The sequence below is a fragment of the Ranitomeya variabilis genome, chromosome 4 (genome assembly GCF_051348905.1).
Source record: "Ranitomeya variabilis isolate aRanVar5 chromosome 4, aRanVar5.hap1, whole genome shotgun sequence".
NCBI classification, from domain to species: domain Eukaryota; kingdom Metazoa; phylum Chordata; class Amphibia; order Anura; family Dendrobatidae; genus Ranitomeya; species Ranitomeya variabilis.
The window spans coordinates 689,302,251-689,374,339 of NC_135235.1; the positions used below are offsets into that span (position 1 = coordinate 689,302,251).

The 72,089-nt window shown below is 45.0% G+C and overlaps 1 protein-coding gene across 7 annotated transcripts; it reads right to left on the bottom strand.

The window, feature by feature from the left end:
* Nucleotides 1–17,646: 17,646 nt before the first annotated feature.
* On the bottom strand, nt 17,647–47,930 carry LOC143766402 (uncharacterized). Of its 7 annotated transcripts, none has more exons than XM_077254062.1 (7): nt 47,897–47,930; nt 37,285–37,407; nt 36,976–37,155; nt 36,769–36,892; nt 36,592–36,689; nt 30,489–30,579; nt 17,647–19,978 (listed from the first exon to the last, which is right to left on the bottom strand). In XM_077254062.1, the coding sequence occupies exons 1-7, from the start codon at nt 47,921–47,923 to the stop codon at nt 18,645–18,647; spliced, it is 1,977 nt and encodes a 658-aa protein (XP_077110177.1). In that variant the 5' UTR covers nt 47,924–47,930; the 3' UTR covers nt 17,647–18,644. The 7 variants fall into 7 exon arrangements, with proteins under 7 accessions (XP_077110177.1, XP_077110182.1, XP_077110179.1 ...); XM_077254067.1 differs by having other exon boundaries at nt 47,801–47,899; XM_077254064.1 differs by having other exon boundaries at nt 18,409–19,978; nt 36,577–36,689; nt 36,769–36,847.
* Between the last annotated feature and the right edge of the window lie 24,159 nt (nt 47,931–72,089).

A 72,089-nucleotide genomic window follows, 5' to 3' on the forward strand; every position in this document is an offset into this window, starting at 1 on the left:
AATGAAGTATACAGCACAGAGCCACGTAGTATATTGGCCAGTCACGTAGTATATTGCCCAGCTACGCAGTATATTGCCCAGGCACGTACGTCACAGGTTAAAAAATAAAAAATAAACATATACTCCCCTTCGGAGGGCCCCTTGTAGTCCTGTCGCCTTGTTCTCGCGCAGGACATGTGATGACGTCGCGGTCACATGACCATGTCGCGGTCACATGACCGTGATGTCACGGCAGGTCCTTCTCGCGCAGGCGCGCAGGATCTGTGATGACGTCGCGGTCACATGACCGTGACGTCATGGCAGGTCCTTCTCGCAGACCATCCTTGCTACCAGAACCTGCCGCTTGCATGGAGCGGTCACCGGAGCGTCCCGAAGAGCGGGAAAGGCGGCGGAAGGTGAGTATATAATGATTTTTTTTTTTTTATCATTTTTAACATTAGATGTTTTTACTATTGACGCTGCATAGGCAGCATCAATAGTAAAAACTTGGTCACACAGGGTTAATAGCAGCGGTAACGGAGTGAGTTACCCGCAGCATAACGCGGTCCGTTACCGCTGGCATTAACCCTGTGTGAGCGGTGACTGGAGGGGAGTATGGAGCGGGCGCCGGGCACTGACTGCAGGGGATAGGGAGGGACAGGGAGGGACTAATCGGACTGTGGCCGTCGCTGATTGGTCACGGCAGCCATGACAGGCAGCTGGCAAGACCAATCAGCGACTTGGATTCCATGACAGACAGAGGCCACAACCAATGAATATCCGTGACAGAAAGACAGAAGGACAGACAGAAAGACGGAAGTGACCCTTAGACAATTATATAGTAGATAGATATATGGAATAGACAGATTTCCTGCAGATATATAATGTCACTCCCCTACATACTATAAATTTGCCCCTTTAGAGCCTTCCATTTGGTCCCTGGTTATTGGTCCCCTTCCAGTCTATAAATACTGGCATGCAGCCACCCCAGAAGGGGCGCATCAGATGAGATGCACTAATTATGGTGTTTTACCCTGATGTGTTGACAATTGGTATAAGGGGGTCTTGGGATTGATGTCACCTGGCATCAAGCCCTGGTGTAAATAATGGAGAGGGGTTTTTCAGACACCCCCATTACTGTCCCAGTAATCAAAAATAAAAGCAAATACACAAAAAAAATACTTTATTTGAATAAACATTTTCCAACACTTTTTCTGGCTCACTAATTTGTTTAAAAAAAAAACAAACAAAAAAACATGCAGGTCTGGCGTACTCCACCAAAACCGACGTAGTCCACAAATGAATATCTGAAAAAAACATAAAAAGAAAAACAAGGCACAAGAACAAGAAGACACTATCCGTCATTCACCAATTTATTGGAAAATAAAGGTGCCCTGAAGGTCCGACGTAGTCCAGCACTTCCCCCAACATTCCCTGAAACCGTCAATGAAAGGCTATGGAGATTCACTTTGAGTCTCGATAGGTTTTTAGCAGAAGCCAATCCCGGCTCCTGCTGAACTCTGTGAGACCCGGTGACTCTGAACAGTGGTGACTTCAGTCACTATAATGCTCATCAGAGTTGCCAGGTCTCACAGAGGGCGGCGTGACTTGGCAATTCTGGTGAGTGGTATAGTTACTGATGTCACCGCTTCAGAGATGCCGTATCTTGTGGAGAGCAGAGGGAGTCAGGAGTGGCTGCTGCTAAAAGCCAATGGAGACTCAGGATGAGTCTTCATAGGCTTTTATCGACACATTCAAGGAACGTATTGGGAAGTGCTGGACTATATCGGACCTTCGTGGGACCCTGTGTCTTGTTTTTATTTTTCTCTTTTTATGTTTTCCAGGTATCCATTTGTGGACTACATCAGTTTCTCAGGAGTATTAGAAAGTTACTAAGGATATACTTCCTTAATCCTTACCTTTTGATATTGAATCCGAAGTAATGGATAGTAGGCCTATTTGGGGAGGATGTGACTCTGCTGCCAGTAAGACTATTGTACAGTGAGAAAATTAAAATCCATAATGCACAAGCCAATGGGCTTTCCCACCATATATGTAACATGGACTCGGCTGCACCACATCGCCAGCACAACTCTGACATAGAGGGGAAGATACTATGTAGTAGTGGGACAACGGTACCATCTAGATAGAATCTTGTAGTTTTTCTTCTGAGCATGGCAGGTAATAGATAATTTGTGGGAGAGTATGAATGCATTATGCCAATCTTACTCTATAATTTGACTACCCAATTCCTTCTCCCAAGCCTCAGTAGAGGGTGGAGGTCATTGATGGTGTCCTTTTGTGTTGCTTTTTGTATACAAGATAGACATTTAGGACAAGGACCTACTTGGGTGATTAAGGTTTCTAATGGAGTGATTTCATCCTTTATACTAGTCAGAAATATGTGAGAATTTATGAATGACCGGAGCTGGAAATAAGGCAGCCAGGATAGACAACTACCTGGACAGGAGCCACCAAGGTCTGTAAAGGAAGGAAACGAGCCAGGTCTCATGAGAACGTGTCTCAATCTAACCCCAGATGATCTGTCCCAGATTAGAAATAAGTCCTCACTTGAAGCAGGGAGAAATCTGGGCTGTCAAACAAGGATGATAATGGACCCAACCAACGAGATATAGATGATGAGATTAAGACTTGTTCCCATGTTTTGAAAAAGAGGTGAGTGAGTACTGGTAATTGTTTAGTTTGTACATGTATTTTGTCAATCCAAGCTGGAGATGTGAGTATCCAGAGAGAGGTTCCCTTCCAGTGTCACACATTGCTTATGTTCTACAGACCTGAACCAGTCCACTGCGTGATAGGAATCGCAGACTCATGGTATTTTTTTTTAGATCCGGCAGACTAGAATCCCCTTTATCCTTGGGATAAGACAATATTTTAAAATGTATTCTAGACCTCAACATTCCCCATAGAAACTTGCTAATAGCCTTGTTGAGAAGGGAGAAAAAGATCTTAGAAACGCAGAAGGAAAGATCTGGAATATATAAAGGAGTTTTGACAAAATGTCAATTTTGATCACATTAATACGACCAAACCAAGACAAGGATTTCAAGTTATAATTCATTAGATTTTAAAGAGTTTGTTCAAGGATAGGGATAGAATTTAAACAATACAGATCATCTAAGTTTCCCGGAATTTGTGTACACAGGTACTTAATTATGACTTTCTGCCACTTAAAGGGAAAGTTAGAAATCAATTGTTGTCAGTTCAGCGTTAAAAGTTATGTTCATGGCTTCTGTTTACTTACTGTTTAAATTACTTTAACATTGCTCACATGGCCGAATTCTTTGAATTCCCTTCTCTGAAGGGAAATAAAATCATTGAGTTTGAAACATATAGCAACAAGTCATCTGCGTATAGAACTAGTTTATAGAGATGTGAGCCTATAGTAACTCCACTAAAATCTGTATTTATATGGAATGTTACTACTAAATGTTCCATCACCAATGTGTATAGGAGAGGTGATAAGGGACACCCTTACCTCATACAATTTTTAATAGAAAATGATAGTATTCTGCTACAGATGGATCTGGATAAGTTGGAAACTTGGGCCGAAAGGTGGCAGATGGAGTTTAACAATGATAAATGTAAGGTTATACACATGAGAAAAAGGAATCAATATGACCATTACACACTGAACGGGAAACCACTGGGTAAATCTGACATGGAGAAGGACTTGGGGATCCTAGTTAATGATAAACTTATTGGAGCAGCCAGTGCCAGGCAGCGGCTGCCAAGGCAAACAGGATCATGGGGTGCATTAAAAGAGGTCTGGATACACATGATGAGAGCATTATACTGCCTCTGTACAAATCCCTAGTTAGACCACACATGGAGTACTGTGTACAGTTTTGGGCACCAGAGCTCAGGAAGGATATAATGGAACTAGAGCGAGAACAAAGGAGGCCAACAAAATTAATAAAGGGGATGGGGGAACTACAATACCTAGAGAGATTAATAAAATTAGGATTATTTATTCTAAAAAAAAGACTGATGGGCAAGCTAATAACCATGTATAACTGTATAAGTGGACAATACAAATATCTCTCCGAGGATCTGTTTATACCAACGAAGGTGACGGTCACACGGAGGCATTCTCTGCGTCTGGATGAGAGAAAGTATTTCCAGAAAACATAGAAGAGGATTCTTTACTGTTAGGGCAGTGAGAATCTAAAATACCTTGCCTGAGGAGGTGGTGATGGTGAACTCAGTCGAGGGCTTCAAGAGAGGCCTGGATGTCTTCCTGGAACGTAACAATATTGTATCTTACAGTTAATAGGTTCTTTACAAGGACATAGATCTGGGGATTTATTCTGACAGAATATAGGCTGAACTGGATGGACAAATGTATTTTTTCTGCGTTGCTAACTATGTTACTATGTTACTATCTAAGAAGGGACAATTGATCTTATTTTAATGTATAAATATATGAGGGGATAGTACAAATACCTTTCTAATGATCTTTTTACTCATAGACCTGAGACAGGGACAAGGGGGCATCCTCTACGTCTGGAGGAAAGAAAATTTAATCATAATCACAGACGCGGATTCTTTACTGTAAGAGCAGTGAGACTATTGAACTCTCTGCCGTATGATGTTGTAATGAGTGATTCATTACTTAAATTTAAGAGGGGACTGGATGCCTTTCTTGTTAAGTATAATGTTGCAGGTTATATATACTAGATTCCTTGATAGGGCGTTGATCCAGGGAACTAGTTCTGATTGCCGTATGTGGAGTCAGGAAGGAATTTTTTTCCTCAATGTGGAGCTTACTCTTTGCCACATGGTTTTTTTTTTGCCTTCCTCTGGATCAACATGTTAGGGCATGATAGTTTAGGCTATGAGTTGAACTAGATGGACTTAAAGTCTTCCTTCAACCTTACTAACTATGTTACTATTGTGTGGACTAAGGCAATTATTATCTGCGGACACCTTGGGTATAAGGATATAAATTTCTGGTTTATTGTAAGGAAATGGAGAAACTGTCCAGTATAGTATTTCTGAGAAGGTTTTCTAAAGCAATACCCATACATTCCCATATATGCATGGCTTTCTTGAGAGTGTTCCTTTAATATTAGCTTCCCCTTTCCAAGCATAGAGTGATATTTATCCTGGATTTTAGTTCTGTTATCATTGGGGGAAAATTGTCTATCCAATGTAGAGCCGACAACTTTCTGACTAGACTAATATTCTTGAGCTATTGCCATATGGGAGTACGGGGCTATGTCCTCTCCCAGGAGTCCTAGGAGACAGATTTTAGTTTCCAACTGAAGTTGTATCCCAAATACTGATAGTACGAGAACGATCTCTTGCTTCCAGTAGTCGCCAATATTCGCACATTCCCACATCATATGCATCAGGTCGACATCATTGTGACCACATCTAGGGCATACTGTATGTCATCTGTTCGTATTCCAATTTCAAATAAAATACTTGGGGATCTATATACCCTATGGATGAGAGGAATTTGGGACAATCTTTGTGAATCCAACATTGAAAGCTTAGGTGTCAAATCCAGTATTTCCTCCCATTGCTCCTCAGATAAGAGACCTACATCCTCCTCCCATTTTGTCTTCTCTATCAAATGTAGGGACAGTAACTGCCTATAAATAAGGGATATTAGACCTTTTGTATCCACCACTGTAGCAATGGTATCTGTTATGGGATGTCTATAAATCAGTATGGCGTGTATTCTATATTATGTACTATACACATGATGTATTTGCAGATATTTATTAAACACCCTATGCGCAAGGTTAAAATCTTCCTTTATTCAGAGCTCTTGAATAATCCATCCCCCCAAGAGTTGTGATACCAAACATATATGCCTATCCTCCTTTTAGTTTCTGTCGCTCTGGTAAGTTATAGTTGTGCCATAAAGGAGTATAGTTTGTGTATTTTCCAATCCCAGAATATTTTTACCCCTATCCCACATCTTACATATTAACTTTAGTGTAGGACATTTTAGGTCATTTTCTCGAGGCGGACCCATATCTAGTACTAAGAACGGAAGCTTCTACTTGGTTGCTTCCATAAGTAGGTGCCATGAAATTACATAATATTTGCATGTAATTGAAAACTACCTTAACTACTTTCTATTGTTAAGCAGCTCTGCGCATACCTGGAGGTAAGCAGATCATTTATGTTGTTTGTTATGGAGATCGATTACCTCAAGCAAATGGGAGAATATACCTGCTCTCTCTTTTTTTAGCCTGAATCCATGTTTTCTAAGTATCCCTCTGAGGACACTTTTTAGTATTTCCCATTGAAGTGGTGAGGCAGTGTCATCATGCTCATATATCAGAAGGAGTCTATAGTCTCACAAAGGTCTGAGACACAGGGTGAGTATTTCAGTAGATTATTATTTATGTTCCAACATCTGAAGCCTTTGTTGAGTCCAGTACAGTCAGATTACAATATACAGGAGCATCATCTGACCATATAGCAGGTCATATCTGAGATGTAGGTTGTCATGTAAGCAAGTGATGGCTTATTAGGAGAAGGGCTATACAGCTATGTGTATTGGAGAATAATACGTATGATCCTTTATGTCTGGATATAGTATCCATACATCAACCAGATGGAGAGACCGGAGGTTAGGTGTCGAGTTCCCGCCACTGCACAGGGGGAACCTCACACCATGTCCTCTGCGGTCTCCCATTCTTCCCCAGCCTCAGTGGAGTCTGCTCTGCAGAGATGTTGGTCCCAGCATCTGGCTCAAGCTGACACTATGCGTCTAGTTACAGTTGCTGTTCCAGGTTCAGCCTTTGTAACCAGCATTGATCAGCGGCGAGCAGGCATTCCAAGGACTAAGTCCTGCTTTTCGTCTACTGAGCATGCCCATGGGATGACCTCTCATTGGAGGTCGGCGGTCACATGCTCAGGTCCTGTAACGGCTCTGATTGGACCACTAGGAGCGTCCTGGAAGGCTACATCTACAAAAGGTGTGTGTGTGCGTGTGCATGCATTCTGGTGAAAGCTCCTAAGCGATGTTGTATGTGGTTTGGGTGATAGTGCTATCCAGCACAAGAGCACGATCATACTGCGTCAATCAGCAGTGACTGCCAGTGCGCAACTAGTGCGCTTTCCAGGTCCTAGTTAGGGTGGTTAGTTGCATCCGCCAGAGCGGCGCTGTACGCACATAGTGCGGTAAATCTTTGGTTAACTGTTTTCCCTGGCACTGCAGTTGCGGCGCCGAACGCTATTGAGTCTAGAGGGACTCTAACCCCGTGGTTTTGGGGCAGGGTCCTGTGACCAGAACATGAGCGTTCACTCTGTGCTTTTGTGGCTCTGTGATGCAACAGACTTTCGCCTTCTACATACCGGGTGAAATTAACCTGTGTATGTTCACATTATACCACCATATAGTCTGTCATTACTTAGCAGCAGGTTCCATCTCTGCACGGTAGACCTCGGGCTGCAAACGCACCTCATATCTCTCTTTATATTATTTGGTGCGTTCCACCAGCCCTAACATTATACTAGCACCAGGTTCTGGCTAGTAATGGCGGACAAACAGCGACTGCAGTGGTACATCCAGCAGCTGGAGGACAGGTTGGCGGCTCTCGAGCGCACAACCTTGGCTGTGGAGGTTACTGCAGTAGCTGTTAAGGCTGCAAGCATTGCTGCAGCCAGTTTGTCCACTGCCACCCATGTTCCAACCTTATCCCGCCTTCCATTGCCAGATAAGTTTTCTGGTGACAGTAAGCTGTGTAGGGGATTTGTGAGCCAGTGTTCAATACACCTTGAGCACCTGGCAGCTTGTTTTCCCAGAGCGGGCAAAGGTGGGATTTATCATATCCCTCCTGTCGGACAGGGCGCTGGAGTGGGCAACTCCGCTGTGGGAGTGCGACGATCATGTGGTGCAGAGTGCTACGCAGTTTCTGAGCACTCTGAAACAGGTCTTTTTGGGACCTTGAGTCACCTATGATATGGCGCTCCAACTGCTTGCATTGACACAGGGCTCGTCCTTGGTCAGCCATTTTGCCATCCACTTCCGGACTTTAGTATCTGAGCTGGAGTAGTCGGATAAAGTCCTCATCCCAGGTTTTTGGAGGGTGCTGGCTGACCATGTGAAGGACACTTTGGCCACTAGGGAGATTCCTGCCACACTGGAAGAGCTAATAGCAGTATCAACTCGCATCGACCTTCGTTTTAACAAGCGAAGGTTGGCGCGAGCCCAGTGTAGGCAGAGGTTTCGGCTAGCTCCCACCTTCGCCAAACCTCTGGAATCTCCTGTCCAGGCATCCAAGCCACATGAGGCCATGGAGGTGTCACGAGCGGGATCTAAGTCCCTGACCGCTTGTGAACTCAAGATCTGTCATGTCTGTCAGCAGTCAGGACATCTTGCCTCCAGATGTCCTCAGCGGTTGGGCAAACGTCCTCGTTTAGTGACCTTAGGAGGTGGTTCACTAGACACAGCGGCGTTTTCCTCCAAAATGTCCTTCAAGGGGACAATAACCATTGGCCTGTCCACTCATGTGGTAGAGCTTTAAGTGGATTCCGGGGCAGAGGGCAACTTCATGTCATCTGCCTTCTCCCAATGGCACGCAATACCCCTGGTGATGCTCGCCAAACCAGTGACCGTACGAGTGTTAAATGGGTCGACACTGCCCTCACAGATAACACATCAACCCATCCAAATTTACCCTATATCGCCGTCCCATCAGGAATAATCTCCCTGCTGTCATTCTCGAAGGAATTGGTGAGGTCCTGTTGGGGATACCCTGGTTGCGCTACCACTCCCCATATAGAGTGGTCCACAGGGAAAATTTTGGGATGGAATGAATCCTGTGAGGGCAGATGTCTGAGGGAGTGTGTTCAGAGGTACCCGCAGATCTTTCCTATCTCCCCAAGCACTATTGGCCCTATGCGGATGTGTTCTCCAAGAGGGCTGCGGAGACCCGTCCGCCTCACCACTCCTATAACTGTCCTATTACCTCTTGCCTGGTGCTGAGCCTCCCCAGGGTCTATCCAGTATCTCTCCCGGAGACTGAGTCAATGACTCAGTACATCCAGGAGAATCTGGCAAGGCAAGAGGGTTCATTGGGAAGTCAGTGTCACCAGGAGGGTTGGGGTTCTTCTTTGTGCAGAAGAAGAACGGAGGACTACGTCCATGCATAGATTACAGGGGTCTTAACGCCATCACCGTTAAGAACAAGTATTTTCTGCCCTTGATATCTGAGCTCTTTGACAGGTTGCGAGGAGCGAGGGTATTTACTAAACTTGATCTGTGGGGTGCTTACAACATGATTCGCATCTGTGAGGGGGAAGAATGGAAGACGGTATTTAACACCAGGGACGGCCATTATGAGTATCTGGTGATGCCTTTCGGACTTTGTAATGCCCCTGCCGTCTTCCAAGACTATGTAAATGACATCTTTTGGGAAATGCTCACCACCTCAGTCGTAGTCTATCTGGATGATATATTCATCTACTCTCTAGATATAGACTCCCACCAGAGAGATGTTTGCAAAGTATTCTACCTCCTATGGGCAAACTCCCTCTATGTCAAGTTACAGAAGTGTGGTCAGGAGTCTGCCTTTCTGGGACTTTATCATCTCAGCCCAGGGATTGGCTATGGATCCTGCCAAGCTACAGGCTGTGATGGACTGGCAAGTACCTCATTCTCTCAAAGCGGTGCAGAACTTTATGAGGTTCATTAACTATTATTGCCAGTTCATTCCCCACTTCTCAACTTTGGTAACTCCCTTGGTAGCCCTCACCAAGAAGGGAGCTAATCCCAAATTGTGGTCGGAGGTCTCCAAGACTTTCTTCTCTATCACACTTTGCTAGCGCGCCCATTCTACATCGCCCCAAAGTAGATAAACCATTTATTATGGAGGTAGATGTTGTGAATTTGCTTTTTGCTCCCTCTAGTGGTTACTAGTTTTTTGACTCTGGTTTTTCTGTCATTCCTTTTATCCGCACCTGGGTCGTTAGTTAGGGGTGTTGCTATATAAGCTCCCTGGACCTTCAGTTCAATGCCTGGCAACGTAGTTATCAGAGCTAGTCTGCTGTGCTCTTGTCTACTGATCCTGGTTCCAGTTATATCAGCTAAGTCTGCCTTTTGCTTTTTGCTATTTGTTTTGGTTTTGTATTTTTGTCCAGCTTGTTCCAAATCTATATCCTGACCTTTGCTGGAAGCTCTAGGGAGCTGGTGTTCTCCCCCCGGACCGTTAGACGGTTCGGGGGTTCTTGAATTTCCAGTGTGGATTTTGATAGGGTTTTTGTTGACCATATAAGTTACCTTTCTTTATTCTGCTATCAGTAAGCGGGCCTCTCTGTGCTAAACCTGGTTCATTTCTGTGTTTGTCATTTCCTCTTACCTCACCGTCATTATTTGTGGGGGGCTTCTATCCAGCTTTGGGGTCCCCTTCTCTGGAGGCAAGAAAGGTCTTTGTTTTCCTCTACTAGGGGTAGCTAGATTCTCCGGCTGGCGCGTGTCATCTAGAATCAACGTAGGAATGATCCCCGGCTACTTCTAGTGTTGGCGTTAGGAGTAGATATATGGTCAACCCAGTTACCACTGCCCTATGAGCTGGATTTTTGTATTCTGCAGACTTCCACGTTCCTCTGAGACCCTCGCCATTGGGGTCATAACAGTTTGCCAGGCCAGTATTAAATGTTTAATGCATTGCAGAAGAGGGATTATAAGAAAGAAGATTCTGAGTTTTTTTTTTTTTTTTCTTCTTCCCCTTTACCTCAGAGTGGCTATGCTTGCTGCAGACATGAATGTCCAGACCTTGATTACAAGTGTGGACCAGCTGGCTACTCGTGTGCAGGGCATACAAGACTATGTTATCAGAAATCCTAGGTCAGAACCTAAAATACCGATTCCTGAACTGTTTTCCGGAGACAGGTTTAAGTTTAGGAATTTCGTGAATAATTGTAAATTGTTTTTGTCCCTGAGACCCTGTTCATCTGGAGATTCTGCTCAGCAAGTAAAAATTGTGATTTCGTTCTTACGGGGCGACCCTCAGGATTGGGCTTTTTCGCTGGCGCCAGGAGATCCGGCATTGGCTGATCTTGATGCGTTTTTTCTGGCGCTCGGTTTACTTTATGAGGAACCCAATCTTGAGATTCAGGCAGAAAAGGCCTTGCTGGCTATGTCTCAGGGGCAGGACGAGGCTGAAGTGTATTGCCAAAAATTTCGGAAATGGTCCGTGCTGACACATTGGAACGAGTGTGCACTGGCCGCTAATTTTAGAAATGGCCTTTCTGAAGCCATTAAGAATGTTATGGTGGGTTTTCCCATTCCCACAGGTCTGAATGACACTATGGCACTGGCTATTCAAATTGACCGGCGGTTGCGGGAGCGCAAAACCGCAAATTCCCTCATGGTGTTGTCTGAACAGACACCTAATTCGGTGCAATGTGATAGAAAAACCGCAAATTCCCTCATGGTGTTGTCTGAACAGACACCTGATTTAATGCAATGTGATAGAATCCTGACTAGAAATGAGCGGAAAATTCATAGACGCCGGAATGGCTTGTGCTACTACTGTGGTGATTCTACACATGTTATCTCAGCATGCTCTAAACGTATAGCTAAGGTTGTTAGTCCTGTCACCGTTGGTAATTTGCAACCTAAATTTATTCTGTCTGTAACTTTGATTTGCTCACTGTCGTCTTATCCTGTCATGGCGTTTGTAGATTCAGGTGCTGCCCTGAGTCTTATGGATCTCTCATTTGCTAAGCGCTGTGGTTTTACTCTTGAACCATTAGAAAATCCTATTCCTCTTAGGGGTATTGATGCTACACCATTGGCAGCAAATAAACCGCAGTATTGGACTCAGGTTACCATGTGCATGACTCCTGAACACCACGAGGTGATACGTTTCCTGGTTTTACATAAAATGCATGATTTGGTCGTTTTAGGGCTGCCATGGTTACAGACCCATAATCCAGTCCTGGACTGGAAGGCTATGTCAGTCTCAAGTTGGGGCTGTCGTGGTATTCATGGGGATTCCCTGCCTGTGTCTATTGCTTCTTCTACGCCTTCGGAAGTTCCGGAGTATTTGTCTGATTATCAGGATGTCTTCAGTGAGTCTGAGTCCAGTGCACTGCCTCCTCATAGGGACTGTGACTGTGCTATAGATTTGATCCCAGGCAGTAAATTTCCTAAGGGAAGACTGTTTAATCTGTCGGTACCTGAACATACCGCTATGCGTTCATATATCAAGGAGTCTCTGGAGAAAGGACATATTCGTCCGTCTTCTTCCCCTCTTGGTGCGGGATTCTTTTTTGTGGCAAAAAAGGACGGATCTTTGAGACCTTGTATTGATTATCGGCTTTTAAATAAGATCACTGTCAAATTTCAGTATCCTTTACCGCTGTTGTCTGACTTGTTTGCCCGGATTAAGGGTGCCAAGTGGTTCACCAAGATAGACCTTCGTGGTGCGTACAACCTTGTGCGCATTAAGCAAGGTGATGAATGGAAAACCGCATTCAATACGCCCGAAGGTCATTTTGAGTACTTGGTGATGCCTTTTGGGCTCTCCAATGCGCCTTCAGTTTTTCAGTCCTTTATGCATGACATTTTCCGGAAGTATCTGGATAAATTTTTGATTGTTTATCTGGATGATATTTTGGTTTTTTCTGATAATTGGGACTCGCATGTGGAGCAGGTCAGGATGGTCTTTAAAATTTTGCGTGAAAATTCTTTGTTTGTCAAGGGCTCAAAGTGTCTCTTTGGTGTACAGAAGGTTCCCTTTTTGGGGTTCATTTTTTCCCCTTCTGCTGTGGAGATGGACCCAGTCAAGGTCCGAGCTATTCTTGATTGGACTCAGCCCTCGTCAGTTAAGAGTCTTCAGAAGTTCTTGGGCTTCGCTAACTTCTACCGTCGTTTTATCGCTAATTTTTCTAGCATTGTGAAACCTTTGACGGATATGACCAAGAAGGGCTCCGATGTAGCTAACTGGGCTCCTGCTGCCGTGGAGGCTTTCCAGGAGTTGAAACGCCGGTTTACTTCGGCACCTGTTTTGTGCCAGCCTGACGTCTCACTTCCCTTTCAGGTTGAGGTGGATGCTTCGGAGATTGGGGCAGGGGCCGTTTTGTCGCAGAGAGGCCCTGGTTGCTCTGTTATGAAACCTTGTGCCTTTTTCTCTAGGAAGTTTTCGCCTGCCGAGCGAAATTATGATGTGGGCAATCGGGAGTTGTTGGCCATGAAATGGGCATTTGAGGAGTGGCGTCATTGGCTCGAGGGTGCTAAGCATCGTGTGGTGGTCTTGACTGATCACAAAAATCTGATGTATCTCGAGTCTGCTAAACGCCTTAATCCGAGACAGGCCCGCTGGTCATTGTTTTTCTCCCGCTTTGATTTTGTTGTCTCGTATTTACCAGGTTCAAAGAATGTGAAGGCCGATGCTCTTTCTAGGAGCTTTGTGCCTGATGCTCCTGGAGTCGCTGATCCTGTTGGTATTCTTAAAGATGGAGTTATCTTGTCAGCTATTTCTCCGGATCTGCGACGTGTGTTGCAGAGATTTCAGGCTGATAGGCCTGAGTCTTGTCCACCTGACAGACTGTTTGTCCCGGATAAGTGGACCAGCAGAGTCATTTCCGAGGTTCATTCCTCGGTGTTGGCAGGTCACCCGGGAATTTTTGGCACCAGAGATCTGGTGGCCAGGTCCTTTTGGTGGCCTTCCTTGTCAAGGGATGTGCGGTCATTTGTGCAGTCCTGTGGGACTTGTGCTCGAGCTAAGCCTTGCTGTTCTCGTGCCAGCGGTTTGCTCTTGCCCTTGCCTGTCCCGAAGAGACCTTGGACACATATCTCCATGGATTTCATTTCTGATCTTCCGCTATCTCAGGGCATGTCCGTTATCTGGGTGATATGTGATCGCTTCTCCAAGATGGTCCATTTGGTTCCTTTGCCTAAGCTGCCTTCCTCTTCCGATCTGGTTCCTGTGTTTTTCCAGAATGTGGTTCGTTTGCACGGCATCCCTGAGAATATTGTGTCAGACAGAGGATCCCAGTTCGTTTCCAGGTTCTGGCGATCCTTTTGTAGTAGGATGGGCATTGATTTGTCGTTTTCGTCTGCTTTCCATCCTCAGACTAATGGACAGACGGAGCGAACCAATCAGACTTTGGAGGCTTATTTGAGGTGTTTTGTCTCTGCTGATCAGGACGATTGGGTGACATTCTTGCCGTTGGCTGAGTTTGCCCTTAATAATCGGGCTAGTTCCGCCACCTTGGTTTCGCCTTTTTTCTGCAACTCTGGTTTCCATCCTCGCTTTTCTTCGGGTCATGTGGAGCCTTCTGACTGTCCTGGGGTGGATTCTGTGGTGGATAGGTTGCAGCTGATCTGGAATCATGTGGTGGACAACTTGAAGTTGTCACAGGAGAAGGCTCAGCGCTTTGCCAACCGCCGCCACGGTGTGGGTCCCCGACTACGCGTTGGGGATTTGGTATGGCTTTCTTCCCGCTTTGTTCCTATGAAGGTCTCCTCTCCCAAATTTAAACCTCGTTTTATTGGGCCTTACAAGATATTGGAAATCCTTAATCCTGTATCTTTTCGTCTGGATCTTCCTGTGTCGTTTGCTATTCACAATGTATTTCATAGGTCCTTGTTGCGGCGGTACATTGTGCCTGTAGTTCCTTCTGCTGAGCCTCCTGCTCCTGTGTTGGTTGAGGGCGAGTTGGAATACGTGGTGGAGAAGATCTTGGATTCTCGCCTCTCCAGGCGGAGGCTTCAGTACCTGGTCAAGTGGAAGGGCTATGGTCAGGAGGATAATTCCTGGGTGGTCGCCTCTGATGTTCATGCGGCCGATTTAGTTCGTGCCTTTCATGCCGCTCGTCCTGATCGCCCTGGTGGTCGTGGTGAGGGTTCGGTGACCCCTCACTAAGGGGGGGGTACTGTTGTGAATTTGCTTTTTGCTCCCTCTAGTGGTTACTAGTTTTTTGACTCTGGTTTTTCTGTCATTCCTTTTATCCGCACCTGGGTCGTTAGTTAGGGGTGTTGCTATATAAGCTCCCTGGACCTTCAGTTCAATGCCTGGCAACGTAGTTATCAGAGCTAGTCTGCTGTGCTCTTGTCTACTGATCCTGGTTCCAGTTATATCAGCTAAGTCTGCCTTTTGCTTTTTGCTATTTGTTTTGGTTTTGTATTTTTGTCCAGCTTGTTCCAAATCTATATCCTGACCTTTGCTGGAAGCTCTAGGGAGCTGGTGTTCTCCCCCCGGACCGTTAGACGGTTCGGGGGTTCTTGAATTTCCAGTGTGGATTTTGATAGGGTTTTTGTTGACCATATAAGTTACATTTCTTTATTCTGCTATCAGTAAGCGGGCCTCTCTGTGCTAAACCTGGTTCATTTCTGTGTTTGTCATTTCCTCTTACCTCACCGTCATTATTTGTGGGGGGCTTCTATCCAGCTTTGGGGTCCCCTTCTCTGGAGGCAAGAAAGGTCTTTGTTTTCCTCTACTAGGGGTAGCTAGATTCTCCGGCTGGCGCGTGTCATCTAGAATCAACGTAGGAATGATCCCCGGCTACTTCTAGTGTTGGTGTTAGGAGTAGATATATGGTCAACCCAGTTACCACTGCCCTATGAGCTGGATTTTTGTATTCTGCAGACTTCCACGTTCCTCTGAGACCCTCGCCATTGGGGTCATAACAGGTAGATGCCTCTTCCGTCGGTTCTGGAGCAGTCCTCTTCCAGAAGGATGCTCAAGGTTGGAAGCATCCTTGCTTCTATTTCTCCAAGACCTTCAGACCCGCATAGAGGAATTATTCCATCGGAGACAGGGAGTTGCTAGCCATGAAGTTGGCCTTTTCGGAGTGGAGACACCTCCTGGAGGGGTCTCGCTATCCCTTCCAAGTATTCACCGACCACAAAAATTTGGTATATTTACAAACCCCCCCAGCGGCTAAACTCTTGCCAGGCCAGATGGTCCCTGTTGTTCTCCCGGTTCCACTTCACCCTCCATTTTCTCTCCGGGAAGAACATTTGTGCCGATGCTCTCTCCCACTCCTTAGTGTCATCAGAGGAGCTTCGGCTTATTGTCCCTTCAGAGAGCCTGAGAACTGTGTCCCCGGTTTCCGAGTCATCTGCCAGGACATCTGGCTCATCCATGGACGATTACGAGGTGAATGCTATTGTTGGGTGTAAGGTGGTATGTGGCAAAAAGTACTATCTGATGGATTGGAAGGGTTATGGCCCAGAGGACAGGATCTGGGAGCCTATTGAGCACATTCGGGCTCCTCAGCTCATTACTGCCTTTGAGCGTAGCGAGACCCAAGGAGGGGGGACCTAGGAGGGGGTAATGTTAGGTGTCAAGTTCCCACCACTGCACAGGGGGAACCTCGAACCATGTCCTCTGCGGTCTCCTATTCTTCCCCAGCTGCAGTGGAGTTTGCGCAGCAGAGACGTCTAGCCATTCAACAGGCCCACGATGACCAATCCACTTTCCAGGAAACTGTTCATGTAGGAATGCTCGTACCTGACACCCATTATGTGGTGGTGCATCATCTTGCAGGAAAAACTCAGGGAATGTGCCATCTTCAGTGCATAAAGAGGGCAACAGATCATCCTGATGGTTTTCGTGGGCCAGTTGAATGGTCTTCCGATCTGACCCCCTTAGACTTTTATCTTTCAGGTCATCTGAAGGCAATTGTCTATGCTGTGAAGATATGAGATGTGCAGCATCTGAAGCAATGGATACTGGAATCCTGTGCTAGCATTTCTTCTGCGGTGTTGCTGTCAGTGTGTCAAGAGTGGGAGAAGAGGGTTCTATTGACAATCCAACACAATGGGTAGCACTTTGAACACATTTTCTAAGTGGTCATAAACTTGTAAATAACTCATGACAGAATAAAGTTACGTTAAAACCAAGGACACCACTGTTTTTCTTGTGAAATTCTCAATAAGTTTGATGTGTCACATGACCCTCTTCCCATTGGAAAAAATAAAGTTGGATTCAAAATGGCCGCCATGGTCACCACCCATCTTGAAAAGTTTTCCCCCTCCCATATACTAATGTGCCACAAACAGGAAGTTGGTATCACTAACCATTCCCATTTTATTTAGGTGTATCCATATAAATGGCCCACCCTGTAGTATGCAGCAGTGATTTGTGTCGGCCTATAATCAGCACCTTAGACTTCGAAACAGCATTTGTACTGTGGCGCCAAGATGAATTATATCTGTTAGTAAATGAAGTATATGATCGCCCCTAAAGTGGGTCTCCTGAAGAGAGAGAAAATGTATGTGTAGTTTATGTATCTGATAAAACACTTGAGCTCTTTTGTCTGGATCATTAAGTCCTCTGACATTCAAAGAGAACATTTTCAGTTATGCCATATTATATGGAAAAACAGGGGAAAAGAAAAAAGTATAGAAAGATTAAGAGCAAGATGGAAGTACAGATGTTAGATAGTAAAGTCTACCTCTCAGCATCTACGAGGTATAGATTATGAATATATCGAACACAAGGAAACTGCGAAACAAGCAGATCCCAATGCAAGTCCATAACTGGGGATTGTCTTTACAGGTGTAAGTCAAACTTTTAGTTCTAAATATCCTATTATGGGAAACCATGGAATATAAAGCGAGAAAAGTAATGCAGCCGGATATTACAGTAATATAATGTGAACTCAACTTATATGCCGTGCTAAAATATAAACTGAGACATTCTATATAGTGGGAGAGAGGAACATAAAACTATTTAGCTATATTTAATTATATACTTCAAGAAATAAGTAATAATCTGCAAACTGTCTCTCATCAAGGAAGACTAGATTCATTTATAAAGTTCATATGATTCCTTTCCAGTCTAGGTGCATCGTCATCAAGTTCTTGATCTATTGAGCTTTTTCTGCAACGTGCTGGAACTCTCTTTGGCAAAGGTGGAGTAGGTGGCCAGACAGAAATATGGATTCTGGGAATGTCCAGGGCATCACAGAATGGTCTCATGTCACTTGGATCTTTGAAAGTATACAGCTGGAATGGGCACCACCAGAAGTACATCAGGACATTTTCTTAGAGGGCATCAAGTAGTGGTTTCAGCACCCTTCCTTTAGCAAGTGTCTTTTACGATAGATCTGTGAGCAATTGTATGCATTTTTCATTTGAATCAACATGGGTCATGTTTGCCTAGTGTACAGAGCGCCCTGTTAATTTCCAGCTTCTTATCAATAGGATCAACAAAGATATTATTGAATAATGTCTACAGTGTTGGCATAATCATTTGTGTATTGATGTTTTCAGGTATACCCCTTAGCTGGATGTTATTGGGATTTTCTTGGTCATCAACCACATTAAGCACAATATTTACTTGCTCGCTGTGAAGATACAGTGTTTGTTTAAGAGCATTATGATGGCCCACACCTTGTATGACATCATCCTTTAATCTCTGTAACTTGTCAGTAAGCTGTGACAAGGAATGCGAGTCCCGACACCGCTGGAACAGAGTCGTAATGGAACGCAAGAACAAGTGTTTTTATTTTAACGAGGCCAATCATGAGGATTGACAAAGGGTTGTTCTAGTAGTGGATTATCCCTTTAAGAAAATACAATTTTTGGTTAAAACATTTACAACATTCAGAACATGAAAAAGGCTTTGCCTGTGTGTGACCTTTTTTGAATTCTTTGGTGACTAATATGTAGATGATTTCTTAAAAAAACATTTCTCACATTCTGAACAATAAAAACACTTCTACACTGTGTGGGTTCTCTCATGCCTATCAAGGTCTGCTTTTCGGTTAAAACATTTCTCACATTCTGAACATGAAAAAGGCTTCTCCCCTGTGTGAGTTCTCTGGTGCAGAATAAGATGGCATTTCTGGGTAAAACGTTTCCCACATTCTGAACAGCAAAAAGGCTTCTCCCCTGTGTGAGTCCTCTGGTGTATAACAACATTTAATTTTCGTTTAAAACATTTCCCACATTCTGAACATGAAAAAGGCTTCTCCCCTGTGTGCATTCTCATGTGTATAGCACATTCTGATTTCTGCTTAAAGCATTTGCCACATTCTGAACATGAAAAAGGCTTCTCCCCTGTGTGAGTTATTTGGTGAATAACAAGACCCCGTTTATTGTTAAAACATTTCCCACATTCTGAACAGCAAAAAGGCTTCTCCCCTGTGTGAGTCCTCTGGTGTATAACAACATTTAATTTCCGTTTAAAACATTTCCCACATTCTGAACATGAAAAAGGCTTCTCCCCTGTGTGAATTCTCATGTGTATAACACATTCTGATTTCTGCTTAAAACATTTGCCACATTCTGAACATGAAAAAGGCTTCTCCCCTGTGTGAGTTCTCCAGTGCCTATCAAGATGTTCTTTCCTTTTAAAACATTTCCCACATTCTGAACATGAAAAAGGTTTCTCCTCTGTGTGAGTTCTCTGGTGGCTATCAAGATGCGCTTTACTGTTAAAACATTTCCCACATTCTAAACATAAAAAAGGCTTCTCCCCTGTGTGAGTTCTTTGATGTCTAACAAGAATCCATTTCTGGTTAAAACATTTCCCACATTCTGAACATGAAAAAGGCTTTTCCCCTGTGTGAGTTTTTTGATGTGTAAAAAGAGCTGATTTATCTCGAAAACATTTCAAACATTCTGAACATGAAAAAGACTTCTCCTCTGTGTGAGTTCTTTGGTGGCTATCAAGATGCGCTTTCTGGTTAAAATATTTCCCACACTTGGAACAAGAAAAGCTGTTCTTCGCTGTGTGAATTTTTTCATGTTTAAGAAAAGACTTTTCGAGGGGAAAACTATTTCCGTATTTTGAACGTGAAAATGGCTTCTTTGCTTTAGAAGCAATGCATTTTTTAATGCTTCTTTTATTACTTTGATTTTCCTTAGTAGTCGGTAATGAATCAGAAGACAGGACCTGTTTCAAAGGATCAGATGACAGATCTTTGTTGTGAAGGGATGATGGTATATCTGGAGTAATGGAATCCACTTCAGTAGTATCCTGTGGTATCTCCTCATCTGATTTAAAAATTGAAGATTTCAGCTGTACCTCTGATTTCCTGGTACAGACATCTGCCAAAAATAAAACCAATATTTAGTTTTGATTAAAATATCCTTAAATTTTATATCTTTGAACATTTCTAGTCACACTATCAGTAAAAATAGCAAATTACGTAATAATCTTAAATTATTCACCAAGACAATGATAGACTGAGAACTAATAGAAAACTTCATAGGATGAACCAGTGGATCGTGGTGTTCAACTTTTTGTCCTTTCTGCCTCCCAAATATACTAAATAAAAAGCCACCGAACAATTATCTGTCCTGTCCTGATCTGGCTGTACATCACTACAACGAAACTCTTAGAAGCACCCTTCACCAAGTAGCTCCCCTTACCCTCAGAACCTTCAAACACAGAGTAAAAAAAGCCCTTGCTGACATCACAAACCCGATTTCTCCAGCGATGCTCTAGGTGTGCTGAACGTTTATGGAGGAAAAGTCGCATACCAGAAGACTTCATCCACTTCCAATTTTTGTTAAGATCCTATAATTCTGCCCTTCACCTCGCCAAACAGACCTACTACATCACCCTGATCTCCTCACTATCCAAAAACCCCAAGAAACTTTTTAACACCTTTCACTCCCTCCTCAGGCCAAAAGCACAAGCCCCTATCACAGACATTTGTGCTGATGACCTGGCCTCCCACTATATAGACAAAATAGATAATATCCATCAGGAAATCCGCTCCCAGCCAACAAGTGAAGTGACTCCCATCCCTCCCTGCATTAACCCTGGCACACTCTCCATATTTGATCCTATCACAGAAGAAGTAGTCTCCAAGCTCCTCTCTTCTTCTCGGCCGACTGCATACACTACTGACCCCATTCCCTCACATCACCTCCAGTCTCTCTCTCCAGTCATCACAACTCACCTAACTACAATCTTGAATCTCTCCCTCTCCTCTGGCATTTTCCCCTCCTCCTTCAAACACTATCATTACTCCATTACTAACCCCTTTCTGACATATGAAGTACTATCCCGTCGAGGTGGGGTGGGCACGTATGACCACCGACGGGATAGTACGTCATGCCCTTTAATGCAACACAAGTCGCGGTGATTGCATTAAAATTCTGGTGCCATCTTACCTTACGGAGGATGGCCTCGGCATCCTAAGGTATGGCGCCGCCCCACCGGCCTCCAGATCGCTGTGATTGGCTGTTCAATTCTGACAATCAGATTGGCTGAAACAGTGAGGTCCCAGTCGAGGATCAAGTACCAATGTACTCGATCCCAGGGCCAGTGCCTGGCAACGCCAGGCATCAGCCAAAACCCCCCGGATTGGCGCGATCGACGATCACATCGATCGCGCCAATCGCAGGGCACAGTGGCGGTGATACCGCACTGTGCCCTGCCTGTAACTTCCTGCCTGTAACTTCCTGCCCTGCCTGTAACTTCATCAATCCTACCCTGGAGCCTGCAGCTGATTGGCGCGATCGATGTGATCATCGATCACACCAATCACAGGGCACAGCAGCGGTGTGACCGCGCCGTGTACCTGATGGTGACCTGCCTATGATCGGAGCTGTGAGCTCCGTTCATAGGCTGGTGCCTAGCAACACTGGCATCACCAGGGCCTCCTCTAATTGGTGGGATCGATGTGATCATTCGATCCCACCAATGACAGGCCACAGCAGCGGTATGACCGCTCTGTGACCTGTCTCACCTCTCCCTGACCTGTCTGACTGCAGGAATCCTCACACTTGTTGAGGATTCCTGCAGAGCGGTCACGCTGAAAGATCCCCTCCTGTGCTGAGACTTGTGGTGCCACAATAGCCTGTGACACCACAATTCTTCCTAAAGAAAAAAGACAGAAGAAAGAAGAGAGACTACACTGTGTTCCAAATTATTATGCAAATTGGATTTAAGTGTCATAAAGATTTAATCGTTTTGTTTTTCAAATAAACTCTTGGATGGTATTGTATCTCAGGGCTCAATGGATCACTGAAATCAATCTTAAATACATGTGATAATTAGTTTTCCAGTTGATTCTAATTAAAGGAAAACTACTTAAAAATGATGTTCCACATTATTAAGCAGGCCACAGGTTTCAAGCAATATAGGAAATAAAAAGGATCTCTCTGCTGCTGAACAGTGTTAAATAGTGCAATGCCTTGGACAAGGTTTGAAAACATTAGATATTTCACAAAAACTTAGGAGTGATCATCATACTATGAAGAGATTTATGACTGAAACAGAGTTCATGCAGATAATGGCATATTGAGGAAGGTTTCTGCCAGATAAATTCATTGAATTAAGAGAGCAGCTGCCAAAATACCATTACAAAGCAGCAAAAAGTTATTTGAAGTTGCTGGTGCCTCTGGAGTCCCTCAAACCTCAAGGTGTAGGATCCTTCAAAGGCTTGCAGTGGTGCATAAACCTACTATTCGGCCACTCCTAAACAGTGTTCACAAGCAGAAATGGTTGCAGTGGGCCCAGACATACATGAAGACAATTTTTCAAGCAGTCTTGTTTACTGATGAGTGTCGAGCAACCCCGGATGGTCCAGATGGATGGAGTAGTGGATGGCCACCATGTCCCAACAAGGCTGCGACGTCAGCAAGGAGGTTGAGGAGTCATGTTTTGGTCCAGAGCAGCTGGTAGGGCCCTTTAAGGTTCATGAACGTGTGAAAATGACCTCTGCAAAGTGTATAGAGTTTCTGGCTGACAACTTTCTTCCATGGTATAAAAAGCAGAAATGTGCCTTCAGGAGCAGAAGCATCTTCATGCATGACAATGCACTATCTCATGCTGTCATGCTGCAAAGAATACATCTGAGTCATTGGCTGCTATGGGCATAAAAGGAGATAAACTCATGGTGTGGCCACCATCTTCCCCTGACCTCAACCCTATTATCATCAAGCAAAATATCTATGAGGGTGGGAGGCAGCTCACATCAAAACAGCAGCTCTGGGAGGCTATTCTGACTTCATGCAAAGAAATACAAGCAGAAACTCTCCAAAAACTCACAAGTTCAATGTATGCAAGAATTGTTAGGCTGATATCAAAGACGGGTTCCTATGTTAACATGTAACTTGGCCTGTTAGGATGTTTTGGAGTTAAATAGCTTTTTTGTTCTGTGAATGTGACCTCCTAATGCTGCAAATTCTTCAAATGAGCTTTTTCAGTTCTTTAAAACATATCAAATGTTTAGAAATCCTACTGTGCATAATAATTTGGAACAGTGCATTTTGAGATTTTATTCATTTGAGAGATTAAACTGTTATCATTGGGAGGTTTCTTCAATAAAATCCAATGTATACGCTAACGAGTGATGACTTTTATTAGACTGACTGTCATTTGCACCAACCATTTAGGACAATCAGAGAAAAATGTTATTTGCATAATAATTTGGAACATAGTGTACAAACGTAAGTGCTCATCCCCGATCCCGGCCCGATCTCTCTTCACCCCCCCATCCCCCCCTTCCCTTTCCCCCTCCACCCCCACTTTGCGCCGCGTCTGTCCGTGCCCAAATTTAGCAGCCGCCGAGCGTTTATTGGTGATGCAGTTCACCGATCAACACTCCTGTTCGCTTTTCTTTTTCACCCCCCTTAGCGCCGCCGAGTGTTGATTGGTGACGCAGTTCCCCGATCAACACTAGTGCTCACTTTTATTTTCCACATCCCCGTGTGCACCCAGCTGTCTAAACCCGTGCCTTTCGTTTCTTTTTTTTTTTCCACATCCCCGTGCGCACCCAGCCACCGCGTCTAAACCCGTGCCGTTCATTGCTTTTTTTTTCCACATCCCCGTCCACGCACCCAGACGCCGTGTCTAAACCTTTCGTTTCTTTTTTTTTCCACATCCCCGTGCATGCACTTAGCCGCTGTGTCTAAAGACGTGCCTTTCGTTTCTTTTTTCCACAACCCCGTGCACGCACCAAGCCGCCGCGTCTAAACCCGTGCCTTTCATTTCGCTTTTTCTTTTTCCACATCCCCGTACGCACCCAGCCGCTGCGTCTAATCTCGTGCCTTTCATTTTTTTTTCCACATCCCCATGCGCTCACCCAGCTGCCGCCTCTAAACCCGTGCCTTTTGTGTTTTTATTCCCTCCACATCCCCGTGCGCATACCCTGCTGCCGCGTCTAAACCCGTGCCTTTTGTTTCTTTTTTTTACCTCCACATCCCCGTGCGCACACCCAGCAGCTGCCAGACTTTGATAAGTGATGTGGTTCACTTATCAGGGCTCTCGTGCCTGACGTTTTTTTTTGACATCCCCGTTCACACACCCAGCAGCCGCCGAACTTTGATAAGGGACACGGTGTATTTATCAGAGCTCTCGTGCCTGCCGGCTTTTTTCAGATCCCCGTTCACACACCCAGCAGCCGCCAAACTTTGATAAATGGCACGGTTCACTTATCAGAGCTAGGGCATGCTGTTTTAGACTTTTCCTTTCACAGGTATTTTTTTTCTCCTTATTTGCTTTTTTTTTTCCTTTAGCCTTTTCCTTTTCAGAATAGAATTTGCACCAAACACTATCCCCCTCACACATACACAGTTACCAATAAAGTACACCCAAGCACCATACTAAAAAAAAAAAATGTCCCGCTCGCCCTAGCAGCGCTATTCAGCGGAGGAGGCATATTCTTTCCTTGCCTCCAACACTGATAGTGAGGGAGAGGATCCCACATTACTTTACTCTTCAGATTCTTCATCCACTTCCTCCTCCTCTTCCTCCTTTTTATTTTCACGCCGGGCGTCATAAACTTTAGTGAAGCACTTGAGTGTGCAAAATTCTCACCACACACCTAGATAAGCTCCTTAGGGGGTCTAGTTTCCTAAATGGGGTCACTTGTGGGGGGTTTCCACTGTTTAGGCACATCAGGGGCTCGCCAAACGCGACATGGCGTCCGATCTCAATTCCAGCCAATTTTAGTTTGAAAATGTCAAAGGAAGCTCCTTTCCTTCTGAGCGCTGCCATGCGCCCAAACAGTGGTTCCCCCCACATATGGGGTATAAGCGTACTCAGGACAAATTGGACAACAACTTTTGGGGTCCAATTTCTCCTGTTACCCTTGAGAAAATAAAAAATTGGGGACAAACCAACATGTTTGTGGAACAAATAGGATTTTTTATTTTCACGCCCAGGCGTTATAAATTTCTGTGAAGCACTTAGGGGTGCAAAGTGCTCAACACACACCTAAATAAGTTCCTTAGGGGTCTAGTTTCCAAAATAGGCTCACTTGTGAGGGGTTTCTACTGTTTAGGCACATCAGGGGCTCGTCAAACGTGACATGGCGTCCGATCTCAATTCAAGCCAATTTTAGCTTGAAAAGGTCAAACGGCGCTCCTTTCCTTCTGAGCCATGCTGTGCGCCCAAAAAGCGGTTCCCTCCACATGTGGGGATCAGCGTACTCAGGACAAATTGGACAACAACTCTTGAGGTCCATTTTCTCTTTTTACCCTTTGGAAAATAAAAAAATTATTGCTGAAAGATCATTTTTGTGACTAAAAAGTTAAATGTTCATTTTTTCCTTCCATGTTGCTTCTGCTACTGTGAAACACCTGAAGGGTTAATAAACTTATTGAATGTGGTTTTGAGCACCTTGAGTGGTGCAGTTTTCAGAATGGTGTCACTTTTGGGTATTTTCTGCCATATAGACCCTTCAAAGAGACTTCAAATGTGAGGTGGTCCCTAAAAAAAATGGTTTTGTAAATTTTGTTGTAAAAATTAGAAATTGCTGGTCAAATTTTAACCCTTATAACTTCCTAGCAAAAAAAAAAAAATTGTTTCCAAAATTGTGCTGATCTAAAGTAGACATGTGGGAAATGTTATGTATTAACTATTTTGTGTCACATACCTCTCTGGTTTAACAGAATAAAAATTCAAAATTTGAAAATTGTGAAATTTTCAAAATTTTTGTCAAATTTCCGTTTTTTTTCACAAATAAACGCAAGTTATATCGAAGAAATTTTACCACTATCATGAAGTACAATATGTCATGAGAAAACAATCTCAGAATCGCCAAGATCTGTTGAAGCGTTTCAGAGTTATAACCTCATAAAGAGACAGTGGTCAGAATTGTAAAAATTGGCCCGGTCATTAACGTGCAAACCACCCTTGGGGGTAAAGGAGTTAAAGAAACCCGCCATCGACCCATCCTGTACAAACAACTACAGAACAATCCCCAATCTCCCCTTCATCTCTAAACTCGTGGAGCACCTGATCTACTCCAGCCTTACTGGTTACTTCCCCACTCATTCCCTCCTAGACACTTCACAATCTGATTTCCGCCCCTACATTCGACAGAAACTGCACTCATCAAAGTGACCAATGACCTTCTGACAGCAAAATGTAATGGTGACAACTCTCTGCTCATTCTTCTCGACCTTTCTGCGGCTTTCGACACTGTTGACCACCCTCTCCTACTCTCTATAGGTTCCAGTCACTAGGCATTAAGGACACTGCTCTCTCCTGTTCTCTTCCTATCTTTCTGAATGCTCCTTCAGTGTTCTGTTTGCTGGCTCCACTTCATCTCCTTTTCCTCTCAGTGTTGCGATACCTCAGGGCTCAGTCCTTGGCCCTCTTCTCTTCTCCCTCTACATGTCCCCAATTGGACAGACCATCAGCAGATTTGGCTTTCGGTACCACCTTTATGTTGATGACACAACTATACACGTCATCCCCTGACCTTACCCTGCTGTACTACAATAATGCCAGTGACTGTCCGCAGTCTCCAACATCATGTCCACTCTCTATCTGAAACTCAACCTTTCCAAAACTGAACTTCTACTCCCTACCTCTAACCTCCCAAAATCTGACATTTCCCTCTCCGTGGGTGGCACCATAATAACGCCCCGGCAGCAGGCGCACTGTCTGAGTGTTATGTTTGACACCAATCTCTCCTTCACCTCCCATATACAATCCCTATGGCTATCTCTAGAATCTGCCCTTTTCTCGCCATGGAAACAACAAAAACCCTCACTGTTGCCCTGATCCACTCCCGCCTGGACTACTGTAACGCTCTATTAATTGTCCCCCCCCCCCCCTTACTCGACTTTTCCCTCTCCAGTCCATCCTTCCCATCCTTAATGCAGCAGCCAGTGTCATCCACCTGGCTAATCGTTACTCGGACGTGTCTGCTCTTTGCCAGTCGTTACACTGGCTGCCCATTCATTATAGGATCCAATTCAAAGTACTTGTTCTCACCCACAAAGCTCTCCACGGTGCAGCACTCCCTTACATCTCCTCCCTCATTTCTGTCTGTCGACCTAGCCGATCGCTGTGCTCTGTAAACGACTTTCCACTAACCTCTGCACCTCCTACTCCCGACTCCAAAACTTCTCCTGCATTGTGCCAAATCCTCTGGAATGCTCTACCCTAAGAAATTAGGACCATTCACAATTTGCATAGTTTTAGGCGCTCTCTCAAATCACTTTTGTTCAGAGCGGCCTATCACGTTCCTTAATCAAAGTCATTTTATGTGTAAGTGTGCGTGTGTAGCCCATTCACGATCTCCACCTATCCCCCACCCCCTGAAGATGGCTGGACCATCATAGTAAATACATCATTGTAAATACACAACTGTACTTTGTATCTCCCCCACCTCATTGTAGATTGTAAGCTCTCATAAGCAGGGTTGTTTTATTTTGCTTTAATCATTATATTATTGTTAACGTTGTTACTTATGACTGTTGTGTTTGAAACTGTTTAACTGTAAAGCGCTGCGGAATATGTTGGCACTATATAAAGATTATTATTATTATATGTAGGTAAAAATATTATGAATAAAAATTCCTACTTATCTCATAAAAAATAAGTCACCACTCAGGTCCTTCCCTGTCAGTGGAAAAACAGAGGTTTCCACAATAGTAGTGGCTAAAAGGCTTTTGAAAAGCAACATGGCTTCCATAAACCAATCCAGCAATATCCGCTCTCCCAAAGTTAAATCCCCCCGACTCCCTTGCTTCTGAGTCTTTCAATGTTCCCAAACCTGTTGTGAATTAGACTTTTTGGCTCCCTCTTGTGGTCACTAGTGATATGACACTTTGATATTCCTTCCCTAGCTTGGTACCCACCTGGCCTCGTTAGTCCAGGGGTGTCGCTATTTGAACTTCCTGGACTTTCAGTCTGGTGCCTGGCATCGTTGTAATCAGATCCTTCTGTTTGCTCCATTCTGCTGGTCCTGGTTCTTTGCAAAATTAAGCTAAGTCCTGCTTTCTTGTTTTTGGTTATTTACTGTGCTCTTATTTTTGTCCAGCTTGTACTAAATGTGATTCCTGATACTGCTGGAAGCTCTAGGGGGCGGATGTTCTCCCCCCGTGCCATTAGACGGTTCGGGGGTTCTTGAATATTCCGCGTGGAGTTTTTGTGAGGGTTTTTGCTGACCATATAAGTCATCTTCCTATATTCTGCTATTAGTTAGTGGGCCTCTCTTTGCTAAAACCTAGTTCATTTCTTGCGTTTGTCTTTTCTTCTTACCTCACCGTTATTATTTGTTGGGGGCTTGTATCCAACTTTTTGGGGTATTTCCTCTGGAGGCAAGAAAGGTCTTTCTTTTCCCTGCTAGGGTTAGTTAGTTCTCCGGCTGGCGCGAAACGTCTAGAATCAACGTAGGTACGTTCCCCGGCTACTGCTATTTGTGTGCTAGGTTCAGGTATATGGTCAGCCCAGTTACCACTGCCCTATGAGCTGGGTTTTATGTTTGCAGACTTCGCTATTGTCTCTGAGACCCCCTGCCATTGGGGTCATAACACAAACCACATTTAGCATGCATGTGTTATAGTGAGAAGAACCCACTTAATTTACGGTGTGTGCTATCTCCTGGAGCACAATCTGGGCATTATGTGTCAGGTAATAAAGCTGCAAATATGCAATTTTCACTCTCCAACATCCACTGTGTGATAATATCCGGAAAATGTCTGTTAAATCAAAATATTCCCTACTTCTAAAGATTAATTCATTCGGAGTTACAATTTCCAAAATAGAGTCAATTTATGGGGATTTCTAATGCTCCAAAAGAGTTTTCTGCCCTTTTGTCACATTAGGTCTTCTGTGTTTCAGTGTTTCACATCTCTTCTTGGATCTGTCTTCAGGAGCAGCCTTATTCATTCTGCAGGCAACACTGTAATGGAGTAGACATCGAAACCAGAAGATTCAAGAGAATTTTGAAAATAATTTGTAAGGTCCACTTGTTTCCTATTATCCTTTGTGAAGAATTCCAAAGTTATCACCACATAAAGTGACACACGTTAGATTGGAAAAATGGACCCTGATTAAGACAAAAAACTGAGTGCTGGAAATGGTCAAATAAGATTATTTTGGACACTTACTACTGTAGTCAAAAACTGTCGAGTATAGACAACAACACATCTACTGACATGATCAAACGCAACAGTCTTCATCAACAAAAAATGAGTAACTAGTGGTAAAACCCCTTGGGGCAATTTGAGTATGTGGCTAAGTGTCTCTTAATCTAAACTATCGTAAGGGCCAATATTTTCTGTCAGAGGAATTTCAAGAGGAAATCTCAGGCATTTGGCAGAAGAAATTGAGACTTGTTTTCAAAACTACCAGACTCATAGAAGAGAGGCATACCAATCCAAACTTTCAGACAGAATGAACCTGTAAAAAAGATTTTTTTTTAAATTTAACAACAAAATATGTTTGAAGGGAGAAAGCCAACTCAAAACCGGAGTTGCACCCATTTATGGTTGAATACTGGAGTTACTGACCAGAAGAGTAGAGAAAGTATTAGCGCCCCCCATTTCAGGAGAGATTGTGAAGTAATCTGAATTCTTTAGGATTGAAAACATAATGTAATTTATGACGCAGAGTGATTCCATGAAACCAGGGCTAGAGCCATGCCAACACATCTCCTGCAGGCATGAATAAATGTATATTACAGCCATTAGTCACGCACAGCTTAGAGATATATCATGGCACAGGTGTAATGTTTTTTATCTAGTTTGTCACAATCCTGTTTGAAGTTAGTCAGTTTTAAATGGAAATGAAAAGTCAGGATAAAGGGAAACTCTGCTGTTATTGTACAGAAACTCACACTTGACATTCAATGTTGTCAATCATAAAAGTGAAGTTTGTCCAGAAAGTCTGGACCTGGTCTTGTAGGGAACATATGAGCACATTAAGCAGCACAGAAGGGAGAGAAGGTAGATTCATCAAATAAGATATCAGGGTTCTAAGAAGCCAACAGCATCATTACCCTCCGCTTTCTCTTAGAGATCCATCACAATGTTTTTCTTCAAGTGATTTTCTAACTTGTCAGCACATTGTATGTACGCTGTCATTTGGCTTTGTAGTTTTTAACAGATATACGCAGGTAATGGTCAGCATCACCTAATCCTAGAGGGTAGGTTGATCCTCCAGGTTGTAAGCTCTATAGAAAAGGGCTTTCAATGCCCAAAGTCATTTGTGCAGCTTGGGGTGAAGGATACTGTTGTGGTCTAGAGGCAAAATGGTGATCACATGATTGTGACACGACCGGAATAGACAATCGATAAAGCAGCCACAGCCGGTGACTAGGAAAAATCAGTGACTTCTCTGCAGTTAGTGGTTACTACTCACCTGGGTAGTCATATGTAGGAATTTCCTTCTTACACCACTCATCACCCCTCACATATGTCTCTGTAGTATTAATATGGGTCAGATCTTCACCCTGAAACAGATATTGTAAAAGTCACAGACAGATGGAAAAGTCACATCTATGATCAGCTCTAATCCTGTCATCTTCACTGTTCACATTACACAAGTATAAAACATATACAGTGCCTTATGAAAGTATTCGGCCCCCTGGAACTTTTCAACCTTTTCCCACATATCATGCTTCAAACATAAGGATACCAAATGTAAATTTTTGGTGAAGAATCAACAATAAGTGGAACACAATTGTGAAGTTGAATGAAATTTATTGGTTATTTTAAATTTTTGTGGAAATTCAAAAACTGAAAAAGTGGGGCGTGCAATATTATTCAGCCTCTTTACTTTTAGTGCAGCAAACTCACTCCAGAAGTTCAATGTGGATCTCTGAATGATCCAATATTGTCCTAGATGCCTAATGATGATAAATATAATCCATCTGTGTGTAATCAAGTCTCCGTATAAATGCACCTGCTCTGTGATAGTCTCAAGGTTCTGTTTGAAGCACAGAGAGCATCATGAAGACCAAGGAACATAACAGGCAGGACTGTGATACTGTTGTGGAGAATTTTAAAGCTGGATTTGGATACAAAATGATTTCCAAAACTTTAGACATCCCTAGGAGCACTGTGGAAGCGATCATATTGAAATGGAAGGCGTATCATACCACTGCAAATCTACCAAGACCCGGCCGTCCCTCTAAACTTTCATTTTAAACAAGGAGAAGACTGATCAGAGATGCAACCAAGATGCCCATGATCACTCTGGAAGAACAGAGATCTACAGCTGAGGTGGGACAGTCTGTCCAACAATCAGTCCTACACTGCACAAATCTGGCCTTTATGGAAGGGTGGCAAGAAGCCATTTCTGAAAGTGTCATTTAAAGTTTACACAACAAAGAAGAAAAAACGACCAGGTCAATAAGCACAGGGATCACCACATACAATAATTAAACAAAACACAGCTTTATTAAAAAAAACAACGATACAAGTAGCAAACCACATATACTTTTAAAAACATTTAAAAAGGCACAAACATGCCATGTACAGAAGCCCACAATAGGGCTAGTAGCCCGCACTGAACTCTTAGGACATGAACATGTGGAATAACTATATAAATGTGACCAGCCCCTGTATGAGCAGCATATCCTTATGGTATGGACAACACATTTGAAAAACCATATACAAATGAACAACCAAATAACACAGGCCCTATATGTTAATGACGCTGTACACCATAATACGTATGCCCATTAGGTCTGTGAAAAAGATGGATAAAGTATAACATGCAAAAGTCTCATGCACTATGTACGTAGATATATAGATAGGGTCTGACCATCAGGCTGCATAATAACATCAACCAAACGGAAAATAAAAGGAAAGACCACCCAAAAATACCTTATATCAAACTAAAGTGCATGGGCCCTGGGAACAACATAAGCCCAGTATTCCATGGAAAGCATGGCCACTGGGGAATCAATATCCTTATAGTTACCACTCTGAAATAATCCTAATATGTAAAGCCGCTAGGCAGAGTCCAAGTACGGGCTACACAAAAGCCCAACGCGTGTCGCCACTAGAGCGGTGGCTTCATCAGGGGTGATGTGTGAACGCCGGGTATGCTACTTAAATAATGAACAATATTAGTATACCTGAATCAGCTGTGTTACTAAGACATCTCGCTGCATGGAGCTACTGGCGGTGGCCATTACAGCTAGTCCCTCAGTCAAGAGCGCATGCTCCGGCGTCCTATGGGCGTCACCGTAGTGACGCACCGTTACTAGGACAACCACATGTTCTGTGGACGGCGCGTGCATAAAGAGCGCTGAAGGGTTCCCAGGGCGCGTGCGCACAATGTCTCCTGTATTGCGGAGGCTGTGCGTGTAGAAACCTAGGTTCCAGTGTCCTGTTTCGTGATAGCACACATTTATACAGCTCAAATGATGACAATAGAGTAGTGGTCAATCTAAGCAAATAAAGCACACATGATGATCTTATAAATGGTACAATATCACAGGCTATAGTATAGTGGAATGGCCCTACCAGGTACACCAGATATTTTATGAGAAAGCTTGTGCACTATATTGACAGCCAGTATTTTATCAGTATTGTGAAAAAGAAAAGGAACATATGCACAATGCATATTCAATTACCCAAACTAACTGTTTGTATATCCACACATGGGACTATGGTTCTAATATCATTTAGTGGCACTTAGTACCCCACAAAAACAATTATTATGTAGTTTATAAACCAGAGGATAAATGTATATGTATGCCACCACACACATAATCCAAAGGTCACAAAAACAGAGTCCATATTTCAAGACTCTATCACCGGGGTTCACCAGATAGAAAAAACACACATAAATTATTATGGAGGTAAAGGCAATATCTACGGTGACCAACCCCGGTATAGAGTCTTGGAGGATCCAAACAATAGGGGCACTTCAATACTCAAAGTGACAGTGCTCAGCGAGCACATAGATAATGTAGTATGCCCAGACTGACTCAATAAGGTATAATGTAGTACCAAGAGTACACATAAGGCTGAAACCCAATTGGTATGATCACACCCCATGGCCTAATACAAAAAGCCACATACTGGAATTACAGAAAAGAACACGATATCCAAATAGAGAAAAATACAGCTTTATCAATATTAAAAAGAGCAAATTGCACCAAAATTTAAAGCACAGGTACTCAGTATTCTTATGTTAAACGGCACATGCCAGAGTTCACTCAAATTGTACCGGTATATATGACCATCCTAGAAGCATATGGATAAAAGACTAAGTAGAAACGGTTGACCCTTAACACCTTGTCTAATATTGCACAGAGACAATCACAAAAATGCCAGTTTTTAGAGACTTAATGTAGTTTCAAAAAAGGCCAAAAAAGGCTGAAAAACAGACTACAAGTACAGGAGGAGGATATGCTGTCCATACAAGTGAAGGCAACAAGAAACCTACGCCGCTTCCAAGGAAGAACCCCCATAATGGAGTATTTACAACAATGTTTATAAGACATGCAATAAAACCCAAAAAAAGGCAGTACAAAAAATCATTATTTATAAAACCCAGTGAACAATAGATCTTCGTTTAAGCCACAGGGGGTTAAACAGTTCAATTCGAAAATCCATCTGGACTCCCGTCTCAGGAGCTCCGAGGTGATGTCACCGCCTCTGATGTTTGACTGAACTCGGAACCGTTTAACATAAGAATACTGAGTACCTGTGCTTTAAATTTTGGTGCAATTTGCTCTTTTTAATATTGATAAAGCTGTATTTTTCTCTATTTGGATATCGTGTTCTTTTCTGTAATTCCAGTATGTGGCTTTTTGTATTAGGCCATGGGGTGTGATCATACCAATTGGGTTTCAGCCTTATGTGTACTCTTGGTACTACATTATACCTTATTGAGTCAGTCTGGGCATACTACATTATCTATGTGCTCGCTGAGCACTGTCACTTTGAGTATTGAAGTGCCCCTATTGTTTGGATCCTCCAAGACTCTATACCGGGGTTGGTCACCGTAGATATTGCCTTTACCTCCATAATAATTTATGTGTGTTTTTTCTATCTGGTGAACCCCGGTGATAGAGTCTTGAAATATGGACTCTGTTTTTGTGACCTTTGGATTATGTGTGTGGTGGCATACATATACATTTATCCTCTGGTTTATAAACTACATAATAATTGTTTTTGTGGGGTACTAAGTGCCACTAAATGATATTAGAACCATAGTCCCATGTGTGGATATACAAACAGTTAGTTTGGGTAATTGAATATGCATTGTGCATATGTTCCTTTTCTTTTTCACAATACTGATAAAATACTGGCTGTCAATATAGTGCACAAGCTTTCTCATAAAATATCTGGTGTACCTGGTAGGGCCATTCCACTATACTATAGCCTGTGATATTGTACCATTTATAAGATCATCATGTGTGCTTTATTTGCTTAGATTGACCACTACTCTATTGTCATCATTTGAGCTGTATAAATGTGTGCTATCACGAAACAGGACACTGGAACCTAGGTTTCTACACGCACAGCCTCCGCAATACAGGAGACATTGTGCGCACGCGCCCTGGGAACCCTTCAGCGCTCTTTATGCACGCGCCGTCCACAGAACATGTGGTTGTCCTAGTAACGGTGCGTCACTACGGTGACGCCCATAGGACGCCGGAGCATGCGCTCTTGACTGAGGGACTAGCTGTAATGGCCACCGCCAGTAGCTCCATGCGGCGAGATGTCTTAGTAACACAGCTGATTCAGGTATACTAATATTGTTCATTATTTAAGTAGCATACCCGGCGTTCACACATCACCCCTGATGAAGCCACCGCTCTAGTGGCGACACGCGTTGGGCTTTTGTGTAGCCCGTACTTGGACTCTGCCTAGCGGCTTTACATATTAGGATTATTTCAGAGTGGTAACTATAAGGATATTGATTCCCCAGTGGCCATGCTTTCCATGGAATACTGGGCTTATGTTGTTCCCAGGGCCCATGCACTTTAGTTTGATATAAGGTATTTTTGGGTGGTCTTTCCTTTTATTTTCCGTTTGGTTGATGTTATTATGCAGCCTGATGGTCAGACCCTATCTATATATCTACGTACATAGTGCATGAGACTTTTGCATGTTATACTTTATCCATCTTTTTCACAGACCTAATGGGCATACGTATTATGGTGTACAGCGTCATTAACATATAGGGCCTGTGTTATTTGGTTGTTCATTTGTATATGGTTTTTCAAATGTGTTGTCCATACCATAAGGATATGCTGCTCATACAGGGGCTGGTCACATTTATATAGTTATTCCACATGTTCATGTCCTAAGAGTTCAGTGCGGGCTACTAGCCCTATTGTGGGCTTCTGTACATGGCATGTTTGTGCCTTTTTAAATGTTTTTAAAAGTATATGTGGTTTGCTACTTGTATCGTTGTTTTTTTGAATAAAGCTGTGTTTTGTTTAATTATTGTATGTGGTGATCCCTGTGCTTATTGACCTGGTCGTTTTTTCTTCTTTGTTGTGTATTACTAGCTTATTCCAGGTCTGGGGTGATCCCACAATCCGTGGTGCCCCCTTATAGTTATTTGTGTCATTTAAAGTTTACAACAAGCCACCTGGGAGACACACCAAACATGTGGAAGAAGGTGCCCTGGTCAGATGAGACCAAAATCAAACATTTTGGAAACAATGCCAAACGATGTTTGGCGTAAAGGCAACACAGCTCATCATCCTGAACACACCAATCTCACTGTCAAACATGGTGGTGGCGGCAGCATTATGGTTAGGGCCTGCTTTTCTTCAGCAGGGACAAAGAAGATGGTTAAAATTGATGGGAAGATGGATGGAGCCAAATAGTGGGCGATTCTTGAAGAAAACCTGTTGGAGTCTGCAAAATACCTGAGACTGGGACGGAGATTTGTCTTCCAACAAGACAACGATCCCAAACATAAAGCAAAAACTACAATGGAATGGTTTACATATAAACATATCCAGGTGTTAGAATGGCCAAGTCAAAGTCCAGACCTCAATCCAATCAAGAATCTGTGGAAAGAGCTGAAAACTGCTGATCACAAACTATCTCCATCAAATCTCAATGAGCTCGAGCTGTTTGCCAAGGAAGAATAGGCAAGAATTTCAGTCTCTCGATGTACAAAACTGATAGAGAAATTCCCCAAGCGACTTGCAGCTGTAATCTCAGCAAAAGGTGGCGCAACAAAGTATTAAGTTAAAGGGGCCGAATAATATTGCACGCCCCACTTTTCAGTTTTTGAATTTCCACAAAAATTTTAAATAAGCAATAAATTTCGTTCAACTTCACAATTGTGTTCCACTTGTTGTGGATTCTTCACAAAAAAATTTACATTTGGTATCTTTATGTTTGAAGCATGATATGTGGGAAAAGGTTGAAAAGTTCCAGGGGGCGGAATACATTCGCAAGGCATTGTAATACTGGTGGATAAAACAAGACTGAGCACAAGACCTTCACAGCCATCTACACACCTTCTCTCCAACTACCTGATGATTCTGAGGAACATTGGGATATTCTTCTTTACAGTCCTGTGGAAGAAGAGGAGGAGGACATCTCTCTGGTGTTGTCCTCTTACTGGATAGAACTGGAGGAAACACACACAGGAACTGAATTCTTTACACACAGAAAATTATAGGCCGTGTGTATTTAGTCTTGTCTATTACCTGGTGATGTGAAGGGCTGGGGAACCTCCATCATGTCATCATTGTACAGAGCTTTGTGACCTTCTAAAAACTCCCACTCCTCCTTGGAGAAATAGACAGCGACATCCTGATATCTTATAGGAACCTGACACATGCAATGATACCGTCATCCCCCTGATCCCTTCATAGCATTACTGCATAATGTCCCAGCATTCCCAGCAGTGTCACCTCTCCAGTCAGCAGCTCAATCGTCTTGTAGTTGAGTTCTAGGATCCTCTGGTCATTGATGTCTTCATGTCTCAGGGGGTGAGGTGGAGGCACCATGATTTGGATCAGGGGTCTTCCCCATCCCTCAGACCCAGGGTCCTGACAGCGCTCACTAGAGGTCTTTTTCACTACTGTGTAATCCTGGTTATGGAGAGACACAATAATAAATCTCACTACAGACATTTCCAGAGTCCTCACCCCTCCAGTTCTGTCCATCTGTTATTCCCATAGATAAGAATGATGTAATGTGATGTCACCAGAATCTCTCACCTCTCCAGTTAGCTGGAAGAGAATCTCTAGGGTAAGGTGTAATATCCTCTCTGCCATCTTGTTTCTGTCCATATCCATTGTTAGTAGAAGATCTTCACTGAGAGGATCCGATATTGTAGAGATCTGAATGAAAAGAAGAGGAGCCGATGTAACATCATAAAAATCCTGCGTAATAATACAATTAGTGGAGATAATAAGGAAACATACTGTATCAGGAGGAAGAACGTGTATTCTTTAGTCTTGCTTGGACTGGAACATAAGCTGAATTGCTGACCAAAACATCTATTCCATGCTCCCAATCACTGCCTATGTTACTCACTGCTTTGGCAGCTGATTAGCTTTAGGAATTACAAGTTCGTTAGGATTGACAAGGAAATACAGAGACTGGCGGGAACCCCTGCCGCAATAAAATTTTTATTATTTTACAACATTCTGTTTTTTTCCTGACATCTACTAATAAATCCTATATATTTTAGGTCACAGACAACAAGCAGTTTCTTCCTCGGAGTCGGCAGCTGAATACGTTTCTTATAGACTCATCTTCCATAACGTTAATTCTCGTCTTATTTACTGGAATCAGCATTAGCAATACTGCAGGAGATATTCATTACACGTGAGAGGAGAAATAACTACTTAATGATGAGGACGACATCTTCATCTTCTACTACGGCACTAGAACCACATTTGGCCAGAGTCCGTCACTGACTCCATCAACACCGGCCGTCTATATGAAGGTTTCCCGTCTTCCCCGCATTGTAATGTTCTACCAGGTTAGATCTCATGTCTGATTCACACACAGAAGTATGAGGCTTTTATAAAAGCCTGTTTGTAAGGACAACAAGACAGGAGTTATTTGATGCCAATGTCTCCATGTAGGCTTCCATATAGTACATGTGTAGCACCCCAGGTGGCCAGTTGCTACAGTGATGTTGCTTTTCCTTCGGGGAAGGCAATGTCATGCTCACAGGCAATGGAGTTCTCTTCACCAGATAAGGCACACACATGCAACACTTTCTGAATCCAGCCCAGGAGGGGGAGCTCAAGACCCAGATTCAGGGGAGCTTCCCTAAGCTATGGGTATCCTGACCTGGAGAAGGAGCTAGGCAGTTGGTCCTAGGAGACCAAGGAGGCTAGTTGGACAGAGAGACTGAAGTAGAAGACATCTGGAGCAGACGGGAGAGGCTTGGCATCCACCAGGGAGCTGCAGCCTCTGAAAGGACAGATAACCTGGAAGGGTTGTATGTGGAGTAGCCGGAAGGGAAGGAGCAAAGGAGAGGAACAGGGCTCAGAGGTGAACAGCGATACGACACCTTCAGAGCCATAGCGCAGAAGCCGGGTACTGGGAGCCCGAGGCCTTAGTGGAACTGTACGACACTTGGCAGAACCGGAGGGCATAAGTTCATACAGACATTGCCCACACCACACCTGAGACGCAGCAGCACCTGAGGAGCCCTGGGCATGATAGAGTCCCTATAAAAAGGCTCAAGCTGCTCGTCATGCAGGCACCTGTCTCAGGACAGGGGGAATAGAGGACTCTGCAGAAAGCTTCAGGCAGCAGGAACTTCATATACAGCAGGCGCTAGTTGGAAAGGCTCATGGACCTCTACTGGAAAAAGGAACCCTCCATTGACTCTGGGCCAGCCGAACCACCATCATCTGTGCCTGGTACCCTGGACTGTGGCCTGCCAACTACAGTAAACCAGGTAAAGTCTTACAACTTGTGTCCTCCACTTATTTGTCGGCTTTCACCATCTTGCCACACACTTTAGGACCCCTGGGGACCCCACTTCACCTGTGGGAAGTGTACCATCAGTGCTGCAGTAACATCCCCCAGAGGACCCCTTTAACGCAGCGTCAGACCCACTACTGACCGAAAACCACAGGTGGTGTCACAAATAGACTACATCATACCAAACCCTTTTAATTGAGTCCCAGGGCCACGGACCGGGTCGCAGCCACCGTGACATCCCCTTTAAGACCGGACACAGTACTGAGTACCCCAGGCCCTGGTAGGGCGACTCACATGAAAAACACCAAGTGTGAAAATATTACAAAAATAATTATAGTGAAGTGTTGAGGCACCAAACAGAAAGTTTTTACCCAGTATATGGACACCTAGAACCAATGTTACAACCTCCACTATAATAAATCTGCAGAGTGGTGCATAGACGTGAGACTACTTATAATCAAGAAAACGGAATGATGAAAGTCAGCGCTCACCCATTTTAGCAGACACTTTTTAATTTTCATTTGATTCAGGCAATAAACAAAAAGTGCAACAGTGCTGGCAGCGTGGCGGTCGGCGCAGTGATTTCGAAAAACAGAAACTGTGGAGAAATAATAATTTCTAATTCTGCTTCCAGGATTGTTCTTGTGGTAAATGGCTACAATTTTCCCTGTGCAATATTTCTACTATTAATAAGTAATAATCCTGTCACTCTATGGACATTGGTTGTTTGTTTCTTTCCATTTTCCTTGTTGTTTATCGTGTCATTTATTATCTTTATGTAACGTTATGTGTACTGGTCCTGACATTCGGGATCTTGTTGTCATGTGACAATCACTATATAAGGAACACCCAAGGAATATGATGCATGCTTAAAAAAGGCACCCGACCCTGAAACATTGCAAAAGGTGCGTTTTCACACTTTAACTCCCTTTCCATGATGTCCCCATGAAACGCTGCTTATGCCGCCAGCTTATGAATGTCACATCACGTTTCTGACAAGATCTTCTCCTGGATTGTTTAAGAGGACTTACAGGAGGAACCAGTCCAGAAAGCAGAAGATCCAGCGAGTATTCGCCACATATTCCTGCAAATTCCCTGAAGTGTTATCAATTGTATCCACTAGTGATGAGCGAGGACTAAAATGCTTGAGTGCTCGTTATTTAAAATCAAGCAGGTCGGGCGCTCAGAGTCGAGTACCAACTATAATGGAAGTCAATGAGAAGCATTTTACCAGAAGACCCTAAAAGGAGGGCTGAGTGGGCAGGAAAATTGCTGAATTGATGGAATCAGCGCTCAAATGGAATGTGAACAGCATGGTGAAGACGCCTGGATGCATATCAGACTCAAAGGTCACTCCTGGGTACTAAATAAATAAATAATTTTAACAAAAATGACGCGGGGTTCCTTCCCATTTTTGATAACTACACTACACAGCTGACATCAACCCTCAAAAATATCACCGATTGCCCATGCACCCAGAAAGAGCCAGGCAAAATGCCAGAATTGGTGCATCTAATGTGATGCGCCAATTTTGGGGCTGCTACCGGCTGGTATTTTTAGGCTGGGAAGGGAACAATATCCATCGGCCTTATCAGCCCCAGCTATCTGCTTTACCTTGGCTGGTTATCAAAAATAGTCGGTCCCCATGTCAGTTTTTTTTATTAGTTATTTAATAGGTTTAAAAAGTTAACCCCTTACCAACATGTGCTATATATATATACTGCTGCGCAAAGTGAAGTATTATTCAGCGCCGATATTTCCGGGCACCGCGCTGCATTGTGCAGTGATCGGGTTAAGATGGGATAGCAGGCCATCTCTGCACGTTTCCCGGGGGTCAGTAATCCCCCCGCATCGGCATTGTGTCATTAAAGGAACTTTTTAGTTAGTTAGTGTAGCAGATGTTGTAGTGTAATCGATTTCTGATTTTTTCCGTAGGAAGAAAAAAATGTAGTTAGTACAGTGTAGTTTTAGAGAAAAAACAAATTGCACAGAATAGTTTCATAGGTAGCGTGTTAGTGTAGCAGAAGTCACAGTATTTGTTGACATCCAATTTTGTTTTAGAGAAAAAAAAATGTACAGAGTACCTGTATAGAAAGGGAGGTAGCGTCTTTCTTTTGCATAAAAAAAATGGTTATCACCAGGTAATTTCTAGTGCATTAGTGGAGCGTACGTCACATTGTTGGTGACGTTCATTTTCTTTTTGCAAACAAATAATTATTTGCGTCAAGTAAATTTTTAGGTAGTGCACTATGGGAGTGTACGTTGTATTGCTAGTGACGTCCGTTTTTCTTTAGCACAAAAAAGAATAGTTAGTGTCGGGCAAATTTATAGGGAGGACATTAGTGTAGTGAACGTCTCTAATTTTTTTATACAATTTATTTTTTTTTTTTTACATCTATTTTTTTTTTCAATTTTTTCTTCTACATTTTTTCTCTTTACTTTTTATAATAAATAGCATCCTATACACAAGCTCCACACATTATATGTGTAAAGCACCACTTACAAACACATTCCCAGGGTTTTGGAAGATAAAAAAAAATGGCCCATTCGTCAAGACGCTAGTCACCAGAGGATACATATGTTTTCCTTGCCTACAACACGGATTCAGCCAGTGAGGAAGATCCCACATTCCTTTAGTCCTCCTCCTCCTTATTTAGTTAGGAAGGAGCCCTAGTTCCCAGACAACCCCTCCAACAATCGATCCCACATAGATTGTACCCCCCGAAAATTATCAGCCCGTCATTCCGGATTTCATCAGCAGCTCAGGAATCCAGTTTGACACCTCTGGTCTCACTGAAATTGACTTCTTCAAATTCTTTTTCAGGGAGGAGATAGTAAATTTATGGTGGCCCAAACTTTTATGCCCACCTATTTTACACCCAAAATCCCACTTCATCATATGACAGATAAACCCCTGTAACTGCAGCAGAGATGATGACATTTTGGGAAATTGTGCTGCATATGGGCATAGTCAGACAGGGCCGCCATCAGGGCATTACTGCCCTGACTGGCGTATGGGGCACGGTGGGCAGAGGGGGACCGCATCGGGCCCCGTCTCATCTGCTCACCGGGCCTCCCTACGGGCGCTGCGGCACGCTATTGACGTTCGGGTATGCCTGCACTTCAATAGTTAACAGCCTCCAGCCAATTGGAGGCTGGCAGCGGACTTGAGCCGCAGAGCGCACTTCGCCAGCGTCTGAAGTCATTGTCAGCCGCCGGCGATGTGCGCTTCACCTGCATGCAGGCAGTGAGCTTCGCCCGCCGCGGGAGCGCGGCCAGGTAAGAACTCCTGTTTTTTGGTTTGTTTTTTTGAGAGCGGCGATCCAGGGGGGCCCGGGGCAGAGATGCTGGACACGCTGGGGCAGAGATGCTGGACACGCTGGGGCAGAGATGCTGGACACGCTGGGGCACAGATGCTGGACACGCTGGGGCACAGATGCTGGACACGCTGGGGCACAGATGCTGGACACGCTGGGGCACAGATGCTGGACACGCTGGGGCACAGATGCTGGACACACGGGAGCAGAATGCTGGAGACACTGGGGGCAGAAATGCTGGAGACACTGGGGGTAGAATGGAGATACGGGCATGATTGGAGACACAGGGCAGAATGAAAGACATGGGGCAGGATTGGAGACAGATCGTGCAGGATCATAGGGCAGGATGGATACGATGGGGACTGATGGGGCAGGATGAGGAGAACATATGGGGTGATCATATGGGGCGATCATATGGGGCAGAATGGATACTCATGAGGGCAGGATGCGAGAACATATGGCTGAAGCCAGGAATGAGACAGACGGGAGCCAGGATGGGGGATATTATTACCATAGGGGCTAATTAAGGGATATTATTACTGCAGAGACGTATTTATTTTATGTTTTTAGTGTACTGTTTTAAATGGGGGCGGTCCTGTTACTGTGTAGAGTGATACTATGTCGCCTTTTTTTCTTCATGTGGCGTAATGTAGAAGTTGGGAAAAATTAAGTAATGTGTTCAGCAAGCGGAGCTCGAGATAACTGTTATTTCCTGCAGAGACAAGTCCTTGCTGGAAGAAGTGACGGCGGTCTGTGCTGGATGAAAGATGAAGGACTTCACCTAGAGACTGGTGAGTCAGTGTGTTACCTATACACTGACACTATACACTGTATACTATATACAGAGCTCCTGTGTATAATGTCACCAGTGATCACTGTATTACCTATACATTATATACAGAGCTGTGTATAATATCACCAGTGATCACTGTATTACCTGTACACAGACACTGCATACTAAGTACAGATCTCCTGTGTATAATGGCACTTATGGTGATGGTATTGTGGTTTTTTTTTTATTACTAATCAGTATTGTAGTATTTGGTCAGTTTGTGGTGGTAATATGTGGTCTGGCCATGGTGCGGTGGTATTTGTTCCTTGTATGTGATATTATTCGGTCACTGGTGGTAATATGTGGTCTGGTCATGGTGCAGCGGTATTTGTTCCTTGTATGTGATATTATATTTAGTGTCTACAAGGGGAATGACACCCAGATTAACCGCCCTGAATGCCCCCTCCCATCCTGGGGGGTGAGTGGGAAAATTGTGTGGGAATTGCTGCACCCACTACTGGATAAGGGTTATCACCTCTACATTGATAACTTTCCCACCAGCATCCCCCTATTCAAGACCCTTTCTGTCAGAAGTAGTTGCCTGTGGCACCATGTGAAAAAATCAGAGAGGCCTGCCTAAGCCATTAATTGGGCAAATGCTGAGAAAGGGCGAAAGTCGAGCCCAATGCAGCGACAACATGCTGGTGGTCAAGTATAAGGACAAAAGGGATGTTTTTATTTTCACCAACATACACCGTGACAACAGCTCCCTTGTCACGGTTTGTCGTACCACAACACAAGTCCCAAAGCCAGATTGGATCTTGGATTACAATCGGTACATAGGGTGTAGATCTCTCAGACCAGGTCCTCAAACCATACAGTGCCATACGAAAAGCTAAAGCATGATACAAAAAACGGGCTATGCACATTGTATTGATGGCACCGTACAATGCTTTTGTGCTATTCTGATCTGCAGGTGATACAGGGACCTTCCTTCAGTTTCAGGAGGTAGTCATCAAGGTTCCAATGTTTGGCACTCAGGATGGTGAGGGTTCTGGTACTTCTGAATCTGATTGTGCCATATTGTCCCAGGACAACATTTTCCAGGACCGGTTCTCCAAAACAGTGAAGAAAGGAAGTGTTAGGGTTGGCGGATTGCACTAAATAAAATATAAAATAAAGTGCAATTGCAACCCAGGGTCCACCATGCAGAGATGATCCTGCTGGTAGAGTGAACAATGATGGAACAAAATAGTGAGCATTACCTTAAACACACTGAGTTAACACCACACAGAGTGATCGGAACACTGAGTACCAAGCTCAGTTACATCACAGAGAGGTACTGCACTAGGAATGCCAAGTACTATACCCTGTTAACCTCACAGGGATGGTAGCACGTGGGTTGAGCTTGCTCTGTAACTGAACTGTGCTAACCACACACATGAAAGAAACAGATGCAAAGCCAAGCAGCTAGTTACCCCAGTCCTGACGTTGTGCCTGACCGGCACCCTAAGCAAGTAGTAAACTAGAGACTCAGGCGTAGAGCCAAGGGTACGAAACAGCCTAAATGTGCTACCTGCCTGCCAACATGTACAGTCCTTGAGCATAGACAGACTCACACAAACATGCAGTCAGAGTGGTAGAATAACCACCCACTCTCACCGAAACATAAATGACACTAGCGTGACCGCTTGCGTCACTGAGAGCCTTTTATATACTAGGCTCCACCCCAAACACTCATGCCTAGTCGGTCAAGACATCATCCGTGGGTCAATCCGGAGCTGCCACATCACCAGAGCAGCTAACGTCCGACTTCCAATAAAAAGATGTTACATCAGAGACATGCTCAGTAAGGTCATCTCTGGACTTAGACTCCAGGGCACAAGGTTGCACCTGCATATCACTGATTACCACAGACTTGGCAGAAGAGCCACCAGTAATCAAACGTATACCACGAGCCTGGGCAAGACACTGGGACCGACGCCTGTGCTGAGCAGCACTAGGAGTGGCTGGACCTGAATGGGATACCTTAGTACCAGATAATACTTGGGATCTATCCCGCGCAGTAGGAGAATCCCAAAGCCTAGCCGGAAGATCACAAAAACAGTGCATAGTATGCTCAAAGAGGGGAATCCAAAAGGACGCAATTTACCATTGTGAAACCAGCCCTGAGAATCCTGATCTTTGAATTAAGGATTGATTCAAAGCGTACAGTGATTTTACTCCACATATGGAGTATCGGTATACTCAGGAGAAACTGGACAACATCGGTCGTGGTCCATTTTCTCCTGCTATCCTTGTAAAAATAGAAAAATCCGGGCAAAAATATCATTTTTGCTGAAAAAAATATATATTTTTTTAATTTTCATGGCTCTACGTTGTAAATGCCTGTGAAGTACCTGAGGGTTCAAAGTGCTCACTACACATCTAGATAAGTTCCTTTGGGGGCATAGTTTCCAAAATGGGGTCACTTGTGGGGGTTTCTACAATATAGGCACATCAGGGGCTCTTCAAATGCCACATGGCGTCCACTCACAATTCAGGGCAAAAAAGTCAAACAATGCTCCTACCTTTCAGAGACCTGCCGTGTGACCAAACAGTAGTTTTCCCCCACATATGGGGTATCAGCGTACTCAAGAGAAATTGCACAACAACTTGTGTGGTCCATTTCTCCTGTTACTATTCATGTTTTACTTCCACATTGCCTCAGTTCCTGTGCAGCACTTGAAGGGTTAATAAACTTCTTGAAAGTGGTTTTGAATTCCTTGAGGGGTGCATTGTTCATAATGGTGTCACTTTTGGGTACTTTATGTCATATAAGCCTGTCAAAGTCACTTCAAATGCGACGTGGTTCCTAAAAAAATGGTTTTGCAAATTTTCCTTTAAAAATGAGAAACAGCTGGACAACTTTGAGGGTATGTGCACACGTCAGGATTTCTTGCAGAAATTTCCTGAAGAAAACCGGAAATTTTCTGCAAAAAATCCGCATTTTTTTTTTGCGGTTTTTTTCCGTTTTTTTCGCAGCTTTTTTTAGCATTTTGCAAGCGAAATTAGCTTGCAGAATGCTAAAGTTTTCCAAGCGATCTGTAGCATCGCTTGGAAAACTGATTGACAGGTTGGTCACACTTGTGAAACATAGTGTTTGACAAGTGTGACCAACTTTTTACTATAGATGCTGCCTATGCAGCATCAATAGTAAAAGATAGAATGTTTAAAAATAATAAAAAAAATGGTTATACTCACCTGCAGACAGACGATCTCCTCAGCGGCGTGCGTTCCTATAGATGCTGTGTGCACACAGGACCTTCGATGACGTCGCGGCTTGTGATTGGTCGCGTGAGCGGTCACATGAGCGGTCTCGCGACCAATCACAAGACCGCGACGTCATCGCAGGTACTTCACTGCACACCAGCTATAGGAACTGAAGCGGCAGCATGCAGCGGTGAGGCGGGAAGACATCGAAGGTGAGTATATTACTATTTTTTATTTTAATTCTTTTTTTTTTTACCAATTATATGGTGCCCAGTCCGTGGAGGAGAGTCTCCTCTCCTCCACCCTGGGTACCAACCGCACATAATCTACTTACTTCCCGCATGGTGTGCACAGCCCCGTGCGGGAAGTAAGCAGATCAATGCACTCCTAGGTGTGCGGAATCCCCGCAATTCCGCATTTTTTATGAACATGTTGCTTGCGATGCGATTTTTTCGCGGAAAAAAATGCAACATTTGCACAAGAAATGCGGAATACACTGTAAATAATAGGAGGCATATGTAAGCGTTTTTTTCGCATTTTTATAGCGAAACAAATTGTGAAAAATACTGAACGTGTGCACATGGCCTAAACCCTTACAACTTCCTTACAAAAAAAATATGTTTCAAAAATTGTGCTGATGTGCAGTAGACATGTGGGAAATGTTATTTATTAACTCCTTTGTGTGATATGACTCTGATTTAAGGGCATAAAAATTAAGTTTTGAAAATTGCTAAATTTTCACCTAATTTCTGATTTTTTCACAAATAAATGTCATATCAAAGAAATGTTACCACTATCATGAAGTACAATATGTCAGGAAAAACAGTCTCAGAATCAGTGGGATCCATTGAAGCGTCCAGTTATTACCTCATAAAGTGATAATGTTCAGAACTGAAAATATTGGCCTGGTCAGGAAGGTGAAAACGGTGAAGGGGTTAAATACACCCTATAGCGCCACATGAAAGACACTAAAGAACACAACTTTATAATACTTAGGGGGCTGACAATAATCTAAGCGCTCCCTCCTATAACGACTCTCCCTGACCTGCTTCCTGAGGACGGTGTGCCGAGCATCGCGTCACTGGGTCTTCTATAAACCCGATAACGTGATGAGGCCGGACAGTCACAGTAATACCAGGGGCCAACATGGCTGCAGCATCACCGTGTATGGCGGGCAATCCCCGCATGTTTATTGGCTGGGAACTCGAGCACGGCGCTCCATCACCTGCGATACCCCAGTAACAAGCTTGTCCGAGCCCCCGATGCCGGATCGAGTAGTGGAGAGCGGCTCCCTCATCACTAGTATCTACATTATTGTGCTGGAGCTAGGAGAGGAATCATCGCATTGTGGGAGAACTTCTCTGGGCTTCTGTCCTCTCATCCTGCAGGTGTCTGAGTGGGGCTAATGTGGAACCAGCGAAGCCGCATTCTGTCCACAGCTGTTACCTCACTGTTCACTCCACACAGGGACCCCAAAAGAGCCTCAGTGCTGAAGGGTTAATGTCCCCCCGCATCCAGTAATGGAGAATCTCCAGCACTTACCTCCACCCACAGGGCCGCACTCCACATATATGGCTTTTCTGTGCCACAGGACCTGTGATGAGGTCACAGGAGGGGAGGAGTCAGGGGTCACATGATCAGGGGCCTCAGTATATGCAGGACTCTGCTGTGCTGACAAGTAGGGTTGAGCGACTTTCATTTTTTTAAGATCGAGTCGGGTTTTGTGAAACCCGACTTAGTCCAGAGTCGAGTCGAGTGCAGCCGGCCGATTATCGCTAAAAGTCGGGGATCGACCGAAACACGAAACCCAATGCAAGTCAATGGGGAATCATAGTCGGCAGTGAGTGGAGGCCAGGAAAACACCTACAGTGCCCATTTTAATGCCAAAAACATCCAATCTTGTTTTCTGAAGCTTGTCAATCTTAATTAACTTTATAATAATAGTTGGGCACTGGAAATTGGGGGTCATTTGGCAAAAGTTGTGGGGGGTACGGCTGATTCAAGGTTTTAGTGGGCCCAGGAAACGTGGACTACGTCACGGCGGTGGAGCAGGGAGAGGTAAGTATTTCAACGTTGCAAGTGCTTTGATCCTGAGCAAGCGGGGGGGGGCCACTCGTTCGCATTGGCACTGGCACAGGACCCCTCAAAGTACAGCGATGTGTGTTTGCATGGCGGGGGCGCCTCCCACCAGCAGCGACACTTTTGCGTACTCTGAGGGGCCCTGTGCCAGTGACGTCGCCAACGAGTATGCCCCCCCCACCTGATGAAGGAACCTGCACTTTCATCTGCACCTTCCTCTTTGTCCCTGTGTAAGGTGGTATAACATGCGGGAAGGGGAACCTGACTTTCAGCAGGGTCAGATTCTGGCTGTGTAGAGTGCAAGGGTAATGTAGTGGTCTAGGTCAATGTACCAGCAGACTCATGTAGCAGTGGCTGGGCAGTGGGCAGGATGAGGAGGAAACAGATATAGGGCCAAAGAATAAAGTAGGCTAAATGCAGTTCAAAATTGGTAACAGGACTAAACAGGCGGCATTGCTTTGTTGAGTGGAGTAGCAAACCCAGGAGCAGCAGACACTGTTTTAAGGGCCCAAACACACTAATAGGCCAAATGCAGTTTAATATCTGCTACTGTAGGCCAAAAGCCAGAAGGTTGAAGCTCAGCTTTATTCAGTTGAGGACAAACACCACGCAGGGGCAGACACCGTTAGTAGGTCGGAACCAAAGTTGAAGGCCAAATGCAGTTTAATAGCCAGAAGGTTGAAGCTCAGCTTTTTTTAGTTGAGGACAAACACCAGGGAGGAGCAAACAGAGCTATTAGGCCCCATTCAGCAAATTAAAAAAAAAAAAAAGAGCCAGAAGGTGGAAACTCAGCTTTGTTCAGTGGAGGACAACACCAGGCAGGGGCAGACACCGTTAGTAGGCCCTAAACATTTTTTTTTTTTTAAATCTTAATAAGAGCCAGAAGGTAGAAGCTCAGCTTTGTTCAGTGGAGGACAACACCCGGCAGGGGCAGACACCGTTAGTAGGCCCTATACATTATTATTTTTTTTTTTAATCTTAATCAGGAACAGAAGGTTGAAGCACAGCTTTATTCAGTGGAGGACAACACCAGGGAGGGGCAGACACCGTTAGTAGGCCGGAACCACCAATCTTTTAAAAAACAGCAGTTAATAAGAGCCAGAAGGTTGAAGCACAGCTTTATTCAGTTGAGGACAACACCAGGAAGGGGCAGACACCGTTAGTAGGCCCCAAACACCCAATTTCTTTTTTAAAAATCTTAATTTGGAACAGAAGGTTGAAGCACAGCTTTATTCAGTTGAGGACAACACCAGGGAGGGGCAGACACCGTTAGTAGGCCGGAACCACCAATCTTTTAAAAAACAGCAGTTAATAAGAGCCAGAAGGTTGAAGCACAGCTTTGTTCAGTGGAGGACAACACCAGGCAGGGGCAGACACCGTTAGTAGGCCCTAAACACCCAATTTTTTTTTAAAAAAAATCTTAATTTGGAACAGAAGGTTGAAGCACAGCTTTATTCAGTTGAGGACAACAGAAGGCAGGGGCAGACACCGTTAGTAGGCCGGAACCACCAATCTTTTAAAAAACAGCAGTTAATAAGAGCCAGAAGGTTGAAGCACAGCTTTATTCAGTTGAGGACAACACCAGGGAGGGGCAGACACCGTTAGTAGGCCCCAAACACCCAATTTCTTTTTTAAAAATCTTAATTTGGAACAGAAGGTTGAAGCACAGCTTTATTCAGTTGAGGACAACACCAGGGAGGGGCAGACACCGTTAGTAGGCCGGAACCACCAATCTTTTAAAAAACAGCAGTTAATAAGAGCCAGAAGGTTGAAGCACAGCTTTGTTCAGTGGAGGACAACACCAGGCAGGGGCAGACACCGTTAGTAGGCCCTAAACACCCAATTTTTTAAAAAAAAATCTTAATTTGGAACAGAAGGTTGAAGCACAGCTTTATTCAGTTGAGGACAACAGAAGGCAGGGGCAGACACCGTTAGTAGGCCGGAACCACCAATCTTTTATAAAACAGCAGTTAATAAGAGCCAGAAGGTTGAAGCACAGCTTTATTCAGTTGAGGACAACACCAGGGAGGGGCAGACACCGTTAGTAGGCCCCAAACACCCAATTTCTTTTTTAAAAATCTTAATTTGGAACAGAAGGTTGAAGCACAGCTTTATTCAGTTGAGGACAACACCAGGGAGGGGCAGACACCGTTAGTAGGCCGGAACCACCAATCTTTTAAAAAACAGCAGTTAATAAGAGCCAGAAGGTTGAAGCACAGCTTTGTTCAGTGGAGGACAACACCAGGCAGGGGCAGACACCGTTAGTAGGCCCTAAGCACCCAATTTTTTTTTTAAAAATCTTAATTTGGAACAGAAGGTTGAAGCACAGCTTTATTCAGTTGAGGACAACACCAGGGAGGGGCAGACACCGTTAGTAGGCCGGAACCACCAATCTTTTAAAAAACAGCAGTTAATAAGAGCCAGAAGGTTGAAGCACAGCTTTGTTCAGTGGAGGACAACACCAGGCAGGGGCAGACACCGTTAGTAGGCCCTAAACACCCAATTTTTTTAAAAAAAATCTTAATTTGGAACAGAAGGTTGAAGCACAGCTTTATTCAGTTGAGGACAACAGAAGGCAGGGGCAGACACCGTTAGTAGGCCGGAACCACCAATCTTTTATAAAACAGCAGTTAATAAGAGCCAGAAGGTTGAAGCACAGCTTTATTCAGTTGAGGACAACACCAGGGAGGGGCAGACACCATTAGTAGGCCCCAAACACCCAATTTCTTTTTTAAAAATCTTAATTTGGAACAGAAGGTTGAAGCACAGCTTTATTCAGTTGAGGACAACACCAGGGAGGGGCAGACACCGTTAGTAGGCCGGAACCACCAATCTTTTAAAAAACAGCAGTTAATAAGAGCCAGAAGGTTGAAGCACAGCTTTGTTCAGTGGAGGACAACACCAGGCAGGGGCAGACACCATTAGTAGGCCCTAAACACCCAATTTTTTTTTAAAAAATCTTAATTTGGAACAGAAGGTTGAAGCACAGCTTTATTCAGTTGAGGACAACACCAGGGAGGGGCAGACACCGTTAGTAGGCCGTAACCAAAGTTGAAGGCCAAATGCAGTTTAATATCTGATACTATAGGCCGAAAGCCATAAGGTTGAAGCACAGCTTTATTCAGTTGCAGCTTCTTGGCAATAATATAAAGAAGACGCGACAGGACAACACTCGGTGGATGCCATATCTGTGTTTTCAACTGAAAAAACCTTTCAGTTAACTACTTGCAGGAGAAAGTTTTTGTAGCTGGTGGCCAATTTTTGTACTGTACCAGTTTTTTGTTGTATGTGTTTTTGTTTTTAATGTTAAAATGTCTGCATTTGATATCTCTCCAGTATTTTCTTTTTTATAAGCAAAATACTTATTTTTATATTTTCTGATGTTTTATACCGGAGTGTTCCTCGGGACACGCTTATAAAGTGTCTTATATATGTGTTTCTAATGAGTCACATTATATATTTTTTGTAATTGTGGCTCTAAGAGATCTCAAAGATTTCATGGTTTGGAAATGATTGTTATGCCTTTACTGTTATATATAATAAAAACTGAATGGACACTTGTCAGCTCTTCTCAGGTGAAATGTTATCAAGTTCCGTCTGTTGGGCCATTATTCTAGGTCATACCCCCAGATCTGTGAACTGAGCAGTAAGGAAAATTAGCTGGTCTAAGAAGCATATCCATCTTTCCTACTTAAACACTTTCTTCATTGCTACTTAATGTGTTATATTTTAAAGCCATTGCAAGATTTTATAGAAGGAACTGATTGTAATTATCACCATAGGTATCATCACCTTTTAAGGACAGTGGGCAATCATTCAGCACTTTTTTGTAGGCATACATCCTCTCCCCAGCAACCTGTATGCATTTGACATGACATTATTTGTTCCTTTTATTGCATTACTTTCTTCATTGATTCCTTTTGCATAATTTATATGTAGTTTTAGTGCTGGTTTTGTACTCTGAGCTTGTTGCCCTGTGCACAATATTTTAAGACAGACTGAAATGTCAAGTTTGTTCTGTCAAAAGCAGTAGTGTTTCAAAATAGATAAAAAACAACATAAAGACAACATTCTAGAGCTGCTGTTATACTTATAAAGACAGTAAAATGTGATAACAACTATTAGCAGGTCATCTTTAGTATGTAGGTTTGATGAATCGGTGAGTGGTTGTATTGTATTGTGTGTGGTATTGTTATTAGTATTGTGAATTTTATTAAAATGTTTGCCTTCTGATTCAGTGTTTACTTTTCTTAATTTCCAAAATGCATGATTTCTTTGAAGGTTGTGTCTTCTGTCTTTACACACTTCTTTCTTAACCCCTTCCCAACATGCGCCATATATGTACAGTGCTGTGGGATCATATGAGCTCACACAAAGCACCGTCACGATCAAATGTGGGTGTCAACTCAATATGAGAGGTGACGCCCTGCTAGCATTGATCGTGGGCGTTTAGCCCCTCTGATGCTGCTGTCAATATGGGGAGAACTACGTCCATGCATAGACTACTGGGGTCTTAATGCCATCACTTAAGAATAAGTATCCTTTGCCCTTGATATCTGAGCTCTTTGATAGACTCTGTAATGCCCCAGCCGTTTTCCAAGACTTTGTGAACGACATCTTCCGGGTGATGCTCACCACCTCGGTCGTAGTCTATCTGGATGATATTCTCATCTACTCTACAGATATTGACTCCAATTAGAGAGATGTTTGCAAAGTTTTTGACCTCTTACGGGCAAACTGAAGTGTGTGTTTGAGCAGGAGTCTATGCCTTTCCTTGGCTATATCATCTCTGATCAGGGATTGGCTATGGATCCTGCCAAGCTACAGGCTGTAATGGACTGACAAGAACCCCATTCTCTTAAAGCAGTGCAGCGCTTTATGGGGTTCATTAATTACTATCGCCAGTTCATCCCACACTTCTCATCTTTGGTAGCTCCCTTGGTTGCCCTCACCAAGAAGGGAGCAAATCCCAAGTTGTGGTCGGAGGAGGTCTCCAAGGCCCTACTCACTATTAAGTCACACTTCGCTAGCGCTCCCATCCTACATCGCCCCGATGTAGATAAGCCATTTATAATAGAGGTGGATGCCTCATCCGTTGGTGCTGGAGCAGTCCTCTTCCAAAAGGATGCTCAAGGTCGGAAGCATCCTTGCTTCTTCTCCAAGACCTTCTCACCAGCGGAGAGGAATTATTCCATCGTGGACAGGGAGTTGCTAGCCATGAAGTTGGCTTTCTCAGAGTGGAGACACCTCCTAAAGTTTTTACAGACCAAAAAAATGTTGTGTACTAACAGACAGCCCAGCGGCAAAATTCTCGCCAGGCCAGATGGTCCCTGTTCTTCTCCCGGTTCCATTTCACCCTAACTTTTTTCTCCAGGTTGAAGAACATTCGTGCCGACGCTCTCTCCCGCTCTGTAGTGTCATCAGAGGAGGAGGAGCCTTGGCTTATTGTCCCTTCTGAGAGCCTGAGAACCGTGGCTCCGGATTCACTAGAGTCTGTTCCCCCGAGCAAGACTTTTGTACCATCAAATTTGGACCGGAGTTTCTCTGTTGGGCTCCTTTGTCCAAGGAGGGTACACATTTCGGGATCAAGAGGACATTTGAGCTTCTGGCGAGAACATACTGGTGGCCACATATGGCTCGTGACGTCGGGGATAATATTCGGGCATGTGTCTCCTGCGCCAAGAATCGGTCTACTCGGCAACGGCCTGCTGGGCTACTTTACCCCCTGCCAGTGGCAGACAGGCCCTGGGAGATGGTCGGGATGGACTTCGTGGTGGGATTACTTAAGTGTCGTAGCTGCACCGTTATCTGGGTAGTCACCGATCAAAGTACAGCGATGTGTGTTTGCACGGCGGGGGCGCCTCCCACCGGTAGCAACACTTTTGCGTACTATGAGGGGCCCTGTGGCAGTGACGTCGCCAACGAGTATTCCTCCCCCCACCTGATGAAGGAACCTGCACCTTCATCTGCACCTTCCTCTTTGTCCCCGTGTAAGGTGGTATTTTATGCGGGAAGGGGGACCTGACTTTCAGCAGGGTCACAATCTTGCAGTGTAGCGTGCACGGGGAATGTTGCATTATGGGTCAATGTACCAGCGGACTCATCTATCACTGGCTGGGCAATGGGCAGGATGAGGGGGAAACAGATATGGGCCCAAAGAATAAAGTGGGCTAAATGCAGTTCAAAATTGGTAACAGGACTAAACAGGCGGCATTGCTTTGTTCAGTGGAGTAGCAAACCCAGGAGCAGCAGACACTGTTTTAAGGGCCCAAACACACTAATAGGCCAAATGCAGTTTAATATCTGCTACTGTAGGCCAAAAGCCAGAAGGTTGAAGCTCAGCTTTATACAGTTGAGGACAACACCAGGGAGGGGCAGAAACCGTTAGCAGGCCCTAAACACCATTTTGTTTTTTAAAAAAACACCAGTTAATGAGAGGCAGAAGGTTGAAGCTCAGCTGTATTCAGTTGAGGGCAACACCAGGGAGGGGCAGAAACCGTTAGTAGGCCTAAACACCATTTAAAAAAAAAAAAACAGCAGTTAATGAGAGGCAGAAGGTAGAAGCTCAGCTTTATTCAGTTGAGAACAACAGAAGGCAGGGGCAGACACCGTTAGTAGGCCGGAACCACCAATGTGTTTAAAAACAGCAGTTAATCAGAGCCGGAAGGTAGAAGCTCAGCTTTATTCAGTTGAGGACAACAGAAGGCAGGGGCAGACACCGTTAGTAGGCCGGAACCACCAATTTTTTTTAAAAACAGCAGTTAATCAGAGCCAGAAGGTAGAAGCTCAGCTTTATTCAGTTGAGGACAACAGAAGGCAGGGGCAGACACCGTTAGTAGGCCGGAACCACCATTTTTTTTAAAAAACAGCAGTTAATCAAAGGCAGAAGGTAGAAGCTCAGCTTTATTCAGTTGAGGACAAACACCAGGGAGCAGCAAACAGAGGTATTAGGCCCCATCCAGCAATTTAAAAAAAAAAAAAAAAAAAAAAAAGCTTAATCAGAGCCAGAAGGTAGAAGCTCAGCTTTATTCAGTTGAGGACAACACCAGGCAGGGGCAGACACCGTTAGTAGGCCGGAACCACCAATGTGTTTAAAAACAGCAGTTAATCAGAGCCGGAAGGTAGAAGCTCAGCTTTATTCAGTTGAGGACAACTTGAATTAGGGACTGCAGACAGACTTAGCAGGCTGTCCCCTGTGTGGACCATGCATCCAATACATTAACCCATTGAGCCACAAAGGACACGTAACCTTCCGTGGCCATGCCTACAGGTCCATGTGTCTGTTCTCAGGTGTACCTTTGTCAGTGTAGGCCTAGTGGAAGGAGGGACCGCAGACAGGCTTCGAAGGCCTAACACAATAAAATGGGCTGGCTGTAGGCACTTTATAATTGGTTCCAGGGTTACACGGGCAGCAGTGGTCAGGTGAGTGGAGGCCTAGTGGAAGGAGGGACCGCAGACAGGCTTCGAAGGCCTAACACAATAAAATGGGCTGGCTGTAGGCACTTTAAAATTGGTTCCAGGGGTACACGGGCAGCAGTGGTCTGGTCAGTGGAGGCCTAGTGGAAGGAGGGACCGCAGACAGGCTTTGAAGGCCTAACACAATAAAATGGGCTGGCTGTAGGCACTTTATAATTGGTTCCAGGGGTACACGGGCAGCAGTGGTCTGGTCAACGGAGGCCGATTGTAATGAGTGTGGAGCGCCCCCACACCGCCGCAGGGCCGAGGGGCACCCGGAGCCGGGCCTCTAGGTCTCAGTCCTGGGGTTGTCACGGTGGTTAGACCCGGTCCGTGGCCCTGTCCGTCAGTGGGGGACGTCCGGTGCAATAAGTGGTGGTGTAGCGGTGCAGTTGTGGGGTGCAGGTCGTGATAAATAACGAGGACACCAGGTTGCAGTCTCTTTACCTCTTTACTGGAGATCTCTGAGTCCTCAGTCCAGAATACGGTTCACCAGGCTGCGCAAGTCCGGCCGGTCCAATGGCACTTCCAGAGCTCTCTTCACAAGTGGAAATCAGTGCCTTCCTTCTTAGCGCTATGTGTTGTAGTCCTTCCCTGCTGTGCTTACGGAAAGTACCCCACAACTGTTGTGTCTGTTTCTTAAGTTCCCTCACAACTCGATTAGATGATGTTCTGCTAATCATCCGTCCCTTCCTGATGTTACAGTTAGAACGGCACCCGTTTGTCGGGTAGGCCTGGAGTTCTTCCGGGACCCTAGAGACGCCCCTCTCCCGCAATTGCCTCCCAAGACTTCATAGGTGATTTAGGTGAGACAGCCTGCCTGAGACTGACTGTCCTGCCGCTGTTTAGAGTATTGCTTGAAGCTACTCCCTCGGCGTTCCGGCCACCGGTTGTGCGCCTCAGTAGGGTGTTGCTCCGGTCTTACAGCACGACCCCTACTGGTATTCTCCTATTGCTTCGATCTCGTTTCTCACTCAGCACAATATATCTCTCTTCTAGTCCCTTCTTGGGCACCGCCGCTACCCGGAGCAGGCGCGGTCCCGTTACGTTCGTTCTCGTTGCCAAGCCTCTGTCAGGATCCCACCCCTGACAGAGACCCTACTGTCTCTTCCCCTACAACACCCTCTGCCACAAGGTGTTGCCTGGTTCCAACCCAGTCAGCTTCTGACTAACTTCCTGCCTGACCCCCAGTTTACCCACTATGGTGGGGAGTGGCCTAATGAATAGCACCCTTAGCTCCCCCCGGAGGCCCGGCTGTGAAATGTATTGGTGTCTGTGATACCTGATCAGATGAGCTCCTTCAGTGCCATCGGACGCACCACAGCTCCCCATAGTGGCGGAGCCACAGTACTGCAACGACCAGGACTCTGGGCCGCTGCACTCCCCCCTGGTTAAACACAGTACTCCGGGACTGGGAAGAAAACAACAATACAAGTTTAGCAAAAAGACATACAATTTTGTTGAGTGCAATAACAATAAGTATACTTAAACAGGCTTCCCTTTATGGGAGGTGAGGACACTTGAACGTTACAAAACATGGTTAAATATTAAAACATTATAAATTACAGGCTATAAATAACTCCTGTTACCCAACCGGGTATTCTACTAAGTGCAAAATTGTGGAACAATACTTTAACATTGCCTTTAAGGACATACACTCTGTATCCACTAAAGACCTTCCTATAATCACATTATAAGGTAATTTTAACTTTTTCATTCGCCTTCTTTAAATCTGCAGGACCGCCTGTCCTATCGGCACCAGACCTACTGCCTCTCCTTTCTGTTACAGGACCTCCCCGTTCAGCCAGGGCCTACTGCCTTTTCTACTTCTATACACAGTATAGATCATAACATTCTTTCGATTGTGGAAGCACTGAGCCATCTACATACGACTCTTAAGAGGACTCACTACCTAACCCCTACGGGTTCACTCTCTATCCTCTGTAACACATTATTAACTCTTTTTCTATAGCAACTAGCTTTCTATGGAGGACTCAGGGTCTACCTTCTATCCCCATTTCCTTTATCATCAACGCTCATTACTACTTTCTTGCTACCTACTATGCAGGACACTCTGTCTACCCCTATGGGCATACTGCATCTTTCTTCTAGTTCTCGCACTTTCTTCTAAGGAACATCATCAACACTTCCTTTTTACAGTTAACCATTTTCAATACACATAACTTTTACATGTAAACATTATCATTTTCACTTTAGCATTGTCATCACATTACTGTTCTAAAACAGTATCACGCATAAGCACACTTTCGGCATCCCCTTTAAGAGAGGATCAAGTCTTTCTGAGGTAGTACGTCTTCTCAGACTACCAGTCCATACTCGGCAAAGGCTCCGGTACGGTATCTTCGCAAAGAGTCTTTAAGTAAAACCAGTAGGAAACACCCTTAAGAAGGTGTGAACTATTTACAAGAAAAAGTTTGTATCATGCATGGTCCATGATTACTGCAGTTCTTTTAACTTGTGCAAACTTGAAGAAAAATAAACAAACACAACAAGGATCCCGGGTCAGCAGAGGGATCCTTAAGAATTAACCCTGGACGGGTTTAGCAGCAAACAATCAGGTAACAACAAACAGTTAAACGAAGAACTATATACATTTTCATTTTTCCGAGGTTTATTCTTATTCAGGTGGCCTTGGCCCCTGATCCCCGGCTACTGTGGCGGGGGTTTGTCCCATCTGTTTCCAGTCTTTCCATTGTAAGATCAGGCACTGTTTATATTGTTCCCAAGTGAGCACGGCAATGGTGTGACCTCTTCTCCAAACCCCATTCGGCTCAATCCGGGGGGTCTCCCACCGGAGAATCACTCTCTCCGAGCTCACATCTAGGAACTCCCCCATCGCAGTCGGTGGCGGGGGTACCAGACCCTCCATCGTGTCAGGGGATGACGCCACCGTTCCCGCCAGGAAGAGGCGGCTACTGTTGTGAGGGGGGTCGGTCGCGGGAGCAGGGTCGAGCAGTGGAGCAGGGATGCCTTCCGTACCTTCGTCCGAGGTGATCCCACCGATGTCGATCCGGTCCGCTGACAAGGACGCTGGAATCGGCTGCAGCTCGGACCGCGGCTCCTCTCGCTGCGGTTCCTCCTCCGCTGGCTCCGAGGTCGGGATAGGTGGGCTCAGCTCCGCTGTTTGTTCCAAGGGCTTCGGGTCCTCCTGCCGCGGGGGACACGGGTCTGCCTCCGGTAGACGAGGGTAAACCGGGACTGCCCCTTCCCCGTTCCGGCACTCGCTGCTCTTCGTCATGATCTGCTGATCGGTGGCAATGCAGGCATCGGACTCCGCCATTTCTCCTGGGCCGAGCTTCTCCATCACCTCCTTCCCGCCGTTGCAAATCAGGGGGTTGTCCTCTGCTTTGGGGCAGGTCATCTCTTTGCAGCCAGAAGCGCAGGGGGCGGTAGCCATTTCTCGCGCCACTCTGGTAGTCTCCTCCCATAGCACGCCCTTCTTCTTCTCCGAAGTAGCAATGGCGGCGGCTTTTGGCGGGAACCTCTCCCAGCAAAGAGCAATACACAGTCTCTCAATAAAGCACAGTCCAAGCACAACAAATCACAGTTCCAAGGCACACATGACCTGATTCTTCAGGCTTAAGTAGATCCTGTTCGTGACGCCAAGTTTGGAGCGCCCCCACACCGCCGCAGGGCCGAGGGGCACCCGGAGCCGGGCCTCTAGGTCTCAGTCCTGGGGTTGTCACGGTGGTTAGACCCGGTCCGTGGCCCTGTCCATCAGTGGGGGACGTCCGGTGCAATAAGTGGTGGTGTAGCGGTGCAGTTGTGGGGTGCAGGTCGTGATAAATAACGAGGACACCAGGTTGCAGTCTCTTTACCTCTTTACTGGAGATCTCTGAGTCCTCAGTCCAGAATACGGTTCACCAGGCTGCGCAAGTCCGGCCGGTCCAATGGCACTTCCAGAGCTCTCTTCACAAGTGGAAATCAGTGCCTTCCTTCTTAGCGCTATGTGTTGTAGTCCTTCCCTGCTGTGCTTACGGAAAGTACCCCACAACTGTTGTGTCTGTTTCTTAAGTTCCCTCACAACTCGATTAGATGATGTTCTGCTAATCATCCGTCCCTTCCTGATGTTACAGTTAGAACGGCACCCGTTTGTCGGGTAGGCCTGGAGTTCTTCCGGGACCCTAGAGACGCCCCTCTCCTGCAATTGCCTCCCAAGACTTCATAGGTGATTTAGGTGAGACAGCCCGCCTGAGACTGACTGTCCTGCCGCTGTTTAGAGTATTGCTTGAAGCTGTCTATTGAAATACTCCCTCGGCGTTCCGGCCACCGGTTGTGCGCCTCAGTAGGATGTTGCTCCGGTCTTACAGCACGACCCCTACTGGTATTCTCCTATTGCTTCGATCTCGTTTCTCACTCAGCACAATATATCTCTCTTCTAGTCCCTTCTTGGGCACCGCCGCTACCCGGAGCAGGCGCGGTCCCGTTACGTTCGTTCTCGTTGCCAAGCCTCTGTCAGGATCCCACCCCTGACAGAGACCCTACTGTCTCTTCCCCTACAACACCCTCTGCCACAAGGTGTTGCCTGGTTCCAACCCAGTCAGCTTCTGACTAACTTCCTGCCTGACCCCCAGTTTACCCACTATGGTGGGGAGTGGCCTAATGAATAGCACCCTTAGCTCCCCCCGGAGGCCCGGCTGTGAAATGTATTGGTGTCTGTGATACCTGATCAGATGAGCTCCTTCAGTGCCATCGGACGCACCACAGCTCCCCATAGTGGCGGAGCCACAGTACTGCAACGACCAGGACTCTGGGCCGCTGCAAGTGTCTGCCAGTTAGTAGTCAAAAACAACAATTAAATGTGAATGTCTCGCATTAAAACAAAACAAAAACACTAAAGGGTGCAATCATTAGGTTCAGGGGTGGGATCCTCTGCGTTGTTTCAGACCTACTAATTTAGCGCAAAGTATTTACTGTGGTAAATAGAGGACACTGCCCCTGACTATGTTAAGTACCATCATACATGTCAACACAATGGTATTGTCAGTGGCAGGTGTGGAAGGATGTCATCGCATAGACTAAACATTGGTGGAAGTGTGAGAGATAACTGTGGAAGTGGTAGAGCAATGTTTGACCTGGGGGTGGGTGAACTCTCTTGTGGCCGGCGGTACAGGCCCAGGGCCCCTCATGTTACAACAGTGTGTCTGACGTTGGGTGCGCACCACCACCGCCAGAGACACTTTATTGTACTATGAGGGACCCAGTAGCAATGCAGTCGACCAAAAGCGAGCACACCCACCTCTTCAGACAAACAGCAGTCTCACGGGTGCTTGCGCCAAGTCGCGATACCACGGCCCCGTGTGGGGAGTTTGGCCATTTAGGGAGGTGTAAACATGTCGTATGCTGGACAATCAGCTGCAGAAAATTAGACATTAGAAAAGTAATTCACAGTAGTCCACAGGCAAGAGCTTTTCATAGGAAAGCTAGGTGTCGGGCCGGGCAAGGTGGGGCAAAAGATTTTGAAATCCAGTTGTGGTTCATTTTAATGAATGTTAGATCGTCAACATTTTGGGTAGCCAGACGAGTCCTTTTTTCGGTTAATATTGAACCTGCAGCACTGAATACTCTTTCTGATAGGACACTTGCTGCCGGGCAAGCAAGCTCCTGCAATGCATATTCTGCCAATTCTGGCCAGGTGTCTAATTTTGATGCCCAGTAATCAAATGGGAATGACGGTTGAGGGATAACATCGATAAGGGATGAAAAATAGTTAGTAACCATACTGGACAAATGTTGTCGCCTGTCACTTTCAATTGATGCAGCAGTACCTGTCCTGTCTGCGGTCATAGCAAAATCACTCCACAACCTGGTCAGAAAACCCCTCTGTCCAACGCCACTTCTGATGTGTGCACCCCTAACACTCCTAGTCTGCTGCCCCCTGGAGCTCGTGTGAGAACGATCACGTGCGCTGTGTGCTGGGAATGCCTGAAGCAAACGGTCAACAAGAGTTGATTGTTTGGTTGCTAATATTAGTTCCAAGTTCTCATGTGGCATAATATTTTGCAATTTGCCTTTATAGCGTGGATCAAGGAGGCAGGCCAACCAGTAATCGTCACCGTTCATCATTTTCGTAATGCGTGTGTCCCTTTTTAGGATACGTAAGGCATAATCCGCCATGTGGGCCAAAGTTCCAGTTGTCAAATCTCCGGTTGTGATTGGTTGAGGGGCAGTTTCAGGCAAATCTACGTCACTTGTGTCCCTCAAAAAACCAGAACCCGGCCTTGCCACGCAACCAATTTCCAGTGCCCCCGGGAAAGCTTTAGCATTAAAAATATACTCATCCCCAGCATCCTCCTCGTCCTCCACCTCCTCTTCTCCCGCTACCTCGTCCTGTACACTGCCCTGACCAGACAATGGCTGACTGTCATCAAGGCTTTCCTCTTCCTCTGGTGCAGACGCCTGATCCTTTATGTGCGTCAAACTTTGCATCAGCAGACGCATTAGGGGGATGCTCATGCTTATTATGGCGTTGTCTGCACTAACCACCCGTGTGCATTCCTCAAAACACTGAAGGACTTGACACATGTCTTGTATCTTCGACCACTGCACACCTGACAACTCCATGTCTGCCATCCTACTGCCTGCCCGTGTATGTGTATCCTCCCACAAAAACATAACAGCCCGCCTCTGTTGGCACAGTCTCTGAAGCATGTGCAGTGTTGAGTTCCACCTTGTTGCAACGTCTATGATTAGGCGATGCTGGGGAAGGTTCAAAGACCGCTGATAGGTCTGCATACGGCTGGAGTGTACAGGCGAACGTCGGATATGTGAGCAAAGTCCACGCACTTTGAGGAGCAGGTCAGAGAAACCAGGATAAGTTTTCAATAAGCACTGCACCACCAGGTTTAAGGTGTGAGCCAGGCAAGGAATGTGTTTCAGTTGGGAAAGGGAGATGGCAGCCATGAAATTCCTTCCGTTATCACTCACTACCTTGCCTGCCTCAAGATCTACTGTGCCCAGCCACGACTGCGTTTCTTGTTGCAAGAACTCGGACAGAACTTCCGCGGTGTGTCTGTTGTCGCCCAAACACTTCATAGCCAATGCAGCCTGCTGACGCTTGCCAGTAGCTGGCCCATAATGGGACAACTGGTGTGCAACAGTGTCATCTGCCGATGGAGTGGTTGGCCGACTGCGGTCTGTGGAAGAGCTGTAGCTTCTGCAGGAGGACGAGGAGGAGGAGGGGGTGCGAACGCCTACAGCCAACTGTTTCCTAGACCGTGGGCTAGGCACAACTGTCCCGAAATTGATGTCCCCTGTGGACCCTGCATCCACCACATTCACCCAGTGTGCCGTGATGGACACATAACGTCCCTGGCCATGCCTACTGGTCCATGCATCTGTAGTCAGGTGCACCTTTGTACTCACAGATTGCCTGAGTGCATGGACGATGCGCTGTTTAACATGCTGGTGCAGGGCTGGGATGGCTTTTCTGGAAAAAAAGTGTCGACTGGGTAGCTCGTATCGTGGTTCAGCGTACTCCATCAGGGCTTTGAAAGCTTCGCTTTCAACTAACCGGTAGGGCATCATCTCTAACGAGATTAGTCTAGCTATGTGGGCATTAAAACCCTGTGTACGCGGATGCGAGGATAAGTACTTCCTTTTTCTAACCAGAGTCTCATGTAGGGTGAGCTGGACTGGAGAGCTGGAGATCGTGGAACTTTCGGTGTGCCGCTGTACATGGCAGACTGAGAGACGGTTGGAGACGGTATTGTTTCCGCCGGTGCCCTAGATGCAATATTTCCTCCTACAAAACTGGTGATTCCCTGACCCTGACTGCTTTTGGCTGGCAAAGAAACCTGCACAGATAGTGCCGGTGGTGCGGAAAATGGTGGCCTTACAGTGACGGAAGGGATGTTGCGTTGCTGACTAGCTTCATTGACCGAGGGTGCTACAACCTTAAGGGACGTTTGGTAGTTAGTCCAGGCTTGAAAATGCATGGTGGTTAAGTGTCTATGCATGCAACTAGTATTTAGACTTTTCAGATTCTGACCTCTGCTTAAGCTAGTTGAACATTTTTGACAGATGACTTTGCGCTGATCAATTGGATGTTGTTTAAAAAAATGCCAGACTGCACTCTTCCTAGCATCGGATCCCTTTTCAGGGATTGCAGACTGAGCTTTAACCGGATGGCCACGCTGTCCTCCAACAGGTTTTGGCTTTGACACGCGTTTTGGGCCAGATACGGGCCCGGCAGATGGAACCTGTTGCGATGTTGATGCCTGCTGCGGCCCCTCCTCCACCTCCGCTTCTGAACTACTGCCGCCTGCACCCTGTTCCCGCAATGGCTGCCAATCGGGGTCAACAACTGGGTCATCTATTACCTCCTCTTCGAGCTCGTGTGCAACTTCGTCTGTGTCACTGTGTCGGTCGGTGGTATAGCGTTCGTGGCGGGGCAACATAGTCTCATCAGGGTCTGATTGTGGATCAGTACCCTGAGAGGGCAATGTGGTGGTCTGAGTCAAAGGAGCAGCATAGTACTCTGGCTGTGGCTGTGCATGAGTGCACTCCATGTCAGAATCTACTTGTAATGGGCATGGCCTGTTAAGTGTTTCACTTTCTAAGCCAGGGACGGTATGTGTAAAGAGCTCCATGGAGTAACCCGTTGTGTCGCCTGCTGCATCCTTCTCTCTTGTTGTAGTTTTTGCTGAAGAGGACAAGGAAGCGACTTGTCCCTGACCGTGAACATCCACAAGCGACACGCTGCTTTTACATTTACCAGTTTCAGAAGAGGAGGCAAAAGAGCTAGAGGCTGAGTCTGCAATGTAAGCCAAAACTTGCTGTTGCTGCTCCGCCTTTAAAAGCGGTTTTCGTACTCCCAGAAAAGAGAGCGTTCGAGGCCTTGTGTAGCCAGACGACGAAACTGGCTCCACAGCTCCAGACTTAGGTGGAATATTTTTATCCCCACGACCACCTGATGCTCCACTACCACTACCATCATTACCAGCTGACAATGAACGCCCACGACGACCTCTTGCACCAGACTTCCTCATTGTTTTAAAATCTTAACCAAAGTAACTTTATTTGTTGCTGTCAAACAACTTACACGGTGAGCTATAACTTCAGTATGATTTCAATATCCCTTAACAGGTTGGTGAGACCACAAGGAAAATCAGGCACAATGTTACACACTCTGTTTTCTGTGGCACCAAATCACAGAGATGCGACACACGCAGGACTGTCACTCAAGCACAAATGTCAATATTAATCTCCCACTGTTTTATTTTTTTTTTCTGTTTCAGGGAGACTTTAGAAACCAATAAATAAAAAATTAATAGGCTTTCTATGGCCCACTGAGTGAGAGATGGCACACACAGGAGTCAGGAGTGGCAGACAAGCAGAAAGGGCAATATTAATCTCCCACTGTTTGAATTTTTTTTTTTTTTTCAGGGAGACTTTAGAAACCAAATAATAAAAAAAACAAAGGCTTTCTATGGCCCACTGAGTGAGAGATGGCACACACAGGAGTCAGGAGTGGCACACAAGCAGAAAGGGCAATATTAATCTCCTACTGTTTGAATTTTTTATATTTTTTTTCTGGGAGACTTTAGAAACCAAATAATAAAAAAAAACAAAGGCTTTCTATGGCCCACTAAGTGAGAGATGGCACACACAGGAGTCAGGAGTGGCACACAAGCAGAAAGGGCAATATTAATCTCCCACTGTTTGAAATTTTTTTTTTTTTTCAGGGAGACTTTAGAAACCAAATAATAAAAAAAACAAAGGCTTTCTATGGCCCACTGAGTGAGAGATGGCACACACAGGAGTCAGGAGTGGCACACAAGCAGAAAGGGCAATATTAACCCCTTCATGACCGTGGGATTTTTCGTTTTTCCGTTTTCGTTTTTCACTCCCCTCCTTCCCAGAGCCATAACTTTTTTATTTTTCCATCAATTTGGCCATGTGAGGGCTTATTTTTTGCGGGATGAGTTGTACTTTTGAATGACACCATTGGTTTTACCATGGCATGTACTAGAAAACGGGAAAAAAATTCCAAGTGCGGTGAAATTGCAAAAAAAGTGCAATCCCACACTTGTTTTTTGTTTGTTTTTTTTGCTAGGTTCACTAAATGCTAAAACTGACCTGCCATTATGATTCTCCAGGTCAGTACGAGTTCATAGACACCTCACATGTCTAGGTTATTTTTCACCTAAGTGGTGAAAAAAAATTCCAAACTTTGCAAAAAAATAAATAAATAAAATTGCGCCATTTTCCGATACTCGTAGCGTCTCCATTTTTCATGATCTGGGGTCGGTTGAGGGCTTATTTTTTGTGTGCCGAGACGGCGTTTTTAATGATACCAATTCGGTGCAGATGCGTTCTTTTGATCGCCCGTTATTGTATTTTAATGCAAATCGCGGCGACCAAAAAAACGTAATTCTGGCGTTTCGATTTTTTTTCTCGTTACGCCGTTTTGCGATCAGGTTAATGCTTTTTTTTATTGATAGATCGGGCGATTCTGAACGCGGCGATACCAAATATGTGTAGGTTTGATTATTTTTTTATTGATTTATTTTGATTGGGGCGAAAGGGGGGTGATTTAAACTTTTATATTTTTTTTATTTTTTTCACATTTTTTTTTACTTTTTTTTTAACTTTTACCATGCTTCTATAGCCTCCATGGGAGGCTAGAAGCAGGCACAGCCCGATCGGCTCTGCTACATAACAGCGATCATCAGATCGCTGTTATGTAGCTAAAATGCAGGTGTGCTGTGAGCGCCGACCACAGGGTGGCGCTCACAGCCACCGGCGATCAGTAACCATAGAGGTCTCAAGGACCTCTATGGTTACAATATACAAGCATCGCCGACCCCCGATCATGTGACGGGGGTCGGCGATGCGCTCAATTCCGGCCGCCCGGCCGGATGCGGTAGTTAAATGCCGCTGTCTGAGTTTGACAGCGGCATTTAACTAGTTAATAGCGGCAGGTGATCGCGATTTCACCCGCCGCTATTGCGCGCACATGTCAGCTGTAAAAAACAGCTGACATGTCGCGACTTTGATGTGCGCTCACCGCCGGAGCGCACATCAAAGCAGGGGACCCGACATCGGACGGTATAGTACGTCCGATGTCGGGAAGGGGTTAATCTCCTACTGTTTGATTTTTTTTTTTTTTTCAGGGAGACTTTAGAAACCAAATAATAAAAAAAAAAGGCTTTCTATGGCCCACTGAGTGAGAGATGGCACACACAGGAGTCAGGAGTGGCAGACAAGCAGAAAGGGCAATATTAATCTCCCACTGTTTGAATTTTTTTTTTTTTTTTCAGGGAGACTTTAGAAACCAAATAATAAAAAATACAAAGGCTTTCTATGGCCCACTGAGTGAGAGATGGCACACATAGGAGTCAGGAGTGGCACACAAGCCCTGACTGAGGCCAATATTTTTCTCCCACCGATTGATGTAGTGATTTCTTTTCAGGTAGATTTTAGAACCCAAATCAAGCAAAAAAATTAATAGGCTTTCTATGGCCCACTGAGTGAGAGATGGCACACACAGCAGTCAGGAGTGGCACACAAGCCCTGACTGAGGCCAATATTTTTCTCCCACTGATTGATGTAGTGATTTTTTTTCAGGTAGATTTTAGAACCCAAATCAAGCAAAAAAATTAATAGGCTTTCTATGGCCCACTGAGTGAGAGATGGCACACACAGGAGTCAGGAGTGGCAGACAAGCAGAAAGGGCAATATTAATCTCCCACTGTTTGAAATTTTTTTTTTTTTCAGGGAGACTTTAGAAACCAAATAATAAAAAAAAAAAGGCTTTCTATGGCCCACTGAGTGAGAGATGGCACACACAGGGATGGCACTCTAGCAGAAATGCCAATCTTAATCTCCCACAAAAAAAAAAACAAAAAAAAAAACAGGGACTGTCCTACAATTACTATCTCCCTGCAGTAATCTCAGCCAGGTATGACAGGCAGCAATAAGGAGTGGACTGATGCACAAATTAAATAAAAAGTGTGGACAAACAAAAAAGATAGCTGTGCAGAAAGGAAGGAACAAGAGGATTTGTGCTTTGAAAAAAGCAGTTGGTTTGCACAGCGTCGTACACACACAGGCACAGCAACGCAGCTATCAGGGTCAGGGAGCCTTCTAGGGCAGCCCAATGAGCGACAGCGCTGAGGAAAAAAAAATGTAGCTTCCACTGTCCCTGCAAACAAAAGGTGGTGTTGGACAGTGGAAATCGCTACAGCACAAGCGGTTTGCAGCTTTATGTACCCTGCCTATCACTATCCCTGCTTCTGAAGAAGCGGCAGCAACCTCTCCCTACGCTCAGATCAGCAGCAGTAAGATGGCGGTCGGCGGGAACGCCCCTTTATAGCCCCTGTGACGCCGCAGAAAGCAAGCCAATCACTGCAATGCCCTTCTCTAAGATGGTGGGGACTGAGATCTATGTCATCACGCTGCCCACACTCTGCGTTCACCTTCATTGGCTGAGAAATGGCGCTTTTCGCGTCATTGAAACGCGACTTTGGCGCGAAAGTCGCGTACCGCATGGCCGATGCAACGCTGGGATCGGCTCGGTTTCATGAGACGCCGACTTTGCCAAAAGTCGGCGACTTTTGAAAATGAACGACCCGTTTCGCTCAACCCTACTGACAAGTATTCAGCTCCTCTGCTGGTGCTGCTCCTTTAAGAACAGGTAACGTTGCAAACAGTAGAACAATTGCCCCATTAAGTGATTGGATCCCCCCAGATCTTTCATAGACCTTAGTGATATTACAGATGGGAGATTCCAAGAGCGCTAGATTCAGGGGTAATCCTAGTGCTGACTGAGCCGTGCGCCTCCATCTAAGAGAGCGGCCACAACCCCAGACGATGCAGCGGCCGGAGCAATGTTATTGATGGAGGGAATTTCTGAGAGCATCACATTAATAAGAATGTTTTACCGGAACCTCCTGGGGCATCAAGGAAAACCGTCTCCCATTTCCACCTGGAATCTGAGCCATAATTGCCAAATCCCCCGATCTGTGGTCATCAACCAGAAGAGGCTTATTTACTGGGACAAATCCCCTCATCTTCCCCAAATCCTGGCTTTTCTCTCCCAGAATATCTCTGCCCATAACACAACGGCTGGTGGAGCTGGTGCCGGTGACCTGATGCTATTAGAGGGTCACTACTGACACATTGGCTCCTTTCTTCTAGAGTCAGGAGGACTGTGGTGGATCTGTCGGCAGTGACATTTATGGCTAAGTCCGGATTACCTCTCCTGTGCTCTCTATGGATATCTCCTCTAGGATATTCTGTGTATTTGTCCCACAGAGCCCGGGGATTGGAAGGTGCACAGGTTGTAGGTATTATAGGGAGCAGGTTAGAAGATGAGGTGGAAAGCGAGTGAGGGACGCCTCCTGCAATGTCAGGTCCTAGTGTGGACCATCCTCCATCAGACCACGCTTTTGGCATGGCCTCCCTGTAAGTGTTTGTTGGTTCGGTTGTATGTACAGAAGATGCTCGCTCTCCACCTTGGCATACAGATCTACTATACATTGATGAGAAAGTTACCTCCATTGTTGTGTGATCATTATTTGGTAGGCATAGAAGTCCATAGCTGATATTTTATTGGTTGGTTTATTGGTCGGCCTCGCAGTGTTGGGATCAGTCTGTTAGATTATAGTGATCGCCATCTGGGCCATTCCACAGTATTATAGGATATTGCAGAGCATCATATGATCTATGTGTTTCTGTAATACACTGAACATGTTCTCTACATCAGTGATTTTCAACCAGTGTTCCGCGGCACACTAGTGTGCCGCGACACATGGTCGGGTGTGCCACAGGGAAAGTTCCCCAAACTATGGTGCCCTCTTTGTTTTGTTCCCCGGCAATGCGCAGCGATGCGCAGTCACGGAATAACACATGCGCGAGCTTTGAACGCTCGCGCGACTTAATGACGTCACCGAGCCCGGCGCGTCATCCTGAGAGCGGAGAAACTCTCGCATTTGCCTGCCGCCAAGGTAATGCCCGCCAATAATGCTGTGTATAATCATTAAGTCAGCAACAGCTCATTAACAGTTAATCAGCTGTTGCTGACTATATGAGCTTTTGCCTGAGTATATGAACTGTTGGCAGAATACTCAGCATATGAGCTCGTACTTTTAGTACCTGGCAGAGGTCCTTTAAGTGTGGCAGATAAAGTAATACTCTTCTATTTTAGTGTGTGGCTGCGCACACTATCTCAGCAGTGATGGAGAAGTATTTGAGAAAAGGCAAATGCCGAACAGGACCCTGGACACAATTCTAACCCAGATGAAGGCCCTGGTATGAGAGGTCGACAAAAGAAAAAAGACAAGACGGTGAGCTCAAGGCAATACAGTGAAAGCTATCTTTCATTTGGATTTACTTTCACTGGGGATGCGACAGCACCAACACCACTGTGCTTGGTGTGTGGTGAGAAGCTATCCAATAGTGCCATGGTGCCAAGCAAGCTTAAACGCCATCTCCAAACGAAACACCCTTCCGTTCAAAACAAGCCGATGGAGTATTTTGTACGCTTACGTACAAACAATGAGAAAGGGGCAACTTTTTTGAGAAAAAGCACAAAGGTAAATGAGAGAGCCCTCAAAGCTAGCTACATTGTTGCTGAACTCATAGCTAAATCAAAAAAGTCACACACTGTGGCAGAAACATTAAGGGTATGTGCACACGTCCGGATTTCTTGCAGAAATTTCCTGAAGAAAACCGGAAATTTTCTGCAAGAAATCCGCATTTTTTTTTTTGCGTTTTTTTTCCGTTTTTTCGCGTTTTTTTAGCATTCTGCAAGCGTAATTAGCTGACAGGTTGGTCACACTTGTCAAACATAGTGTTTGACAAGTGTGATCAACTTTTTACTATAGATGCAGCCTATGCAGCATCTATAGTAAAAGATAGAATGTTTAAAAATAATAAAAAAATGGTTATACTCACCTGCAGGTGTCCGTTCCTATAGATGCCAGTGTGGTTCAGGACCTTCCATTACGTCGCAGTCACGTGAGCGGTCACATGACCGGTCTCGACCAATCACAAGACCGTGACGTCATCGCAGGTCCTTCACCGCACACCAGCTATAGAAACCGAAGCGGCAGCATGCAGCGGAGAGGCGGGAAGACATCGAAGGTGAGTATATGACTATTTTTTATTTTAATTGTTTTTTTTGGACCAATTATATGGTGCCCAGTCCGTGGAGGAGAGTCTCCCTCCCTGGGTACCAACCGCACATAATCTGCTTACTTCCCGCATGGTGTGCACAGCCCCGTGCGGGAAGTAAGCAGATCAATGCACTCCTAGGTGTGCGGAATCCCCTGCAATTCTGCATTTTAATGAACATGTTGCTTTTTTTTCCGCGATGCGATTTTTTCGTGGAAAAAAAGGCTACATTTCCACAAAAAATGCGGAATACACTGAAAATAACGAGAGGCATATGTTAGCGTTTTTTTCCGCGTTTTTATCATGTTTTTATAGCGAAAAAACGCGAAAAAAACGCGAAAAATACTGAACGTGTGCACATGGCCTAATACTGCCAGCTTGTAAAGCTATTGTAAATGAGATGCTTGGCCCTGACGCAGCCAAAGAGATAGCTAAAGTGCCTCTCTCTGATAACACAATTGCCAGACGGATTGATGACATGTCTGCGGACATTGAAACAGTTGTTTTGGAAAAGGTGCGGATCAGTAAGAAATTTGCCTTGCAACTTGATGAGTCGATGGATATCAGTGGACATTGTCAGCTGTTGGCCAATGTGCGTTTTGTGGAGAAGCCATTAGAGAAAACTTCCTATTTTGCAAGGCACTGCCAGAAAAATCAACAGGAGAGGTAATATTCCAGGTCACATCGGAATATCTTGAAAAAAGTGGGCTTACATGGGAAAACTGCACAGGTGTCTGCACTGATGGAGCCGCAGCCATGGTCGGGCGCATCAAAGGCTTTGTAAGTAGGGTAAAAGAAAGAAACCCAGATGTTCTTGTTACCCACTGTTTCTTGCACTGTGAGGCCCTCGTTGCAAAGACCTTACCAGCAGATCTAGCTCCCGTGTTGGATGATGTTGTGCGCATAGTGAACTTTGTGAAGACGCGACCTTTGAGATGTCGCTTATTTGCGTCTTTGTGTACAGAAATGGGAGCGGAACATAAAATCTTATTGCTCCACACGGAGGTCAGGTGGCTGTCACGCGGCAAAGTGCTGGCCCGTGTGTATGAGTTACGAGAGG

Excerpts from the sequence above, each read along its gene's own strand:
- LOC143766402 (XM_077254061.1), bottom strand. The coding sequence starts at position 47,923 with ATGTGGAGTGCGGCCCTGTGGGTGGAG. Across the intron at positions 37,408-47,896 it reads GTGCGGCCCTGTGGGTGGAG|ATCTCTACAATATCGGATCC; the intron begins GTAAGTGCTGGA and ends CTTTTCATTCAG. Across the intron at positions 37,156-37,284 it reads TCTTCCAGCTAACTGGAGAG|GATTACACAGTAGTGAAAAA; the intron begins GTGAGAGATTCT and ends CTCCATAACCAG.